The following is a 72,089-nucleotide window of genomic DNA, read 5'->3' as shown; positions in this document are numbered from 1 at the left end:
TTTGCATTAGAATGTCTCTGAATACAGCATTAAAATGAATATTTAACTTAAAATACACAGTTAACACTTTAACCCTCCTGTTACTCTCAAATTTACTAACATCTTTTATCCTTTGGGTCAGTTTGACCCCAGCAATTTAACCCTCCAGAAACTGATTGTTTCCTAGGTTTATGTGTCAGGTACTTCGTGTTTCTTTGTGACTACCTAAATAGCTCTTTAAATAAAATATATTTAATCATAAACTCAATTTAAAGCATTTAGAAGGACTTTATTTGTAAAGGCTTTTTGTGTTTTTTGTGTAGGCTACAAAGCCTACAAAATTACTCACTGGAGCTTTAAGTATAGATGCAGGAAGAAAGCCCCTTTCAGTTTCATATAATCACCTTTATGGGTTAAAATGACAGGTTTAAAAATGTGTTACCTGTTCAGTAGTCTCAGTTGGTATTTTTATTAGATGGGTTTTTTTTGTAAAATCAAATTTAGAAAGCTACTTTATGTAACATCTGATGGAAATGTCTCCACAGTACATCAGTAACATGCGCAACTTCCTTAAACCTGTTTCTTAAATTCCTCTGCTGATAATGTCAGATAACAGAAGTATGAGGAACAATAATCTGTCATGTTTTTATAACATTTGACATTAAACTATGATAATATGTAGTGAGTTGTTCTGTAACCTCTGAGGATAATGAGCTACATCTGCGGCTCCCCGTCCCGAGCTTCATTATGAGTCTCATCTCATTGTTTAACATCCTGCTGTGACTTTACTGTCCTGGTTCACTCTCGCTGCTTTAATGGGGCTGTTCTCTGCCCCAGCAGGTGGTGGTTGTAAGACTGGAGGCTGTAAATGCCACCGTTCTCCACCTGATCAGCAGCAGGCAGACGCCGTTAGAGACAGGCGGGTGAACACAGCGGAGCACTAAAGGGAATAATATGTTAACCTTCGGAGACGGTGGACTCTAACTGAGCCCAAAAATGGAGAAAAATTATAAGTGCCAAGAATTTGCAGCCTCTCGAGTGGACACTTGGTCAGAAACATTCAATAACAAGTCATACAGTATTTAATAACACTGATCACAATCCAGCTGCAATAAAGTGGGAACCTGCAGGCCTGAAAAAGGAAGCTGCAGTTCTTTTAGAGTCCACTTGAGGCTTGATCCAAAAGTGAGTCATTACCATAGACCGTGTAAAACATGGACGTAGCCTCAGAGACGTCTTTCATTGGAAGAAGTTATGATGGCAGTTGATGGTTGTTTACATCAAGGGTTAAAGGGAGGTAGAATTGGGGGCGAGGCCTCTTTGAGCTGCTAGGAGCATGCTTGTGTCCCCTCAGCTAACTCAGTCCCTGAACTTTGACCTCTGGGCCGTGTTTGTAGTGTTGGAGCCTTTCAGATGAAGGATGGTTCATCTGAAACTTTAAACTGAGGATTACCCGGGATGTATTAGATGTGTTCTGACTCTACCTAGAGACATACCTTTAAACCCTCCAATGAAAGGCAACCAGGACTGGAGGATCATGACCCAGTGCAGGATCCTTCTCACTGGGCTCCTTTTCTTGGTGCAACAGTTCAGTGACTCTTCTCTGAGCTCCCTCTGGATGTCTGAGCTCCTTTCTCTCTCTCAGAGTCTAGACCACAGACTTTCTAAAACAGGTCCAGACTCCCTGCAGAGGAGACTTACTCACATGGTCTCATTCTGTGGGTCACTACTCAAAAACCATACATGAGCTCCACAGTTGGCTGCAGACCACCCCGTCCTTGACCCCCTCTTCGGTTAATCCGGACATGAGAGGGGAAATAAAGCATGGATCTAAAACATGCTCGGCCTAGCCTTGCATAAAGAGAGGGGTCACAGTGTAAGTCCAGACTCATCTCTGTCAGGGTGGGGTCTAAGGCATCGGTGACAGTTTATTTATTTATTTCATGCTGATGTTGTGTCAAAAGACTCTTGTTTCAATAAAATATGTTCCAAACAACATCTGTTTCATCTGTTCTGCTCCGTTATCCTCGGTGGAAAGTTTGGACATTCCTCTGCGCTCTGACATTCTTCACTTTATTAAACTTTTCTTTGTGTTTTTCCATGAAATAGCTTTTCTTTGGTATTTCTTTTTCTCTCCTTTCGGTGTCTTTAACATCGAGCTGCTCTTTGTACACAATGTGTTAAATTATAAAGAGGAGGTGTGTTGAAACGTGTCAGCTCTAATGGGATCCTTAATCAACCATTTATGGATTACATGCTGGTATATGTATGACATGGCTCCTTACCACTTACATGTGTGTCTAAACAGGAACAAACTGTCTTATATCTCAGAGATCAAGAGCAGTATATGTCAAACACTTAGTCTGTATGTAACCTGATTTATTTTCGCAAAACAAAACTAACACTTAAATAAACTCAGTTTGAATTATTTAGTCTGAGCTCAGATTTAAAGGTGGCTCTCACCCTGAAGGAGCTGTCACAGACTTTCAGCTCTTAGCTTTGTTTTATCTTTTACCTTTAATAGCTGCGGTGTCCTGAGGTAGACTCGTCACAGATATTGTTTACACATTTGATCGTAAATTTAAAAGAAAACAGATTATTACCCAGTTGTGTTAAATATTTAATTCTGATTAGTCAAAACTTGATAACAACAGTGACTAACTCTCAACAGCAAAATCAATACGAGGAACAACCTGATGACACACGTCATATCAAATCAATCTGCAGAGAGGAGAATGGAACAGTATGGAATGAAATGGAACACATCAAAGCAGAATATAATGCAAAGTCACTGAAACCAGAATAGGTAGCGATAGGAAACACAATGGTCACATCTGAGACATTTGACTCATTTATGTTTAAAGTCAACGTCAAACAGAAGAAGGATAGCTGAATGAGGACAGACATGTCAACATCTTTATTCCTGCAGAAGTCCCGTTCACCCCGCCTAACGTTACCTTCAAAGTTCACTCTAATGTGAATTACAACAAATCAGAGGATCAGGTTTGAACAGGACCCTGAATTAAAATCTTCAGTTTGGATAATTTAGACATTGTGAAACATTATAAGGATTTTATTGCATATAAAGTAGTTTCACTCAGATTGAAAGTCTCACAGTCTGAAGTGCTGATGCTAGGTGAAGGAGGGTGGAGCTGTGTTTCTTTGGAAATTAGCATGTAAAAAAGGGGAAACATTGCTGATTGTGTCACATTGCTGCACCCTATTATACCTTATTTCACCTTTTTCAGTAAAAACTACTGATGGGCTCCTCTTTAATAAGGGAACCAGATTAAAAATGATAGTGTGACTGTTTGAGGTTTGGATCTCTCTTTCTCAATCATGGCTAACTTGTCTCTGACTCGGTGGACAGCTCGGTTTGTGGTTTCTGTGTGAACTTTTGACTCTGCAGTCCATCTTCTGGATGGTTCTCTCCGATCCTTAAATTAGTGACCTTATAATCACTGTTGTGGCATCATGTGTCCAGATAAAGTTCCAGTTAATTTGTGTTTTTATCCCCGACTGCACGGCTCCATATGCTGGATAGCACAGCTGTGCAGCAGTGCCTCCAGAGACCAGCAGGAGAGCCTCTCTGGCAGTCACAGAATCCAGTTTCTCCCTGTTTATGGGGACTCTGAGCTGTCACACGCCTAATTTAATCTACCTCCAAACAGCCAAACTGGATTACTGAGATTCAATTTGTAGGGACCGACTGGGGCGAAGATGTCTCACACGGTGTTATTATAAAGTTACTGTGATCAATAGGTCAGAGGTCAGAGCAGAGAAAACTCGAGACATGAGGCGCTCTTACAGTGACCTCTTTAAGAGAACTGCTCGCTCTTTGCTTTTAGTGTCATGGTTTCAGGTTTCCATCCTTTATTTATTCATTCTTCTTTTATTTTAGAATTAAAAGATCTTTATATTTAATGTTTGAGAAAGCTCCGTTAACCTCTGCAAAGACAGCTCTCTTAAAGGGCAAATGTACTCATGAGTACTGCTGTAAAAGTCTGAAAGCAGAGCTCGGTCACTTTGAAGTTCTCCTCCAATGTTACATCACAGTGAGAAAAGTGTTATTTAGTATGTAAATAAGGCTCCACCAGGTCTGTTTGTGGACCAACAAGTATCTTTTCTCTGGGTGAGCAGCCATTGTTCCTGGCAGCCAATCAGAGAGCGGCTCTCTGAAAGTGTCACTCTGACACTAATGACCCACAAACAGCCGGGTCTGTTACAGGTGGGTGTGGACCTTCAGAGACAACTTCAGGTGAAACTGAGCACCTTCAGGAACACGTTCAGATAAACAGAGGACAGAGGGTTTGAGATGTTTCAGAGAGGAAGGATCATTCAGAGAATAATCCATCATCATTATTATCAGTCACTCAGACAAGTACGATATCATGTTTGCTCCCCTGCTCTCTGTGCAGCAGCAGCAGCAGCGCGTCCTGCTGATGATCACACTGTGACAGACGCGGCTGTATACTCTCTCCGCAGTGAAGAAGGTGAAACCCCCCAGAAAGTTTCTCCTTCTCATTAAACTGTAGGAGCGCTAATCCTGTTAGCACTGCTCCTTACAGCGTGAGATCATTACTGAGACTCTCACTCAGGGCCGAGCTGGATCCAGAGACTCTGCTCTGCATGACAGGTTCTGCTTCAGCGATAACTCCACCTCTGCTCTGATTCCAACAAAAAAAAAGATTTCATAAGATATAGTTTTATATTCTTCTTCAGAAAGATTCAGGGGTGGAGCCAGACTGTTTGACTGGGGTGGCCAGGTGAGGTAAACTTCACCTTAGTCTAAACCTAGGAGGGTTACCTCTGCTTATCAGATCTACTTTCACCTCTAATATAAAATAATACAAATAAATAAATTTATATTCTCGTACATTATTTTATAGTGAAAAGTCTCCGTGCACACGGGCCTGACTCTCTCCACGTGGTAACCTTGAGATCTTAAAAATGCATGACAGGGAATGATGCAACTTAATCCTGAAGTCCTTTAGGAGTTAAACTGAGTTTATAAATATTATAAGAGTTCTGTTTTATTAATTTTGTTGAGATAAATATTTGCTCCAACATATTTGGACTCCCAGCAGAGACTGGATCCAGACGATTTGTCCTCCAGGTTTGTGGTGAATAATGCAGCATGAAACTAAAGTGTGAAACTCTCGAGTCTCTGTGCAGAGTTTTTCATGTCCTGTGACTTTTCTTTTTCTGCACATACGAGTGAATTGGATTTTTAAATTGCTGGCACAGGTGTGAAGAGATTTAAGCACCTGTCAGTCCTCAAACACATTTGGGACTTCACCTTCTTGGACCTTGTGTCTCTCTGCAGGCCGCCTCTCCTGAAAGGACAGATGAGATTAAAGGGAGAGTAGAGAATCAGAGAAACATTTCAGTCTTACTCTGAGTCAGCTTCATGTTTATCTGTCAACAGATGCTTCATGTTCCTCCTCCTCCTCCTCCTCCTCCTCCTCCTCCTCCTCCTCCTCCTCCTCCTCCTCCTCCTCCTCCCCTGTGAACGCTCCACATCTCCCTCCTCATTAGACTCCTCCGTCATCTCTTCATTAATACTAATTTATGACTTCATTCAAGCTCAACATCTCATGCTGCAAACTCTTCAGATCCTCAAAGCTGTTTGTAGAACTGATACGAAGCTCTTCCTGGAGAAGCTTCGTTCCTGACACGTCGTTTTGTTCTTTCACATGATGCAACAACATCAGTTATGCTGGTGTGAGAATGCTTCTCTGCTCTTTGAGGACTAAAGAGTTAAACCTTGTGCATATTCACATTGTTCAGACATTTATCGTGACACCAGAGCTCACACCATGACACTGGGTAACATTAAACTGGTACGTCTTCTCACCTTCTGTAAGCTAAGGCTAATAAATCAGTTGTTACAAAGTTAATCATTATGTTACATTCAAGCTACAAACCAACACAGAATGTAGGATCAAAAAGAAGAGGAGAAGAAGGGACACTACCGACTCCATCCAGAGGGGTCACCAGAATCAACACAACATGATAGGTTCTTACAGAAGCTTTAAGTTAATTTCTTTTGCTCAAAGTGGAAACATTTAAGCTCTTACTGAAACAGTATTGTGACGTCTGAGTATTTTGAGAGCTGCAGGTCAAAGGTCATCCTCCAGGCCTGCACAGACGAAATGTAATAACCTGACGTCGCCGGGTCTAAAGCCCTCAGTAAACAGACCTTACTTAGGCAGAGTGGTTCTGCATTTATCAGAGTCCTTTACTGCACAAATACGAATGAACGCATGAAGTAAAAAACAAACTGCAGCTCAGAACAGAAGCCAGCAGTTATCAGGAGTAAACTTAGTGGACCTTTAAAGGGACAGTCTGCAACAAAAACATACCTTAACGTACGCTGCAGATAAACAGAGTGAGTTTATGACGTCTGTGAAACATTGTGTACAGCGCCTCTGGTAGGCTGAGGATGGGAGCTGTACGTGTGCACAATGTTTATAACCTAATGCAGGTGAAGTCCATCAGCGTGACTCACCCATGCAGCAGCCTGTGAGGTTCTCAACAGGTAGATTAAATAACAGACTCTGAACCATCACATGAGGAGAAGTCAGCGTGCCGTCACTCGACTGCACGGACTGAAACATGACTCTGAAATATTCCACCTGCTCGTGTCATTTCAGGAGTCACACACACACGCACGCACGCACGCACGGACGCACGCACGCACGCACGCACGCACGCACGCACGCACACACACACACTGAGCATACAGTGAGTCACTGTATCTGTGCATTAACATAACTACACACAACATGTGGGGTCTCTAATGGGAGTCTCAAGTCACAGCTTGTCTGCTGTTTCTCATAATCATGTACTTACAGCAGAGACACCACACACACACACACACACACACACACACACACACACACACACACACACACACACACACACACACACACACACACACACACACACACACACACACATACGCACAGATTATCTCGGTTATCTTGATCGTATGGACGAGAGGACAGGAGACACACGGACAGAAGACTTCACAGGAACAGATCAGAAACACTGAGGATAACTGTGATGCACTCGAATCGAAAGACAATCAAACTCAGGAGGAAACAGGAGGTCTATAATAAAAACATAAACTTGGTTAAAAGTCACTTTAAAGCTGGGGTTGGTAATCAGATTTAGATACACTTTTTCTTCTACTGGTTAAAATGATCTTTATGTCCTGATGGCAATCATTACATGATGTGTTCCTAAAAAAGAGTGAAAAAAAACTGCTATCTACAGCCACCGTAAACCTGGGAAAACACCAACCAATCACCGTTTTTTGGCTCCCCAAATTTTAAACCAATCAAATCCCGTCCAGCCGTTCTGCCCTCCTCCTGCGCGTACATTTCCCCGGCGTGCACTCCTCCAAGTCCCCGTCTCCTGCCTCTACTTCCCCTGACTCTATTTACTGCCCCTCTCGCTCGTCCTCGGGCCTGTCCCCTCTGACCAGATGAGGTGCTTGCTTTGCTCAGGGCTGTAGTCCAGATCAGAGTCTAAAAAGCTCTCACCAACAAGCAGAATAATTAATGACGTTCAGTAAGTCCTACAGAAAATATATATTTATTGTAGCGTCCGTCCGGACGCTGTAGGGATGACGAGCCGATTCGTGAACACGTTGATCTTTAATAACCGGTCATTGTCGGCCGTGAGCACGCCAACCAATAAAGCAACAATCAAAGTTTGAATGAATGAAAAACTTCTCCTCTTGTCTCTCCTCTCTCCAGCTCACACACTCTACACCTCTCCTGATGCCTTCACTAACCGTCAACACTGTAGGAATTAAGAACATCTACACTGAACACGTTTAACAAACAGTAGAGTTGTTACAGTATTATATATGTGTTATAACTTTTCTCCTGATATCGTGTCACCGGTACAACTGGTCCGAGGGAGGAGGGGAGGGGTTAGACGGAGTCATGAGGAAAAGCTACATTCAAATTCATGCTGGTTTTCCGAGACTACCAACCCTAGCTTTAATGCAGATCAGCCTCCTGTGACGCCAGCATGGATGTGTGTGTAATGTTTTCACTTTTGTTTTATCTTTTGTTTAAACTATTGTTCAGTGTCTTTGAGTTTCTGAAAAGCACTTTATAAAGTATTTGTATTAGTACAATAATTATAATTATTATAATTATTATTATTATTGATGTATTATTTTATCACAATTAATATTCATGACTATTATTACTATTATCATTGATTACGTATTATTATGTATTATTTTTATTGTTTTTATTATAATTATTATTCATTGTTATTGATAATTATTATTACTTTTATCATTTTTACTATTATTATTATTATTATTATATGAATACTGACACCTCTTGAATTGTGACACTTAGGTTATTCTCTCGTTTTCTTCTTTAGATAAGTGAGGGATAATGTGCAGTGAGTGGGTAGTTACGCTAAATACGACCTCGACACGGGGAGTATGACCCTGATGTGAAGAGGAGGGGGTTTTGTCTCATCCTGAATAAGCATGGGGTCACCGGTGTGAACGTTTTTCAGTTTCAGACGAAAGGAGGATTTAAATTTATAAAACATGTTGTAGGTATTCAGCGAGGAGGAACAAAGTCCTCAAGTTTAAACATAACTAATCTTTAAATCACCTGAAATTCATCATCATGCAAAGATTTTTTGCAGCTAGCTTGAGCTTCAAAAATTCCAAGTGCCATAGTGCTGATTCAACAAGTGTTTGAAGCTGCAGAAAGTTAACAGCGTTAGCTTCCTCCTCCTCCTCCGCTGCTCACCTGTAAGAGTAGAAACCTTTACAGGTGAGTCCTCATTGTAAACAAATTTAACATTTACACCTTGCAGCTGTTGTCACTGACAGCACAGACACACCCAACAAACAGAGTCATTCTGTGAACTGTGACCTGGAAGGAAAGTCACTGAGGAACGTCCCACCTGAGAATCTACCTGAGGTGTCTTCATTGATTACCATTCTACATACTGCATCTTATTTAATGCAAAGCTACTGCTAATCCCTTGCATGGAGGACTCAGGCCGGCAAGCAAAGATTCAAGATCACTGCTCAAACACCTCCTAACATTGAAGCATTTAGAAACATCACAACACAGTTTGAGATCTAGACCAAAGTAAAAGACGATCACCAGGCCGGGATGACTCTCTAAAGATCAGAGACTAAGTCTGTAAACATGAAAGCCTACAGGCCCGAGGATGCGGCCCTGAGGCACACCGCATCTGATTCGTCCTGACGTTCAGGTCGGACTACATCTCAGTGTTTGATTTTAAGCAGATCAGAAGGATCCATATCACCTGAGAGCTTCGTCACAGGAAGTGAAAGACTAAAGGGAACAACGGACAACTTTGTTTCACGTCTTTAATAAGAGTCAGAGCCAGGATCATGATCTACTTTTAAACAGTCTTCCTCTGCCTCACTCTTCCTCTTCAGTCGGTCAGCTGATAACTCAGACGGTTCTTATTATGATGTGTTTTAAAATGCATGACTCAGCGCCCCTTGGTCGCTCCACAGGTAATGCGTACACCTCCACTACAGAGTCCCTATTGCAGCCTGTCGTTCTCTCTTTCTCCTCTCTGTCTTCACTCTTTCACTCTCAGCATTCACCTCACCTAAACATTCTTACATCAGAGCACAGTGTGAGTTATGACACACGCGTCATGTGTCGTGTGTTTGCGTGCCCCTCAGAGGATTGGCTGGTTGGCGTCTCTCCCCTCAGTGAAGGGGGATGGTCTCTTGAGGTCCTGCAGGCTCTCCACACTGCTGTGGGCTCTCTTTGGGGAAACCTGTTTAGCAGCTTCTCAGGGAATCTTCTCTTTAGAAACTGTCAGTGAAAGCTGTCTGTGTGCAGAATATGAGAAGAGTCTCTTTGTTGTGTTCGCAGGTGCACCAAACTCCTGATGGTTCACAGTGAGCTGCATGTAGTGTGTGTCTGCAGAGCTGAAACTGAAGTTCTGGGACCCTTGTGTTTTTGCAGCAGTTAGGGTTGGGGTTATGGTAACACACTTAAATTGTGTTTCCTGGTGCACAAGGTCGGGTCGTCACAAACAACAACACTCTTAAACCTGCATTCCCAGAAATGTGGTCCTGACCCTGCAGCCATCAGGTCTGCAGACTCATGTTACTCGCTGCAGGTGTTTCTGCAGAGAGCTGAAGTTTTAACACCAACTTTACTTTTCCTACAAAACCTGAAAAAAAATCATAGAGGAAAGTTTCATCTGTTTGGGTTAAACGATGCAGCTCACCCAGGATGTATCAGGAAGTTTGTAGGATTTTTTCACGGGTGTGAATATCACTTCACTGCAGACTTCCTGCTCTGAAAACTAAACACTGACTTTAGAAAGCCTGTACTGAGAGCTTTGTTTCTTACTTAAAAGAGATCAGAGCATGGACGCAAACTGAGCTTGAGTGTGGCCGGCCTCGACTTTAATAACCGCTGTCCCACACTAAGACCTGCAGGCAGCACCGACTCTGTCACCAAACCAGAACCAGGCAAACAGCCGAATGAAGAATTATACTGTTAGGAAGAAGAGTTCATGTGTAGCGTCCTGATCTCAATTCCTGATCTCCGTCCTGATCCTGATCTCCGTCTAGGTCTACTTCCTGGTCATCCGTCCTGGTCTCCGTCCTGGACTCTGTCCTGATCTCCATCCTGATCTCCGTCTTGGCCTCTGTCATGGTCTCTGTCCTGGTCTCTGTCGTGATATCTGTCCTGCGACTCCGTCCTGGTCTCCGTCCTGATCTCCGTCCTGGTCTCCGTCCTGGTCTCCGTTCTGGTCTAAATCCTGGTCTACTTCCTGGTCTCTGTCCTGATCTCTGTCCTGGTCTCCGTCCTGGTCTCCGTCCTGATCTCCGTCCTGGCCTCCGTCCTGGCCTCCGTCTAGGTCTCCGTCCTGGTCTCCGTCCTGGACTCCGTCCTGATCTCCGTCGTGGTCTCAGTCCTGATCTCTGTCGTGGTCTTTGTCCTGATCTCTTTCCTGATCTCGGTCCTGATCTCTGTCCTGGTCTCTGTCCTGGTCTCGGTCCTGGTCTCGGCCCTGGTCTCCTTCCTGGTCTATGTCCTGGTCTCTCTACTGATCTTTGTCCTGACCTCTATCCTGATCTCTGTCCTGGTCTCTGTCCTAGTCTCTGTCCTGATCTCTGTCCTGGTCTCTGTCCTGGTCTCTGTCCTGGTCTCTGTCCTGGTCTCTGTCCTCTGTGTGTTCTCTGTAAGCTGAGAAGTGTGCCACAGGTCTGACCTCTGGAGTTATTTCTGCAGTGAGTCCATATCAACAGGTCTACATGTGAGCGTCTGCAGAGTCGTCTGAGCATGTCGGAGGGTCGCTGTGACCTTTCGTGTCAGTCTGCAGAGTCGTGTTAGATTACCACGCAGCACGGGAATCTCTCAGGAGAGGTGAGAGCAAATAAAGCTGTGTGAGGTTTTCATCTTTAACGTGGAGCTGAAGAAAACCGGGACGCTGCCAGCAGAGAGGAGGACGGATGAGTCAGCGCATCACGTTCGGTCAGAGATGAGGAAGATTTACAGGAAATGAAAGAAATCAAAGAGGAGAGATAAACGCTGAAACAGTTATCAGCTGTTCTTCAAAGCAGTGAAACATTAAAGTCCTAACCTCCATCTTTACTTTTCTTTATGAAGAGACATTAAAGAACAGGTTTCTTGTCGTGTGTTTTTATAAACAGTTGTGTGTGTTGTCTGTGTGTGTGTCTCTTCGTTGTCTTTGTGTCTCTCTGGTATTTCGGTATTTCCTTGAAGGTATTGTTCTAATCTTTGTTGTGATATTGTTTCTCTGTAACACAGCTGCACATTTTTAAAGTGTTTCCGTGTCTCTGGGACATCTTGTGTCTCTTCTTCTGGTGTTTTGTGTTTCTTTGTTGTAGTTTGTGATCGTTTTTCATCTCTTAAATGTCTTTGTCATCCTTCAGTATCGTGTTTAAGATGATTCATGACTCTGTGTAGTCATTTCTTCTCGTCATCTTGCTCTGGTTCATTTTCTGTGTCTTTGTGGAGGTTTTGTGTCCTTCGATAATGAAACTGTGTCTCTTTTAGTCGTCGTTCTTCTCTCTGCAGTGATTTTAGACGTCTTTTTGTTAGTTTTGTTAGTTTGGATCCAGTCTTCATCCTTTTGCTCCTCTTTACAATCGTTTTGTGTCTCTTTGAGGTTTTCGGTGTCTGTACTCTAGAGCCCGGCGATACGGCAAAGAAATGACTCAAGTTTCGTCTCCCGTATGATCAGCTCAACTTTATGGTCACTAGGTAGCTAAACTCTTTGAAGGCAGACACCGATCGTTGCTGATAAAAACTCCTGTCAGACTGCAGGCTGGACCGTCTGCCAGAATAAAACCAGATCCCCTCCAGCTCTCTGAGATCGCTTCACGTTTACAGGTGAGACAGCTTCAGCTAAACACCTGCAGCTGGGTAGCTCGTATCTGGAATGGGCAGTTTGAAGCATGGGGATGAACTCAGGCTTCTCCTCGTATATATGGACTCCATGTCTTTGACCTGATGTCCATTGTGTCTCTGTGTCGTGATGATGATTCCTCTAACGTTGGCGCTTTTTAGGAGAGTGTTTGTGGACTGCAGCGATCTGACACTGGACTTCCACCAAATCCGTGTCCGGTCCATGTCCTATCCAATTCGGTCCGGCTCCGTGCATCTCGTCAGTCAACACCCATTGGGTACATTTTCGGAACGCAGCACAGAGCAGGACCACCAGACAGCTGGTGTCATGTGACAGAGGTTTCCCCACGGTAATTACTGAATCAAGGATTTTCCTCCTCCTCCTCTCCTCATCCATGTTGTCTTTCTGGTCCTCTGAAAACCTCTGACCTGTTGACTCCAGGCCTGGATCCGCTCATCATTACAGTTTGTTGTTGTAGTTAAGTGAAATACGATCTGGTGATAACACAGAGTGTTTTATTCTGAAAATTAACCGGATGTTTTCATTTTGTTTTGGCGCCTGACTTCCTTCCCGCTCCATCTGCTCTGTTGCGATTGATGCGTTATGCTCCGGCATCCGGCACAAATAGAAGTCTTGTGTATCTGATCCGGAGGGCTCCGACCTGCCGGACCAGAGACGCAGCCGGAACACAACGGAGTTGATCCAGTGGAAGTTAACACATTAACTAGAAGAATCCGATCCAATGCTGTGACGGATCGGAGAGGGGTCAGATATTGATCTGGTGGAATTTGGCTGTGATGCATCACATACCGATTGGAAAAGGTCTGGACACGGCCCTCGAGAGTCATGTATCTCTGTGGTGGTTTTGTTGACTCTCTTAGTTGGATTTTAATCTCTGCAGGATGCATGAGCAGGTCTGATTTTTGCAGCTAATCATTGTGCATTTCTTTGTTGTTGTCGTTTTGTTTCTTCTGAATCTCTGACGATGAGGCACGTTTGCAGAATCGAATCTCAGCGTTACTTTAAAGAGCTCAGGAGTCGGATGAACTCTTCTCACTAACACGCCTGGAATAGATTAAGACTAAGATTACACCTCCAGCTCTACGGGTAGATGAGCAACAGCGCTGTGATCGTTCCTCTGTGTTATGGAGGTGTGATGGAGTTTATGTATCATCACCTTCAGTTTGTTTTGATCATACCTGTAACCTTTGAGTGAGCAGGGTGCGGTGACTTTCAGCATGTCAGACTCCTCCTGAACCTTAAGGTGACTCAGGAGAGACGGACAAGAGCACAGGAGAACCTAAACTCGGCTCTGAGTCTGATTTTAAAAGAGGATGAAACTATTTGAAGTTTGATTGTATTTCATGTTAAAGTCAGAGAAACTTTTAAAGTCAGTTAAATTCTCTGAGATTAATTTATGATCTGTTTTTCCTTTTCAAAAACTGTCATAAACGTCTCCTTTTAGTATCAGTGTGAGATAAATCATAGTTTTATATCTGTAGTTTCCGATGAATGGATTGAGTTTACGTCCTGCTGCGTACTCAAACAGCATCAAACCCAAAACAAGAGGGTTGCCATCACAAACAGCATGCAGGTGGAAATATTTCCACACACCCTCAGAGGCTCGGAGTGGATTAAACTACAGAATAATTAACGTGCAGAGAAATCAGAGAGTGGGATTGTTAATCAGAGAGTCTGGTCTGCAGCCTCAGAGAGGTTTCCATGTCAGGAGGAGGAGAGAGGAGCTGCAGAGTCACGCTGACCTCTCTGAAAGTCTGAAGCTATTAGCACATATCTGACCTGAAGAGGCGGATCACTTTCCCAGAATCCTCTGCAGCAGCTCGACCTGGAATCAAAGATGAACACAGAGCTGATGAATCTGCTCCGATAACATCAGGCTGTTTTAATCTGTTAGCAGCTTCAGTTTCTTACCTTTTAAAGCTTCTTGATGAATAAATACTCAAAATAAATGCTCCTCTCAAACAAATCATCATCCTGCAGCATCATAAAGATAGGACTCTGTTTCAGAGGTTGCTCCTATGTTTCTAGATGCTCTAAGCTCCCTTACCTGTCAGGAACCTCTGACTTCACACTAATGAAACTCACCTGTGCTAAGACATCGACCTGCCCAGAGGAAAATTTTACTGCTCACGGCTTACTCTTCTAAGTCTCTGGAGACAAAATTGAGATTCTCACTTCAGCCTCATTCAAGTTTCAAATTGTTTTCATTCGTTTCTCATTAGTTTCTCCTAAAATTCACTAGGAGAAATAGTTGAGACCATAACATGAGTCTTATTTGAGACTTAAATAAGAGATCTCATTAATGGCTAATTTTCTTCTCTTTTTTTAATTATATTTTCTTTACTTTTTGCCTTTATTTGACAGGACAGCTGAAGAGAGACAGGAAATGTAGGGAGTAGTGAGCGGGGGAAGACATGCAGGAAATGGACAACCGGCCGGGAATCGAACCGGCGACCCCTGCAACGAGGACTGTGGCCTCTGTATGTGGGGTGCTTGGACTGCTAGGCCACCAGCGCCCAAAGGAATCCACCCCTTTAATTGTAATAATCTAGCTAAATCTGGTCAGCCCTTTTGTGGCCCATATTTTAAATAAATCGTCTGTCATACCTGGTATGAAATCTCTATCTTTTTCTCTCAAATACACTAAATCTTTGTGAAGTTGTTTGGTTCCAAACAGACTTGGAAAGGAATGACCATATTGTGAAGTCAAATAAGAGATCATTTGACATCTAAATAGCTGATCTTGCAAGTGGTTCAAATTTTGTTATGAGAATTGTAAGTTTGTGGACAATTACACTGAAATCTTAATTTTGCAGGGCACTATAAATGTTCATGAAAAGATGAACTCAGGCTCTTTCTTTGCTCCATCTGAGCTCAACTTGAGACACAAAAACTGAGTCTGACAAAAACAAATGGATGAGGTTAGATTGAGACATTTGAGAGAGCTCCCTGATTTCTCCACCTGAGCTCAAAAGGAGTCACAACACTTCAGAAATACCTGAGAATCATTTCAGATTTTGACAAGATCTCCTTTTGAACTGAAAGGGAGACTAAGCTGAGAAGTTTGGAAACTTTTTTCTGGAGGCAAGAATGAGAAAGAGGAGACATAAGCTATAGTCTCATTTTGCTTTCAAACATATCTCATTGTTGTCTAGGAGACATAAATGAAACACTTTTGAGATCTCCTCTCTAAATTTCTTTTCCTGTGGGTATACACAAAACCTGAGACATGAGACACCTTGAACTACAATAAAAGTCAACATGTCATGTCTGTTTTTGTGTTAAGTTACCAACATGTTTGCAAAGGAATATTTAAATTCTGCAGTCAGAACTCACAGGCACACATGGAGCTGAGGTTATTTTATTAAAGATTATATTTATCTGTTCAACAGTTAATGATACCAGGAAGGAAAGATTTGTATCAATCAACTTGACAGTTTTTAACCATGCTGGTCGGATGAAGAAGTCAATCAGCATTTTCCTCTTGAGTAGCAGGAACAGACGGTGTTTGGTCAGGGTAAAAACAGCTGAACCAAAACTCTGCGAGAGATACATCAAAAAAGAGGATCAGAAAACTGACGTTAAACTTTCAGCTTGTGAAACAAAAAGTCTGAAACCGAGAAAAAGCTTCTCTAGTGATTCTTAGAAACAAAGCAGAACAGGGACTTTCACTCTGAGCAGGAGAGTGATGTGTTGGAGTGAGATGCAAGAGAGGATCTTTGTCTTTATTAACAAACAGAACGTTGCTGAATACAGAGCAGAGAGTGTGTGAGTGTGTGTTAGAGTGTGTGTGGAGTGGAAAGTTCCCCGTGGACACACTCCTTCTTGTTGTCAGCTGACGCACACATGCCTGAAGGGCCAGCATTTATCCTGCAGGTGGAGCGTGCAGCGGATCACAGTAAACATTATGGATGTCAATATTGATGCTCGGATACTAAAATGTCAGAGCACACCTCAAGGTTTATCACACTCCAGGAAAACACACACACACACACACACACACACACACACACACACACACACACACACACACACACACACACCGTCAGATTCTCAGAGAGAATCTGACATAAGTGATAATTCAAACTCAGCAGCTCCTGATGACTGTCATCCACGGGCCTCGTACTTCATACAGTTTATATAATGTTAACAACATATGCCAGTCTGTATGAAGAGCAAAAGCAGGAGGAACACAATCCCAGCTCCCATGGTTGTTAATCTGAGGAGGATTTCTTTCTCTCTATAAACAGATATCTGCATGAAGAGCAGCTAACAATCTGTTCTAGATCAAACATTTACACTAAGACACAAATCTACTTGATGCTGTGTCACTAATAGTCAGGGAGTTTAAGTCCATATTTGGCCAATCTGGGAATAAATTCCATTCCAAAATTTTTACACATATTAAAAGATTTACTCTCAACTCCTCTAGCAAAATCTGTGACAGCTGGACAGCTGTTTTGGAGACAATATAGACATGTACATTTCATTCTATGGGTTTGATTAAAGTCATCTCTCCAGCATCCCCCTCTGCAGATGATCAGACAACAGCAACCTTCAAAGAGAACCAAGAACTCATAACAACAGTGTGCTCATCCATCTCTTTTCTCCAAAACCAGGACTGGATGCTTCCTCAGAGCATGTCTTTGGTCATGTCTTTCTTGGTTGTGGGTTCAAATCCCACTAACACCTCCTTATGTCCCTGACATGGACTCTTCATGGGAGATGGAATTGAAACACCTTCCTAACACAATTTTATATTAGCTGTGCTTTTAAGTATAATATACAAATGGTGAAATGAAAAAAGCTGAAAAAAATATGATTATCAAAGCAGCCCTATGGATGGAGTGTCTGCCTTTCACTCTGATGGTTGTGGGTACAAATCAAACTGACACCACCTTATGCTGGAGTATGCGGTTTTCGTCCTGCACTTTTATCATTGCCCTTTTCCCCTTTTTGAAGTACGATATACAAATGGTGAATTGAAAACAGCTGCAAACATAAGTTCATCCAAGCAGCATGGTGAAATGGAAAGGCCTACTGTTCTGATGGTTGTGGGTTCAAATCCAACTGAGGGCTTTAATTGTGAGATGAAAATGAAACAGTTTTCTCACAATGTGATTGAGCTGTGCTTTTAAACAACTACAACAAGGCGGTTGAATGAAAAGACCTAAAAAGGCAATCACAGCCAGGCAGCTCTTTGGTGTTTTCTGATAGGGCTGCAGCCTTATAGTCTGATGGTATGTGGTTCAAATTCAACTGAGGGCGTTAAATGTGTGATGAAATGAAACAATTACCTTGCAATGTGGTTGGATGGTTATTTACCTCCTTATACCTCTGTTCTTCGACCTGCACATCCCATTGCCTTTTCCCTACATTTGTGGGGATTATCCTGGACTTCATTGCTTTTGTCCTGCTCCTACCTGCGTCATCCTTCTTCTGTCCCTTGTACGGTCCCTGCCTCAACCTTGTCGTCCCTGCCTCAACCTTGTATGTTCCCTGCTTCAACCTTGTACGGTCCTGGCTTCAACCTTGTACAGTCCCTGCTTCAACCTTGTAGGGTCCCTGCTTCAACCTTGTCGTCCCTGCTTCAACCTTGTACGGTCCCTGCTTCAACCTTGTACGGTCCTGGCTTCAACCTTGTACGGTCCCTGCTTCAACCTTGTAGGGTCCCTGCTTCAACCTTGTCGTCCCTGCTTCAACCTTGTACGTTCCCTACACTAGACTTGAGCTGTCCTGGTCTTTACTGTCCTGCTCACAGGCACTAAGGCAGTTGGCTTAGCTCCTGAGGGAGTGGGTGGATAGGATGCCAGGTAGAGACTGTTATGAGCCATTTCCAACACCAGATCCTGTGGCTCTAAAAGAAGCTCATCCAAATCATACGTTGTATTTGTGATGGGGACTGCAGCGACATTTTCAATTTTTCACCAATATGGTTCTACTTACCCAAACTTTAAACAGCTGTCACGGAATTTGCTACAGGAGTTGAGATTAAATCTTTTAATATGTGTTATTAGAGACCTCTATGAACACATTGGTGAAGAAAATTTTCGGTAAAGAATGTACTCCCAGATTTTTTTATAATTTTCCCTAACTAATAAAGAATCAGCGTTTAGATTTCCTAACTTCCTGGAACACATCAAAAATGATGGATCCCACCATCAGGGTGGGCAACAGGTGTTCTAGAATTCGGACATCAAAGACTGAATCCCAAAATTCTGTCTTTGATGTCAGAATTCTGAGAACGAATGGAACATTCCGTGAAGAAGGTCAGAGCTTAAAAAACATCATTATCTCTAATCCTCTTCATAGACCTCCATTCAACAAACAAACATTGTAAAAGTAGTTTTCTTCTCCTCTTGAGGACAGACCTGACAAAGCTTGACTTTTGACTGATCTGCATCATGGTGTTGTTATTTCAGCAAACTTAAGATCTGTTAATTACAAGAACATCACAATATAAACATATACATATACAATAATAACTGTCTTTAATGGAGGATGTTCATACTGAGCTTTAAGAGATGGATCAGAGTACATGACGAATGCTCAGGAACTGTTCACAGGACTCTGACGCCCCCTGCTGTTCAATAACTGTTGACAGACTGATTCACATGAAACCACTTGCTCTCACCTGTCTGTCACTTTATGAAGGAGAGAGGAGAGAACCAGAGACTGAACACAGAGTCCCCTGACCTACCATCGCTCTCACAGGGGGGCAGTATGTCTGTTTGTAACACCTTCACTGTTAGAGATTATGCACACTCACAGGTTCTGTGTGTGTGTGTGTGTGTGTGTGTGTGTGTGTGTGTGTGTGTGCGTGCGTGCGTGTGTACTCAGATCTGTATGATTAAACAGAGTGTAAATACACTGAAGCTGCAGTGTCTGACAGGTGCTGTGAATAAACCAGCTGTTATCATGATGAATATATTATTTATTTATAGTGCTGAAAGGAATGAAGTCTAAAACAACAGAATAATAAATCTCACATTTAAACAAACAGTCATCCTTTATCTCGAATGCAACACTTTTCATATTCCTATCACAAATAAAAATGAAATGAACCTCCTTTAAATCAAACAGGTGATGACTTCCACACACCATGAAAACATCAGCTCCAACATTCAGTCACTTTAAATCTGTTAACCTCCTCAAACATCATGAATGATCAACCTCAGCTAGTTTTCACGAATGATCCACCTCAGCTAGTTTACAGTAAGAAGTAGAAGTAGAAGTAGAAGTAGAAGTAGAAGAAGTAGAAGAAGAAGAAGAAGAAGAAGAAACTTTTTGACCCGGCTTTGAAACCTTTAAGTGTTATTAACTCACCTGACAGTCTGACCTCACCTGGGATTGTCTGTAAATTAGCAGCACACCTTTAATCTCTGGTGAACAAAAAAAAGTAAAAAAAAAATAAAACAAAAATAAATAAATAAAAGATGAACTCAGAAGTTTCACAGCATTAAAACATCGTGATCATGAAATAAAAAGTGTGTTTGGGCACTTCTTTGTTTTTAACATTAAATGATATACAGTCAGGATAATAAACGTTATGCTTGTTAAAATATATTAAGCTATTGAATAAACAGAGTGTGCTGTGATTGGTCGACGTGGTTATATTCGTCGACAGAAGTGAAACCTGTAATCTGGATGAGATTATATTCGTCACAAAAGAAATATCACATCTATGAACCTTCATTTCTATAAAGACTTAAAGCTCCTGTTGATTTTGGCGCCCCCTGTGGTCAAAGTATTACTCTGACATCTCCATAGATTTAATCCTGTGGAAGGTTGCGATTCCATTTAACAGTCACCCTGAATCCTCCTGATGTAAGTCTCTTTCTCTGACACCTACCCCCTCAAAGCAGGTCCAGCATTAAAGGACTATATGAAAGATCATCTATCTGTATGCTGATGATCTTGTTTTCTGTTTTGGGTTATTAAGAGGCATCATTATTCATTTCAGTCTTCTTTATAAACAGGTGAAAATGACTCACAGGAGCTTTAAATAAGAGTATCTTTAAATCGAAATGTCTCTGTGAGTCTGGACGTAAATAAGGCACTTTGATATGACTTTCAAGGACTTCCATCTTCCTTTAACGGAGTACCTGCGCAGCTTAAAGTCTCAAAAACTGACCAAATTACATGAAAGCCATCTCTACAGTCTTATAACTCATATAAGATTATTAGAGTATCTCTAATCTTTGAGAGGAACTAACTGTGGGCCGAAAATCAAGTCTCAGGGGCAACATTTAAGTCTCCTCTGGTGGTTGCCAACAAAGAAATGCATCTGTTGTTTTTTTTATCTGAGTGACAGAGACAGGATCCCCACTGAGATGTAGATTTTGTTGTAGAGGCAGTCTATTTTAACAGCTCTTTTTAAAAACCACCAAACTCCATTACTAAAAACAGTGATCATATTTCACAGGTCACCGGAGTTGCTCGTCTACTGCTGCCTAAATCTCGTAGGAGGTTCAGTGTTCATGTGTGGCTCTATGAAGATTACCTCAAATCAAACTAAACGAAATAACACAAACCAGCTGTCTGATCAGAGGTGGTAGATCAGCAACTCCTGCATCTATCAGTGTAGTCTGGTGTCTTTCATAAGAGTGATGTGACCGCTGTTTCAGGTTGAAAAAATAGTCTTAAACATTTCTTGACTTCTTAATGACAGACAGGTTTAAAAACTGTCTGAGTGTCTGAAGTTCTTCCTCCTGCAGCAGGTGAACAGGCTGTAACATCTGTAATCCTCGATGGATCAAATTGAGTCCACTAACAGTTCTTGTTTTGGTCCCTGACAGGCTCAGGTTGTTATTCTAAGAGTCTGTCTCTTTGTTTTGTTCTTTAGAATCCTGAACAGCTTCATCATCGATCCCCTCCAGACATCTTTTACAAAAACAATCAGTTCAACTTTCAGATCTCACAAGTTGCTCATCTGCCTTTTCTTCAGTCACTGAGCTGGTTTATCTCATTGTGAGACTTTAGAGATTAAAATCCAACACAATACTTTTCCAACTCTAAAACAAACAAACCGATTGAGGCAGTGGCAGACCAACAACTCCTGAGTCCTGGGAGGTAGAATTTCTGGTTTTGTCACTGAGGTCTGGTTAGTTTATTGTTATTGTTTGACTTTGAAGATTTAAATGGTCAGTTCAGATCCAACACAAACAAATCTAGAAACTAAATAATCAAGGCAGAGGTAGACAAACAACTCCTGTGAAGTAGAAGTACTGTTCTTTTTCAATGTGGTCTGGTATGAAGACTGCACTGAGGTTAAATAATCATCCTCTTCCTCATAAAGCTCTCTCTCTCTGTCTCTCTCTCTGTCTCTCTCTCTGTCTCTCTCTCTCTCTCTCTCTCTCTATCTCTCTCTCTGCGTAAGTGGACTCACTTTGATCCATCAAGGATTATGTTGCAGACATTACAGCCTGTTTAATCCTGTGATATAAATGACACTTTGGTCCCTGAACATTTAGAAATCAGACCAGGATCCCGTCTAAGATGGACTGAGGGGAAGTGGAAAACTGTCCTGTGGTCTGATGAATCAAAATCGGACTTTCTTTTCTGAAATCCTGGACGCTGTGTCCTCCGCTCTAAAGAGGAGAGGGACCACCCGGCTTGTTATCAGCTCACAGTTCAAAGCCAGTGTCCCTGATGGTATGGGGATCATAAGAGTCCATGGCATGGGTAGCTTCCACATCTGTGAAGGCTCCATTAATGCTGAACAATATATACAGGTTTAGGAGCAACACATGCTGCCATCCAGACAATGACGTCTTCAGGAAGACCTTACATATTTCAGCAAAACAACGCCAAACCACATTCTGCACGGATTACAACAGCATGGCTCTGTAGTAGAAGAGTCCAGGTCTCCATGGCATGGGGACCTTACACATCTGGATTAAACATTTTAAGAATAACCTTTAAAAGAGTCGGAGTCGATCACAGATTTCCATGATACTGCTCATTCTCCTCTGAATAACAACACAACCGATTAACAGCCGTCAACAAACCGTGCACGAGAGGAAACTTTAACCTTAACTGGAACAAAAATCAAAAGATGACTTTCATATTGCCGGTCCACTTTTTAAAGCCTTTAAACTTTGCATATTATTCATTTAACAACCTTCATATTTGACTTTTCTCATTCAACTTCTCCATTTTTTGTTTTTAACACTAGTGCTGTGATGAATCCCTGAATTTAAACTTATATAAACCTGTTGATCTAAGCAGACAGACTTTTAAATGCTGCTTTAAATACATTACACTTCCTTCTTTATAACTTTTCATTAACTTATAAACTGAGTCCATGCCTGAGTAAACTTTAAATGCTCTTATAATGATTAAAATATTAAAATAATATTAATATATTGTTGTAAGTTTGTAAAAAATTTGATCTCAGACTGATATTTGGAGGATCTGATGAGTGTTTCTGTTTTATAAGTGGATGAAACATCAGCAGAGTTCTTTTATTAACAAAAGTTTCTGGCAGGGTCACGTTCTCATGCTCTCTCGCTCATCATCAGACGAAGGTTTCCACTCAGACGTCAGGACTTCACTCATGATTGTAGGCTCGCTGGTTTAATTTAAAAAGCTAGCTCACACACACACACACACACACACACACACACACACTCACACACTCACACACAGAGAGTTCAGAGTTTATAGTTTATAGTTTTCTGCTCCCGTTGATGATGCTCTGGTAGACGGCGTCCGTCAGAGGAATGTAGATCTGCTGCTGAGCGTCCAGAGCGAACAGAGGGTCGGAGATGGTGGACGGGTTGAAGCCGCTCTGAACCAGCTGGAACTTCTGCTGCTTGAACGTGCTCGTCATCTCCATCACCTCCTGAAGGGGGAAGACATTGAGATCTCAGACACGTCAGGGTATCTTAAATTTAAGGTACTGGGAGGAACTTTTTGATCAAAGTCGTACCTTCTCTCTCTTTGTGGCTCCTGCACATTTAAGAGACGTGTTTTCTTTCTTTAACAGTCAAACATTTCACTCATTGTGAATCTTTGCTGTGGAGAAAGTCATGAGTCTGTTTCTCCAGGGTGCCGTCTATCACCTGGTCTAACTCGGACCCCTCACAGCGGTTTCAGGCTTTAAAGATTAAGATGTAGAAACAACGGTCTTGTTTGGTTTCTTAGCTCATAAAGAGGCTCACTGTTCATTTCAGTCTGTTTCATAAATACATAACAACTCCTCTCAGCAGCTGTAATCTGAGACAGGACAAAGCAGCACAGGATGTCAACATCACACATCAGTAAAGTGATGGACTGAAGGGACCAGCAGGGGGCAGTGCATGAGAGGAAACTGTGCAACACGAGTGCAAATGCTGCAGGCTGTTAGTAAATCTAACTGCAGCAGGGATCTTTCTATTAGTAGTTAATGCTGTGGGGCTCCTGGGATTAACACAAGGAAGTCAGGCACTATTTCAGCTTCTGGAGTCATCTTTAAAAGTCGTCCACAGCTTTGTCTCTCATGAGCAGAGTATTTTTTAATCACACAGCAAAACTAATGATGGAGAATGTTCTGCATTTATACAGAGATCTAATATAAAACATCTTTTATAACAGAATTAGATGATAATGAAGAGTGTTGGAGGTAACATTAGAGATGAGACTGAGATGTCTGCTGTCTGAGCAGACTGTACGAGGATCCTCATGCCTGTTAGTGTTTGAAAACGTGTTGTGATTTCCTCTACAGTCCTGATGATGCAGAAGAATGAAGATGAGAGTCGGCATGGCAGAGTTCATACCTGGATCCTGATGAAGAGCGGGCGTGCGTACGCTGGCAGCTCAGTCATCACGTGATCAAACAGTTTCTTTCCATCGAAGCTGAAGCTCGGTCTGATGATCATGGCCGCCATTCCTGCTCGGCCTTCCTGTCCTGATAAAAACATGCTTCAGTAAAGTCTCTGTCCGCCATAAATATCAGATCCTCACTTATTCTGGTGTCACATGCTGATTCTTAAATATGTTAAGAGCTATTTAAACTCATACCTGGTATCTCCACTCCGTACACATTCACCTCCTGAATAAAATCCACCTGACCCAGAATCTCCGTCACTTCTGTCGTCGCAACATTTTCACCTTTCCACCTGAAACCAGGGAAACATCAAGTTCAGTCCAGGTGAGGAACAGCACAGGTACGTCCAAGAGTTCATGATGCTCCAAATGTTTCAATGGGGGACGAGTCAGGACTGCAGGCAGGCCAGTTCAGCACCTGGACTCTTCTACTACAGAGCCATGCTCTTGTAATATGTGCAGAATGTGGTTTAGCTAAAATATGTTAGGTCTTCCTGAAGCCGCCATTGTCTGGATGTCAGCATATGTTGCTACTAAACCTGTATATATTGTTCAGCATTAATGGAGCCTTCACAGATGTGGAAGCTACCCATGCCATGGACTTTTATGATCCCCATACAATCAGGGATGCTGGCTTTGAACTGTGAGCTGATAACAAGCATGTCATTCCCCCACTGTCTCCCAGTTTCCTACACTACCCACTGTCCTCTCCCTCTATCAATAAAGGTTTAAAAGCCCAAAAATATAACTTAAAAAAATATATCAATAAAAATGAAGCGTGTATTACAGCTTGGCATCAAGCCCATGTGGTCACATGACCCCAGAGATGTATGGAGGTGATGGGTGTGTACCTGAAAGTGTCTCCCACTCTGTCCCTGAAGCAGATGAAGCCCTCCTGGTTTTCAGACATCAGGTCTCCCGTGTTAAAGTAAGCGTCTCCCTTCACGAACACGTTCCTCATCAGCTTCTTCTCCGTCAGCTGTTTGCTGCCAGCGTAGCCAAAAAACGGGCTGAGGGCGCTCACCTTCGAGAGCAGCAGACCCGTCTCACCTGAGAGGTAAACGTGACACGACGTCAGGAGTTCGTCTCATAGAACAGAGTCTAAAGGAAGCTTTAATCACTCATACCTTTCTCCACTCGCTGACAGAATCCATGCTGATCCTTCACCGGTTCATCTCTCAACATGTCGTACTTCACCAGGTCATATTTAAATAGGAGCTGCAGATCAATCAGAAAGGACATTACTACAGCAGGTACAGGAGTTCTTCTACTGCAGTTCCCTGAGTGTCCACTAGAGTTCATCTAAACCAGAGCAGGTTAAACATCTGATACTTTACAAAGATATTTGAATTAAACTCCAGGTAATTTATAAAATATTTAATAATTCATTATGTCAAATCAATCTGCAGTAAGGAGAACAGAATTGAACAGATCAAAGCAGAACAGAACGGAATAAAACAGATCAAAGGAGAATAGAATGGAATGGAGTGGAATAGAAAGGAATAGAATGGAACAGATCAAGGCAGAATAGAATGGAACAGATTAAAGCAGAATAGGAAGGAATTGAACAGATCAAAGCAGAATAGGAAGGAATGGAACAGATCAAAGCAGAATGGGAAGGAATTGAACAGATCAAAGCAGAATGGGAAGGAATTGAACAGATCAAAGCAGAATAGAATGGAATTGAACAGATCAAAGCAGAATAGAAAGGACTGGAATTGAACAGATCAAAGCAGAATAGAAAGGAATTGAACAGATTAAAGCAGAATAGGAAGGAATTGAACAGATCAAAGCAGAAAAGGGAGAAATGGAACAGATTAAAGCAGAATAGAAAGGAATGGAACAGATCAAAGCAGAATAGAAAGGAATGGAATTGAACAGATCAAAGCAGAAAAGGAAGGAATGGAACAGATTAAAGCAGAATAGGAAGGAATTGAACAGATCAAAGCAGAATAGAATGGAATTGAACAGATCGAAGCAGAATAGAAAGGAATGGAACAGATCAAATGAGAATAAAATGGAATGGAACAGATCAAAGCATAATAGAATGGAATGCTTTCAATGGATCAAAGCCAAATAACTACAGTGATTAATTTTAGACAGAAAAAAGAGACACCAGGGACGACCGTATACATGTCAAACTTATATGAGTGAAGGAGTCGGTAACATGTCTTCTCTGCCTGTTGACACTGTGGTAAAAAACTCTCTTTTCATGTAAACTGTACGGCTGAATTTATACACAACTTATCTGTTTACATTAGATCATGGATTTAAGAGAGGTGGGATTAGGGGCATGGTCTCTTTGAGTGACAGGTGGGAGCTCCTAGCTGTTTGTGGTGTTGGAGCCTTTTGGAGTTTTTTTTATGTAACTATCAGACAAATAATCTGTCTGTCTGTCTCTGCGCTTTATTAAACTAACAGACTGCCAGAGACGCATACACTCAGTCACATGATAGCATTACTCATATGTTAGCAGCTAGCTGTCTTTGCTCATCAAATCTGTCTTCTTGGATTATTTGACTCAAAAAGCCTCCTTAAATTAAATAAACCATGAATGCTCTGACACGTAAATCTAAAAATAACTTCTAACACTGCGTTACAAAAGTCCCAATCCTGCGAGCTTAACTGGAATGAGTGTCAGGTAATGCTGATGTGTTGCAACTTAACTTTTGTAACTCTTTGTGTCTCAGCAGAGAGACGCTCTAAGAATAGCCCGGGTCAGAGATTAGAGCTAAATACATGAAGCCTGCGTTTTGTAACTTCTCTGATTAACAGAAGCTTTACGGAAGCTAAACCTCTGAAGACACTCTCTGGTCATCCCTCTAACCGACTAACACTAATCTCCTCAGATGAATACTCAGGTTTGGCAGGCTGCTCACAAATGCTGTCCAAGACTCAGCCGAGTCATCAGACACGTTTCATGACGCAGTGATTTCAGAAGAGAAGGTCGCTCAGGTAGTTTTAAAAACATTCAACCCCCTCCAGTGTGTGCCGACCGAGAAATTAGCTATCAAGACTACACTCGCCTTTTATACCAGGATGTAAACATGTTTATTTCTGCTGTAATGACCGGCTTTTTTGAATCGGTGGGTATGTGGTTTCCAGTACTTCCGGAGCCAGCCTCAAGCAGATCCTCGATGAACTGCAGTTTTTAGCACTTCCGCATTGGACTCATATTTGTAGATTGGAGGTTGCTGCTTGGTCTGAACCTGAAACAGAAACTTTAGGTCTTCATGGAATGTTCCATTTTTTCAGAATTCTGACATCAGAGACGGAATTCTAGAATTCTGTCTTTGATGTCAGAATTCTAGAACACCTGCTGTTGCTCTCCATACAGACTGTTTTTCCTGCTGATGCCAAAGCCTGCCGATACCTGATTGGTCAATACTACTCAGACTACAGACATAGACCAGAACATTTCTAAGACTACAATACAATCTAATGTATGTTCTTATATATAATCTGGGAATAGAGATTTTGTGACCCATAACACAATGATGTATTAAATTAGATTCAAGGATATTTGTGCCATGTTGTATAAGCTGTTATTGTCTTATATCACATGTTTATTTTGTAGATTAAATAATGCAATTATATTACAAAACATACTCCTGCATTTAAGTTGATTTAAATCACATTATAAAGTAAAATTGGATTAAAATGGTCCACTGTTTTGTTGTTATAAAGTTTTTTATAACTTCATATGGTAAAATAACTTCCACTTGTTTGTAATATGAGTGAGTCAAATGCTGTGCTGAGTTATCATCAGTTTGTTATATTTTGTTGTATTTGTCAGTAAAGAAGTGATTCAGATATTATAGGTGTATTTGATGGTCGTGCACGTAACAGGTGTACGTGTCCCTGTGTGGATGTCAGGTTTAGTAACTCCCCTGGGTCTGATGCTGACCCCTCAGAGACCCCCTAATGGAGGTTACTTTAAACATCCTGGAAATATACGATCTGCAGATCTCCTCTAAGCTGCTCGCCCCTCCCCCAGCGCTTGACACAGATCACCAGAGGTCTGCAGGACGTGACCCACGAGAGACTCTGTGTTAGAGATGCACGTCTTAAAGGAAACTTACACCTGGTATCTCACAACATGCTTAGAACATACATATAATGAAAGGATGCATTTGCAAACATTTACTCATGCATTGTTTCTTTATGAATGCATTTTAATTTGAAATGTTTCCTCTCTCAAACCAGAGGAGAGGACACAAGGAGTTTAATCTGGATATGAGCAATAAAATAATATAATGTGATGCTTCTATATCACCCATGAAAGAAAATAAGATTATAAACAATACATTTATTATTCCTGTGAAGCCATTTCTAACTTTTTCTGCTTTCCCCGAGTCAGAATCAACACCAAATCAAAGTTCCCTTCAGTCCCTTTAACTCTCACTGTCCCTGACTTTAATGCTTCTTCCATGCATGCTCATATTTGATCTTTCCATCATGTTAAAGTCTGAATCTGGCCTCCTCAGTCCTCACTCTGTACATTAAACTCAGAGGAGATAACACAGCTGAAACCTTCACAGCCGCTCTGACCTAAAATAACTTTATATAAACACGGCGTTACTGAGACGTCCTCACATGTAGGCAGACTGAATGTTATATACACAGCCTCTGTCTCTCACACAGAGCGCTCTGTAACTCTCTCTCTCTCTCACGTGTTTATGAGGAAAGATGTCAGCGCTCTGTTCTCTGGGAGTATTTCCTGGAAAGTGTCAAAATGATTTCTGCATGCTGCTCCGACCTCTCCAGAAACTCTGACATATATTGAATGAATACTAGATGTTTATATCCAGAACTCACCCAACAAAGAGTATGAAACACTGCAGCTGAGCAACCTCAAACTCTGTTATCAAACGCATGCAAAGGAATAATCCTTGTGTAATCTAAAGGATGTAAAAGAGTTTGTAAGTGCGTCACTAGCTGCTCATTTCACCTGTTACGGCCGGTCAACTTAAAGCACAACACTTGAAATAGTGACTGTTTTTGCGAAGAATAAAACAGACCCTACTTCTTTAAATGTTTGATGTTTGGTTTGAACAACGAGGCTCCCCTTCCTACGAGTATCACTTCCACAAAACAAAGTTGTAAAAGAATCACAATGTACAGGATTTTGAATTACAATCATTTTTTTGGTCTTCCTGGCACAAAGTTAAGCCAAGTGTTATAAACTGAAGTTCCTCGAGTGTCCGCTTGAGGCTGGCTACAGAAACACCAAAAACCACATACACACCCATTCAAAGCCGATCTTTGCAGCAGAAATAAACATGTTTACAGCCTGGTTCGGTCTACGTAGCTAATTTCTCTATCGGCACACACTGTACAGTGGGGGTTGAATTTTTTTCTAACTGCTAGTTCAGAAGATATTTAGATTAAAGTTTTGCCCAAATAAGGACATGACTGGCTTGATTGACAGGTGGGAACACATAGCTGTTGGCTAGGAGGCTCAAACTCTGCCTCTTTACCTCACACTAAGTTTGGTTGTGTTCAACATTTCCAATATGGCACCCACCGATGATCGGCTTCAAAACAGCGCTCAGGAACAGACGGGTGACGTCACGGATACTACGTCCATTATTTATACAGTCTATGAACTCAACCTAACCTTTTTGGAGCTAGCGTGAGGTAAAGAGGCGGTCCTTTAGCCCCCTCGCTAACAGCTACGGTGATCTTCAAAAATAACGAGTTATAATAAAATCACTCCGTACAGTGTGTGCTGACAGAGAAATTAGCTATTCAGTCTAAACTAATTTTTTTAACCAGGCTGTGAACATGTTTATTTAAAGATCGGCTCTTTGAATGGGGGGGTATGTGGTTTCTGGTGTTCCTGCAGCCAGCCTCTAGTGGACTCTTGAGGAACTGCAGTTTTTAACACTTCAGCAATGGCTTCATATTTTAAGACGAGAGGTCTGATGAAAGCCACCTCTGTTCCTGCTCCATGCTCGGCTGGGCTCGGCTCGGTTCGGCTGGGCTCGGCTGGGCTCGACTCGTGTGGGCGGTCAGAGATCAGTGACGCGTGTGTGGAGTGAGGGCCGACCGGTATGGTCTGATCCAGCAGAAGAGCTCCTGGAGCTCAGACTGCTGAAACACAGGGATCACAGTTTGTTGTGTTTGGGTCTGTGAAGCTCCAGACCGCTCAGGGTGTTCATGCTGACCCTGTCCTTCACTGAAATGAGCCTCAGACCTTGACCACAGAGGGAAGGACGATTCCTGTCGCTTTTATTTCTTGTCTCTCAGAGGAAACATAGCCAGCGTGTGTGTGTGTGTTACTGACATGTAAATAAAACCATCTCTCACCCTGTAGATGAAGTTGGAGCGGCCCACGGTGCCGATCTTCCCGATGTGGTTCATGAAGCACAGGTTTCCCTCCGTGGAGCCGTACACCTCGCACATCTTGATGTTCCCGAACCGGCTCTGAAAGTCTCTCCAGACGTCCGGCCGCAGCCCATTCCCCACGCCCATCATCACTTTGTGAACTTTGTCCTGATCCGTCTGAGAGAGGGAGAGAGACGTGAGGGACGCAGATCGGACAGGTGATAACGTGTTGATTCTCAGCAATGTTTTATGGACATCTTTAAGATGATACATCACAGGAAACAGCATTTTGATTCTTTGCTGCTTCTCTTTGGTCAGATAAATAACTAACTCTTTCACTGATATCTTTTAGAAATAGATTTAGATTTCATTAGATCGCTTCATTCTTGATCTCTCAGTAAAAACAAATGTTTCCTCTTTGTCTTTAATTCTGTCCTCAGTAAACAGTTCTTGTTGTGTTTGCACGTCGATCACTGGCAGTAATTGACCCTCATGCTCCGTGCACACGCTGAAAAAGTGCGTATGCATCGTACGTGTCCACATCTTCAGTTCACCAATCCCAGCAGAGGACAGTCCAGGACGCTGCCCCCCCGCTATCCCGCCTACGCAGCCAAATAACAGAGACAGAGGGACAAAGAGGACTTTGAGCCCGAGGAGGACGAGCTCTGCCCTCACTGTGTGTTTGTGTGGGTGTATGTGTGTGCGTGCGTGCGTGCGTGCGTGCGTGCGTGCGTGCGTGCGTGCGTGCGTGCGTGTGTGTGTGTGTGTGTGGGTGTGTGTGTGTGTGTGTTTGTGAGTGTGTGCGTGTGTGTGTGTGTGTGTGTGTGTCTGTCTGTCTGTCTGTCCGCAGGGGACGATACAAACACTTAAACAAAGACCCTGCTTGTCTCTCTGTCACAGTTTTGCTCGGTGTTGCTGAATTATTCACGAGCAGCAGCGACTGTAAGAGGAAAGTCTTCTCTCTCTGCTTTAACTGTCGTTCAGTCTCAGCGTAGCTTCACTTCATGAACCTGTTCTCCTCCTTCAGACGGAGTGCCGAACTTTATCTACAGTTAATATTTAACTATCAGTAAAGTAAGGTATTGTCCTGCTGAGAGGAGAAACAGGAGCTAGAGAAGTACAGGGACATGAGCAAACGACTATGACAGCATGTCGGACAGCAAACCGCAGAGCAGGTTCACTTAGCTCGGACACTTCAACACCACGTGAAAACGAAGTTATTTCTGTTATTTTATAGAGACAGAGAGGAGAGAATTTGACACTTGTTAAAACAACGTGATGAAACAGAGGAAGAAGACTGATTGTTTCACCGAGATTACGCCGTTAAGAACATTTAAATACGTCGATATTTTGCTGCTGTGTGTCTCCCTGCTTCGATCTCTGTCCCAGCCACGACACCACTACTGATCTCACTACAAGGTTTGCAAATACTGATGATAAGTTAACTCTACATTTCTATCTGTTGCAGACAGAGAGCAGAGGAGAGAGATAACGTCATGACTTGGTCCCTACATCTGCAGAAAAACTGACGCCTGTAAAATGTCAGAAGTATGAGAATTAGGAAAAACAGAAGTAAGAGCAAATTCATATCAGAAACACACACCTCCTCTGGATTATCAATGATATTAGAGGACATAGTTTAGTCTAGAGATCTACAGTATCTTTAAGGTGTAAGAAATGTTGGTCTTTGTGCAGTGATCCTTTCCATACCAGCACAACGTGCAGAAAAAAATCTGAATAAACAATGTGAGCCAGATTTAGATGCCTGAGTGAAACAAGAATCAGCAATGTTTGAGTTTTCATTCTGGATTTGTTACAACTCTACTTTGTGCTGAATTTGTTTTATTGTAGAAACAGAGGCATGATATTATATTTGCAAGAGGTCAGAAAAATAGAAGAGGTTTGTGATAAGACTAAAAAAGTAAACATTAGAATGAGAATGAAGCTTAAATTAAAGAGCAAAGTTAAAGTATTTGGAAGAAAGTTGAGCTTTCGTTAAGAATCAGGCGTACATTTTCATTTCCAAAACGGAGAAAATCCTCCTCCAATTTATTCTTCCTTAATAAACTTAAACTTCCTCCTCAACATTTCATGTTCAGTCTCAAACTGGAGAGTAAAAGAGATCTTTCTCATCTTACTGTTAGTGATGCCTGGCCCTGAGACTCTTCTGAAACTGTGGATTACCTTGGGCTGGTTGCAGAGATATCTGCAGAGTTCGCCAATGTACTGGAAGACGGTCACGTTGTGTTTCCTGCAGTCATTCCAGAAATGAGAAGCTGAAAACTTCTTCTTCAGGATGCAGGTTGCGCCTATGACAGAGTGGATATAAACTTCAATCAGGACCAACCTCTCAAAGAGAATTATCATTTACATGCAGTGAGTTATATTTGGTGGTATGGCTCTGTTGTGGGAGCTCCCTGCCCTTCCATTGTGCAGACGTGGAATGGAAAAGCCTAAAGTGGGGAGAGCACACCTCCCCTCTCTTTTATGTGCAGGGAGAGAATCAGCAAAGAGGGTACAGAACAGAGAGAGCATCAGTGAGGATACATGTGACCCTGGTAAAATCATCCTGTTTACATGGATGTTGAATAAAGTGATCCAATTCAGACGTGTTCATGCATTAAGGAAACTTTTCAGGTAGAGCGATACTTCATGACCTGAACCTAGAAGCTCATGAAGAGTAGCACAAACCAGGCCGAGCAGCTTGAGGACATAGACTTCAGCCCCAAATAATAAGACCTTCTGAGGTAGACCTCAGTCACTCACCCATGATGGATGCTCTCCACAAACAGAGGAGGAACAAAGTCTCTGCTCACCACTCAAACACAGATATCTCTGAACACGCTGCCTGCCAATGAAATATGCGACGCATCCTCTCTGACCCACTGAACTAATCCATTACAAACAAGAGGAAACCTGTCTGCCGAGGTTATCCTGCGGTTCAAACATTAGAGCGCCAATGAAAGAGGTCTTTGTCTGTGACATTAAAAATAACACCGCTTACTACCACCTGAGCGAGCTAACAACAGAGCTCAGCCTGATTCAGAGACACTTTATCAACAGGAGATTGACACAATGGAACAAACAGACCTGAATAAGGAGTCTGAAAAGTGAACCTTTATTTAAACTCATTAGTATTTAAACATTATTCTAAACAAGAAACAGTTTTAAAATGTCAGATTCTGGCACCAGAAAAAAATGTGTTTTTAATACAGTGATTTCCACTACAGAGTCATGTCTGTTTTTAATGCAGTGATTTCCACTACAGAGTCATGTCTGTTTTTAATGCAGTGACTTCCACTACAGAGACATGTCTGTTATTAATGCAGTGACTTCCACTACAGTCATGTCTGTTTGTAATGCAGTGATTTCAACTACAGAGTCATGTCTGTTTTTAATGCAGTGATTTCCACTACAGTCATGTCTGTTTTTAATGCAGTGACTTCCACTACAGAGACATGTCTGTTATTAATGCAGTGACTTCCACTACAGAGACATGTCTGTTATTAATGCAGTGACTTCCACTACAGAGTCATGTCTGTTATTAATGCAGTGACTTCCACTACAGAGACATGTCTGTTATTAATGCAGTGACTTCCACTACAGAGACATGTCTGTTATTAATGCAGTGACTTCCACTACAGAGTCATGTCTGTTTTTAATGCAGTGACTTCCACTAGTCATGTCTGTTTTTAATGCAGTGACTTCCACTACAGAGACATGTCTGTTATTAATGCAGTGACTTCCACTACAGAGTCATGTCTGTTATTAATGCAGTGACTTCCAATACAGAGACATGTCTGTTATTAATGCAGTGACTTCCACTACAGAGTCATGTCTGTTTTTAATGCAGTGACTTCCACTAGTCATGTCTGTTTTTAATGCAGTGACTTCCACTACAGAGACATGTCTGTTATTAATGCAGTGACTTCCACTACAGAGTCATGTCTGTTTTTAATGCAGTGACTTCCACTACAGAGTCATGTCTGTTTGTAATGCAGTGATTTCCACTACAGAGTCATGTCTGTTTTTAATGAAGAATTTCCACTACAGAGTCATGTCTGTTTTTAATGCAGTGATTTCCACTACAGAGACATGTCTGTTATTAATGCAGTGACTTCCACTACAGAGACATGTCTGTTATTAATGCAGTGACTTCCACTACAGAGTCATGTCTGTTTTTAATGCAGTGACTTCCACTACAGAGTCACGTCTGTTTTTAATGCAGTGATTTCCACTACAGTCATGTCTGTTTTTATTGAAGAATTTCCACTACAGAGTCATGTCTGCTTTTAATGCAGTGACTTCCACTACAGAGTCATGTCTGTTATTCATGCAGTGACTTCCACTACAGAGTCATGTCTGTTATTCATGCAGTGATTTCCACTACAGAGTCATGTCTGTTATTCATGCAGTGACTTCCACTACAGAGTCATGTCTGTTATTCATGCAGTGATTTCCACTACAGAGTCATGTCTGTTTTTAATGAAGAATTTCCACTACAGAGTCATGTCTGTTTTTAATGCAGTGATTTCCACTACAGTCATGTCTGTTTTTAATGCAGTGACTTCCACTACAGAGACATGTCTGTTATTAATGCAGTGACTTCCACTACAGAGACATGTCTGTTATTAATGCAGTGACTTCCACTACAGAGTCATGTCTGTTATTAATGCAGTGACTTCCACTACAGAGACATGTCTGTTATTAATGCAGTGACTTCCACTACAGAGACATGTCTGTTATTAATGCAGTGACTTCCACTACAGAGACATGTCTGTTATTAATGCAGTGACTTCCACTACAGAGTCATGTCTGTTTTTAATGCAGTGACTTCCACTACAGAGTCATGTCTGTTTGTAATGCAGTGATTTCCACTACAGAGTCATGTCTGTTTTTAATGAAGAATTTCCACTACAGAGTCATGTCTGTTTTTAATGCAGTGATTTCCACTACAGAGACATGTCTGTTATTAATGCAGTGACTTCCACTACAGAGACATGTCTGTTATTAATGCAGTGACTTCCACTACAGAGTCATGTCTGTTTTTAATGCAGTGACTTCCACTACAGAGTCACGTCTGTTTTTAATGCAGTGATTTCCACTACAGTCATGTCTGTTTTTAATGAAGAATTTCCACTACAGAGTCATGTCTGCTTTTAATGCAGTGACTTCCACTACAGAGTCATGTCTGTTTTTCATGCAGTGACTTCCACTACAGAGTCATGTCTGTTATTCATGCAGTGATTTCCACTACAGAGTCATGTCTGTTTTTAATGCAGTGACTTCCACTACAGAGACATGTCTGTTATTAATGCAGTGACTTCCACTACAGTCATGTCTGTTTGTAATGCAGTGATTTCAACTACAGAGTCATGTCTGTTTTTAATGCAGTGATTTCCACTACAGTCATGTCTGTTTTTAATGCAGTGACTTCCACTACAGAGACATGTCTGTTATTAATGCAGTGACTTCCACTACAGAGACATGTCTGTTATTAATGCAGTGACTTCCACTACAGAGTCATGTCTGTTATTAATGCAGTGACTTCCACTACAGAGACATGTCTGTTATTAATGCAGTGACTTCCACTACAGAGACATGTCTGTTATTAATGCAGTGACTTCCACTACAGTCATGTCTGTTTTTAATGCAGTGACTTCCACTAGTCATGTCTGTTTTTAATGCAGTGACTTCCACTACAGAGACATGTCTGTTATTAATGCAGTGACTTCCACTACAGAGTCATGTCTGTTATTAATGCAGTGACTTCCACTACAGAGACATGTCTGTTATTAATGCAGTGACTTCCACTACAGAGTCATGTCTGTTTTTAATGCAGTGACTTCCACTAGTCATGTCTGTTTTTAATGCAGTGACTTCCACTACAGAGACATGTCTGTTATTAATGCAGTGACTTCCACTACAGAGTCATGTCTGTTTTTAATGCAGTGACTTCCACTACAGAGTCATGTCTGTTTGTAATGCAGTGATTTCCACTACAGAGTCATGTCTGTTTTTAATGAAGAATTTCCACTACAGAGTCATGTCTGTTTTTAATGCAGTGATTTCCACTACAGTCATGTCTGTTTTTAATGCAGTGACTTCCACTACAGAGACATGTCTGTTATTAATGCAGTGACTTCCACTACAGAGTCATGTCTGTTTTTAATGCAGTGACTTCCACTACAGAGTCACGTCTGTTTTTAATGCAGTGATTTCCACTACAGTCATGTCTGTTTTTATTGAAGAATTTCCACTACAGAGTCATGTCTGCTTTTAATGCAGTGACTTCCACTACAGAGTCATGTCTGTTATTCATGCAGTGACTTCCACTACAGAGTCATGTCTGTTATTCATGCAGTGATTTCCACTACAGAGTCATGTCTGTTATTCATGCAGTGACTTCCACTACAGAGTCATGTCTGTTATTCATGCAGTGATTTCCACTACAGAGTCACGTCTGCTTTTAATGCAGTGACTTCCACTACAGAGTCACGTCTGTTTTTAATGCAGTGATTTCCACTACAGTCATGTCTGTTTTTAATGCAGTGACTTCCACTACAGACTCATGTCTGTTTTTAATGCAGTGATTTCCACTACAGTCATGTCTGTTTTTAATGAAGAATTTCCACTACAGAGTCATGTCTGCTTTCAATGCAGTGACTTCCACTACAGAGTCATGTCTGTTATTCATGCAGTGACTTCCACTACAGAGTCATGTCTGTTATTCATGCAGTGATTTCCACTACAGAGTCATGTCTGTTATTCATGCAGTGACTTCCACTACAGAGTCATGTCTGTTATTCATGCAGTGATTTCCACTACAGAGTCACGTCTGTTTTTAATGCAGTGACTTCCACTACAGAGTCATGTCTGTTATTAATGCAGTGACTTCCACTACAGAGTCATGTCTGTTATTAATGCAGTGACTTCCACTACAGAGTCATGTCTGTTATTCATGCAGTGATTTCCACTACAGAGTCATGTCTGTTATTCATGCAGTGACTTCCACTACAGAGTCATGTCTGTTATTAATGCAGTGACTTCCACTACAGAGTCATGTCTGACAGTCAGGGTTAAACGCGCTCTTATTGTGAAATCTCAGGCAGCTCCACGTGGAGTCTAAAGGCTTCATCTGTACAAAGTTAAAAGTCTGACCTCTCGCTCTGTTAGCTCAACCTGTCTGATTGTTTCAGGGACATTGAACCCTGCACTCTGCTTCAGTTGAACTAAAGATCGATCGATTAGTGAGCTGATATTTAGGATCATTAAACTCAGAGCCTCCTGTTTCATAACGTCATCAATTCAAACAGCTGAATGTTCTTCACAGAGGAGAAACACAACAACAACTTTACATAATCATGTCCTCCATGATGGCGTCATGTCCCGCTGTGAGGCTCTCATTAAGCTGCCAGCTGAAGTGAAACAGTGGCTCCTCAAAAAGGTCCCAGTTTGGCAGACTCACAGTGTTCAGTGGACTCAGACCAGGTCATCAGGAGAGTAACCTATCAGTATCAGACAATGAACTCAATGATGTAACCGCACGGAGCTGGGCCTCATCATCGCCATCGTGTCAGGACGCAATGGTTAACTCAGCTCGGGGTACGAGTCATGATTCATGATTTAAATTTACAAAACATGCTGCAGGTATTCAGAGAGAAGAAAACATGTCCTAAAGCTTTAACAACAAATCTTTACAGTCACCGAAAGAGTAGTCATCACAACGAAACAAAGCTGCAGCAGTGACTGATAAACTGAATGTTCAGCTCCTGATGATCACCTTACTCCAGGTAGAGACCGAGGATTTCAGCAGCTCATATCTGGACCAGTATCCTGAGTTACTGCAGCTCAGGAGAGCTCCGGTTCACAGGAACTAAATACATGCAATCGCACTTTTAAACACATTTAAAACACAACAATCAGTTATTGATATGAGCTTGTCTTTCCTTTGACTCCCTGTCCTTTTGTGTGGGCCCCTCGCTCATGATGCACACCTGCCCACGTGCTGCCCACACACTGATCTAACCAGCAGGACTTGTCCCCGGGATCTTCGGCCCCTCCTGGCAAATCGTTAGTGTTTCTTCATTTTTTCTGTGAAGTGATTCAAACTTTAACTCTGCAGAACGAGTCCGTCCGGATCAGGTGAGAGGAAATCCTGTTACACCAGTCACAAACTATGCACTGAGGTCTTCATCCTGTCACATCCTTTACGTCTGCCTCTCAGGTCAGGTGAGCACAGTTCATCAGAGCCCCTGTGCTCACTTTTAGACGCAGGAGCAAGCCAGAGATATTTGTCTGCTGCTTTTAACGATGCAACTTTGACAAAATGCAAACATTAAATCAAGCACAGATCCCATCTTGTAGACCCGTGTTGAACTTACCGAGCTCTATGGTTCCTCCGATCCCAATGAGGGAGGCGGCGCTGTGGTAAAGCGGCAGAGGGACGTACATCACATCGTTCTCCGTCACCCCAAACGCCCAGAAACCTGCGGCTGCCTTCAGACTCTGAAGCTGAGTAATCACAGCGGCTTTAGGGAGACCTGAGGGACACAAGACACAAGACTCTGAGTTACACAAGGCTGAAACACAATAATCTGCAGGTTTAGAAACAAGGAAGAAGTTGCAAAGACACATAAGATGATTCTTTTTTATTGTAAATCCAGAAACTGTCATGGAGAGCAGATCCTAAAAGAGAGGACGTGAAGTGGACGACCTGATGCCCTCTTCTTCAACTCCATCATTAAAGCTCTGTCCACGTGTTTAAAGAGCTCTCTCTGTGCTTCAGATCGTCTCCTCAGTTCTCAGTGATCCTGTTCTTGTGACGGAGACGCCACCGACATCAGACTCAGCAGCAGTCAAAGCGTTTCTGTTCGGACGGACGAGAGGCTTCCGGAACAAACAGGCCTTTAGTGTTTTTGGGTGGAGGCTGATCTCACGCTCAATTCAAGACGAATTTATACCGAACTGAATCTCATCTGTTCGACGTATATATAGATGAAATCTTATGACAGTGTGACGCAGGCTCGTGTCCAATCAGATTTCACAAAGAAGTGCGACAAAGATCAGGAGGATGGGGGGAGACATTAAAACCTGACCCTGAATGAACCTTTTTAATTCTGCACAGAGAATGAAACGCTCACTCCATGTAAACGATTATTTATTAAAGATCTGTCCATGTCAGGGGCATTCATCCATGAGGGCAGGTTCTCAAACACTCACCTGTTACAGGAGCAGAGTGGAGGTGGGAAGGTTCAGAGAAATCAAGCTTTAACGCTCTATTTCTTCTCTGACTAAGTTAATACGATAAGTTATAAAAATAATGCATGGTACACCTCTACTTATTTTTAATTAACAAACGATTAACGAACACACTCTGTAAGAATGACCCTATGCTCACCCCGTAATTTGGGAAACCAGGAAGTGATTCAGCAGCAACGTTGAGGACGGTAAGAAGCTACAAGGAACGAATCTTTGACAGAGAGGAGTCATGATTCATTTCACATATTTCAATAATCATTGATTTATTAGACAGTGAGAGCAGGATGATCAGACGACCCGTCCAGGTGACGTCTGAGGGAAACACTTCAGACCTTCACCTGACACACAATTTTAAAACACTGAATTCGTCATGTTTCACCAAAAGATGTTCAAGGATTACCTATGTACAAAAGGGTCACATTACACACATTATTCAGACAGTCAAACACAACAAAGAGTCTCACAAACACACACACACACACACACACACACACACACACACACACACACACACACACACACAGACACACACACACACACACACACACACACACACACACACACACACACACACACAGATGAATGAAACCCACTCACTCAGGTGAAATGAGACTCAGTATTTTACTCTTACAACCTGACTGACCCCTGAGTACAGTTACTGATCTTTATTACATTAAAGTTTGATGTCATTATAAAAAGGGGCACAGCCTTTACAGTCATTACAGGAAATTATAGTATAAAATAAAACCATCTTTTTCTTTTAGTTTTTAAATACGTTAAATATTTTAATGTGATAAATAAATCTGTATGAACTCTAAACAGTTGGAGGAACGAGCTTCAAACACAACGTTTAACTTAGTCAATATTTCTGAACTGAGCGTAAGCGAACTGATGAATATACACACACTGCAGAGAGACAACAACTTGAGGAACATGAGGAAACACTTCGGGGGGGGGGGGGAGTCTGAGTCATGGATGTGCTTATACTACGTTTCTGACAACGTGGCATAAAGGTTTCAACAACTATCGAGCCAATATTCAGCATTTCATTTTACCACTCAGAGATAATATTCATGAAAACATGCTGCACTTTGACCCCACTGCAGGAGTCCTTCCATCTATGTCTGCTGTCCCACACCTGTCTCTCCTCATGTACGGCAAAACCTACTGCAGCAGTAAAACGTCTGAGCTCTTTAATGACCGGACAGAGACTGAAACTCATCTTTAATCATGTTGCACAGATTCTTCTCATCAGTAATGAAGTCCTCGTTAAGATATTTATTCTGTGAATGCATATCAGTCTGATGAACTGCTAATAATCTATTTCGACCTTGAAGAACTGACATCAGTCGACCTCCGACTATCAGAGGATTTGCCGCAGTGAGGGATCTGAACACTTCCTCCTCCTCATGCAGCTCAGATTGTGATCCGACACGAGGATTTCACGTACGATTAATTGATTTTTAGAATCAGAGCTCTGCGGCTTCAACTCGTCCGGTTAACCTCAAGATCTGATTCACTAATGAACGAGCTATCAGAGGTCTTAATGCCGGAGAACATCTCAATGATGAGGAACATAAAACCATCTTTTCACACCAGCAGAGTCTTAAATGTCAGGAGGACAGCCTGCTCCTTATTATCCACAAACGTCCCGCTCAGGAGGCAGCATGTGATGTTTTAAGACACTGCAGTCTCTGTATGATGTTTATAAGATATCAAAGATGGCGGTCTGACACTTAACATAGCGTCCCCCCTCATCCTCTCTGTTTGCACGCCTGTACAGAGCGTCTGCACTGTCCAAATCTCTGCAGCAGGTTGTTCCACCCTCCGACAGTGAGTCTTTCACCTGAACGCCACACAGAGGAAACAGGAGGACCTGAACGCTGCTGAAACAAAGCTGCAGGAAAATGTGTCTCTGTTGATTTTAAAAGACTCAGAGAAAAAAATGTATAACTTTAACTTCTGTCCAAGTGACAGACGCTAAAAAACATGACTCCTGTGCCGGCTAAAAGAGGAGGATTAATATGCATGAGTGAATCCAAAGCACATGAGCACTGTGGAGGTCAGATTACAGTCTCATACATGCTGATGAAGCACAGTGGGTGACAGGAGGGACGGGGAGGACTCTGCTGCTGTGCTGACTTCATGTTCTTATTTTTATTGTAACGTGTCGCCATGGCTTGTGGGAGTGAGGGGAGCTGGTTCAGGTTTCTAACTGAGCTGAGCGCGCTGAGACTCACCTGTGGTCCCGGAGGTGAAGATATAGAGGGTGGGGGATTTGAGGGAGGAGGTGGCTCGTAGCTCCGCAGGTACAGGTTCATCAGACGCCGTGACAACCTTATCTAACAACGTGTTCACCTGCGTGTGCTCACTGCTGCTCTTCACGGCCCACACCTGGATGTTATCGGCCAGCAGCGTCGTCAGGGCGCCGTCCAGAGTGTCCACCAGGTCTGAGAGAGAAAGAGAAAGAGAGAGAGAGAGAGAGAGAGAGAGAGAGAGAGAGAGAGAGAGAGAGAGAGAATGAGAGTCATGAGAGACCAGGTTTAACTTGCTGTTAACATGCGTAGAGCAGCAGGAGTCAGGAGGAATCTGATAATAACAATGATAGATGATATATTTCAGCATCATTGAACATGTTCTTCATGAGGACTGTTTGTTCACTTCATTAGAACTCGCAAGATGTTGAGTTGATATTTAAAGAGCAGCGACCTGATGTCTGAACCTCCAGAGCATGAGCGATAAAGTAAACAAACCAGAGTCAGAGAAGACATGACGCTCATCCCCTCCTCTGTTAGTCGAGTACTGGGGCTCCTGTTGATGGTTTACTCATGCGCCCCATGCAAAGAGGCGACAGTCCTTGAAGGGGGCGACCCTTCCCTGCATGCCACTCCTCACTCTCTCTCAATAGAGGCATCATCCATCCATCCATCCATCCATCATCTTTACTGCTCATGTTTGCCATCAACCATGAATTTCAGGTACCTGGGATTTTCCTTTGGAGGTCACCTCCAGAGGACGAAGCTACATGGAGGTCCATGGCATGGCAAAGTGCGAAAACCCCTTGAATAAACCATAAAGGAGGGGAGGATTGAAGGCGGGGCTTACTAAGGATTGGGGGCGGGGCTACCTAATATTTTGGGGCGGGGCTACCTCATATTTGCAAATCATGAACACGATTTTGCATGTAGCCTGTTTCTACGAGCCAGAAACAGCATCCTAATTATAATCACGGTTACAGTTAATGACAGCTGTAACAGGCAACATAGTTGGCACTGTTAGCCAAAATTTTAGCATCAGCTAATTGTCTGTCACTTCTGATACTAACTCAGGATGCAAAAACAGACATTCAACAGATCATATTTCCTAAAAAATGAACAGCTGAGAGCTTTTTATTAAAATCGAACACTCAGCAAACCCTAACTCCTCCCCTCTTCAGCGGTACCGTGCTAACCAAACTAGTACTGTTAGCCTACGTCTTAGCATCTGCTACTTCTGACACAAAAAAACAAAGATGGCGGTGACCAAAATACATGCTAAACTCAAAACTTTAAATCAACAGTCCTCAGAGAGGGGAGGTCCTCTTGGAGACAACATCTTCTAACAACAGAGCTACATGTAGCAATCCTACTGCTAACTGTGATACTGATCAGGATATTAACATTGGATGGTTAATGATGATTGGCTGACTTCTCAGAGTCTTTTATTTCAACCCAACACTTAGCAAACCATGACTCCATCTGTATCTGCCCCCCCCCCCCCCCCCCCCTCTGACTCCTCCCCCTCTTCCTGCTCTCTGTGACTCTGACCATCATTCACTAAATGAACATCATGCTGTGTTGAAGAAGAAGCTAGAGACTGAGACCATAAACTCATTAGTGTTTACTGAGGGAACAAATCAGCTGAGGAAGAGGAGGATGGTTTTCTCATAGACTTCAAAATCTGACGTTTGCTAGCCGCCCTGTTGCTGTCAGAGCTCCTCCATGAATCTGTTTCCTGTTGCTGGCGGTTGCAGTGAGGACAGCGTCCTCTGACCAACATCACGCCTGTTTGTGGAGCAGTGATCAGCTGTCACATGGCTGCAGCGTGGTGAATCCTATTAACTGCAGACGCAGGAATCTCCCACCACACAAGAGGAGGAGAAACATCCTCTAACAGCTGTATCTCATATACACCTCAGAGAGGACGGCTGGTTTTAAACTTTCACCTCACTCACGCTGAGAGTTCAGAGACTTTAGGATGTGAGTTTCAGATTGACTCTCTCATTGATCAATCAGTTACTCAACGAGAGATAAAACCTGAGTCAGACATCATCAGCTGTGACCCCACAGGACTCTGGAACTACATAAATGTAATGAGAGGGCGATTACATGGAACAAATCCAATGATAAATATCAAAACACTCTGATGCGTGGTGTGTTGTAAAGTGAAGATGCAAGAAGGAATCGATTTGTCGTCAATTTATCACCAAATTTTCAGAAAATCTGTGAATCAGTCTGAAGATTTTACTTGACAAAAAAACACGTTTGAGGTCTTCTCAAACTTCTTTTAATAGTTTTTATGAGTGCACAGTTTATGACCAAACACGATCAATTAATCCAGAAAATGAAGATCAGTCTCAGCCTTCAGCAGTCTCACATATGTGACATAAGAGCTGAAATAAGAGTTCATTTATAACTTCATACATCCATAAAGTCTGACACTTCAGAGTGACAATGAGGCAACTGAACGTTATTATCAACTTCATCCTCTTTAAGTTTCTGCAACACTATATGTTCCTGCTCTTCACATGAACCCTGAAGTGAATCTGATGCACTAGTTTTTTAGGATTCTGCACCATCAGTGAGATGATTTTAATCCTGATGAGACGGCCTGATGCATGCAGTGGAGAGATAACCAGCAGGATGTTTGAGGATCGTCCCACGGGAGATTTAAAAAACCTTTTTGGACCATTTGTAAAAAGTTAAAGGAAGAAAATATTCAAGATGTTCTATTTATTTTTTTTTATTGTCCCTTTACTCTGCGTAATTCAAAATTAGCATTAGGGTAATCTGACATTTTTTAAGGTCTGTACGAAATAAAGTTTCTACACATTTTGTTAAATTCACTCCAAACTTTTTAAAAACATTATTGAAATCGTATTAAATTTCAAAGCTGAACATCTGAGGATATTATTGATTGTTTGGGATGTTACCTGTGCAGAGAAAAATAAACCTGGATCATTGGATTCACTTTTGGTTCATTTTTTAAAATCAATGTTAAATATTCACCCATTGTTAATTACTTAATTATGAATGAGTACCACAAAAAAATGTTTTTTAGTTGTAAATAGAAACACATGTACATTTATTCTTATTTATATGTTTGTATAAACTAATTTACAAATATCTAAAATATATTATTTTACCAGGTTGTAATGCTGCTGAACAAGGTTTCATTCTGTGTCTTTTTAAAATTAGACAAAGTTTTTATCCTTTTAAAAAACAAAAAAAAATTCATGTTATAATGAAAAACATCAGGGAGAGATGTGTTCACATGCAGAGATTAATCAATCAGAGGAAAAATTAATGATTATAATTTTATATCTGAACAGTTTTAGACATTTAAAAGAAGAAATGTCAAACATGATGATTTGCTGCTTTTTGTCTTTTCTGGAGTTTTTAACTTTTGATTTAAGGAATAAAACTTAAGATATCACTTTAGGCTCCTCAAGCTTTTTATTGTCTGAATGATTAATCGATTAATCGCTGAAATAATCGGATGATTTGTTGATACTGTAAATAATCCTCAGCTGCAGCTCCCAGTAAAGTCCTAAAGATGACCTGACACAGATCAGGGACCAGTAACCATCAGAGGAAACAGGGATGCAGCAGCTCAGGTGTTCTGCAGGACACACAGTGATGGAACAGGTGACGTAAGGTGCAGGTCAGGTGCAGGTGAGATCTTACCTGAGCCCACGATCAGGGTCTTGGCCCCGCAGCAGGTGAAGCAGTGCAGCAGAGACTTGGACTTGATGTTGGTGTTGAGGAAAGCCACCGAGCAGCCCACCTTGGCCAGCCCGAACCATGCGCACAGAAAGTCTGGCTCGTTGCTCATGAGCAGAGCGACACACTCTCCTCTCTGCAGCTTCAGCTCCTCCAGGAACACCTGCGCGAACCTGTTACTGCGCCGGTCGATGTCCCGGTACGTGTGCTCGGTCCCCTCGTAGACCACGAACGGCTTGTCCGGGATCCGATGCGCCTGCTGGATGAACCGGTCCAGCACCGTGAACACGCGGGAGGTCAGTTTGTAGGACTCGATCTTCACTCCGTACCGGATCACCTTCAGCAGGAAGAGCAGGTCCCTCCAGAAGTACGGGAAGCAGAGTCTCTGTAGGACGTGGGCCGAGAAAAACCCCGTGAACAGGGCGGAGAGCCATCCCAGGGACAGCGTCATGTCTGCGGCGAGGAGGAGCGGCACGGATCAGTGCGGACACTGCGCCCTGTGTTACATGTTCAGGTAATAAACACAGAGCACGCGTGATGTAAGCAGGAGCAAGTTAATAATCATGGTGACACACACCGGAAGAAGAGGACAGCTGCCTTCAAAATAAAAGAGAGCACTGTTCTTTGTTCAACATTGTTTTTATGTTTATTTATATTTAAAATACTTATTTTAATAAGTATTAATACAAGTATTGATTTAGAGTTTGAACCAGTCCAACGTTATGATAACTTACTAAAAAGGCATACAAATGGTGAAAATGAAATAGAAATACAGGGATATGTTCAAATATATGTTACTCACCCACTACCGCTCCAGAGCCCACATCACACCCTGCTCATCACCTACAAAGCCCTCAATAACCTGGCCCCATCATACCTGACCTCCTCAAACGTCACTCCCCGTCTCACCGCCTCTGTCCTTGTTCTGTTTTCTTCATCGGTTTCATTTTTACTTTTATTTTATGTAAAGCGACTTTGAGTATTAAGAAAAGTGCTATATAAATCCTATGAAGTATTTTAATTATTATTTTAAAATGTAGGTTATCATTAATTAATAGTTGATTCCAACTCAAAAGGACAAAAAAGGCCTACAAACTTAAGAAGAAACATTAATAAGGGGTCATTATCAAACAACATGAAGCACAATATACCCTGTGGGGTTATAACACAACCTTTATAGGAGGAGGAAAATGATTTAAAGCACCATAAACCAAACAGGGATCAACAAAGAAGGACTATTTTCTCCAATAAATGTACTTTTAAGCAACTGAGGACATGTTGAGTTATTGAATATTACAAGTGGAGACATTGACTTTTTATAAACGGTAGTTAAAGACAGAAGAGCTGAAGGTACGTCACATTAGATTAAGATATTATAAAACTCTAGTTTATATGATACATAACATGTTTAAAGGCTTTGCTTATTTTTTGCCAACAACATTCGAACACATCATTTTGTTTGTTGGTCGCTTTTGTTCACTTTGACCTGAGGAGAGGCTTCAGCATGTCAAAAAACTGTGTAGCCTGTATATTTTATTCTGAAGGGCGCTGTCCCTTCACTTCCGGTATGTCTGTTTTGTGGAGTAACTTGTCAGTGTTTCGATGCCGGAGTAAAGTCATGTGACTGTTGCTATGGAGATCAGTGGGCGTGTCGGTCGAGGCGCTTTCAGTTTGAACATCAGATAAGATGAGAGAGAGAGAGAGAGAGAGAGAGAGGAGAGAGAGAGAGAGAGAGAGAGAGAGAGAGAGAGAGAGAGAGAGAGAGAGAGAGAGAGATGCAGTTGTTATCTGAAGAAGAACAGAAGAAGAAATGTGTCTGTTTAAACGGTTTTCCTGATCATGAAGATTAAAAGAGAGGTCTCTTTTTTTGATGGATTTAAACATCACTTGATTTTTTTTTTTTAAAAAGCCCCACAGTTAAATTACTGTATAATCCATTTTAAGGTAATTTTGCTTAATTTAAATATTATTTCTCCAATTAACTTTTTTTTTTTGGTCTGACAGCTCACTTTTTATACAAATTAAATGAACAAATATAATCTATTTTTATCTTTATATCAGACATAACAGATCAGACTTTTTTTTTTTTTAAAGTACATTAATGTGAGGTACAAGTAATCTTGAATAGCTGGACTTAAATATCCAAAACTTTATTGACACTATTTGCATTAAGCAACAACTTTATAATTAATGTTTGTCTTTAACGTGCTGTAAAGATACTTTATTGTGAAAGGTAAAGAAATATTTAATATGAACACATTAAATCAAAGTCTGTGAGATGATGTAGATCCTGGAGGAGATTTATGACACACTGAGTCGCTGAGTGGCTTCATGACACTAACATGGAGGAGAACAAACCCGAGTCACATGACCATCACATGAACATTTAGCATCACGCCTGCAGACTAAATCAAATTGAAAGGCATGCAGCTGTCTGCATCAAGTGTGCACAAAGACTAACTCAACGTCAGACACAAACTCAACATCAGACACAAACTCAGTGTCAGAGGATTCAAAGTCAGTCCTGAGATCTCAGAGACTCTCCTCCATTATTACAGCCAACAGGAGCTCACTGATTCATCATAACCACTTCACCTCTTTGTTTTTGACTTCTGGGTTAAACCTGAGTCTCTTTGAATAAAAGGTTTAATACTAAAAGTTGAATCTATGTGTCTTCAGATTATCAGGTATTAATGGAACTTATTTTTTCAGATTAAAGTCATCAGACGTTTAAGAGCGTGCACAGGTGGAGAGAAGCCTTCAGTTCTTTTCTGTTGGTCTGTTAGTCTGTTAGTCTGTGATGCATGATGGAGTTTAGCCAAGGACGTCCTCATACTTCATGAGTTAGTCTTCAGGACTCGGACGGACGGCCTGTTCCCTGAGGATAAAACAACATTTTGGTTTGCAAACAGAGAAAAGAGAAAACATTAAAAAGCAAACAGGAACAGAACATGCAAAAAAGGTAAAGTCAACATGAGTTTGATCAATACTGAAAAGGTGCAGAGACACAGACTCAGATCAACATTTAAACAGCTTGTTTGTTTGATTCATGTAAGAGCTTTGAACTCTTATTTTAGAGCGTTTCCTTCTGGTTTGAATAACTTTCTCTTGTTTCTTCTCAGACCGGACTCGATGACAGACCATACCTGTGTTCTCCAAGCATCCAGAAAAACCTGCTGCTCCTGCTCTCAGCTCCGAGGAGACGATGAAGAGGAGGATTACTTCATCTCTGTGACACCTGAAAACACAGTTTTTACTTTATTAGAAAGACAGAGAAGCTGAAATCATCCTTTATTAACAGTTAATTTCTCTTTAAGGAATAAAGGTATCCACTGCTCTTCATAAATCCCTCCTACATGTAAACATCACTCAGAAAACACAGGATACTCTATTCAGCCATTCATATCAACCTTCATCACACACCTGGAAGTTGCACCTTTTTGCTCGTGTAACTTGTGATTTGATTATATCCATGCTTGAGTTCATGAATCATCTGTGACTTGTGTGGAAGACAAAACCTGGAAACAGACCTTCATTAAAGAGCGTGTAAATCACCACACTGACTCTCTGCCACAGTCCTCTTTAAATATTGAGAACCCGTGTCCTCATGAACCTTCATATGTCTGTGGTGATAAAACTGACCACTGTGAAGATAAATGAGCCGCCTCTGATTTCTCACAGATATCAGGCTTTGGCGCCACCTTCTGCTCAGCTGAAGAACTGCATAAACAACAGTCTTCTCTGATGAAGTGAGTAAGAACAGACAAAGGGACGTGTGTGGACTGATGATGGAGCTGTTTACCTCAGAATCTCTTACATGATACCAAGTGTCATAAAAATGCAGCTTTACCTCTGATAGCTCCATATTTTAACGAGTTAATCTGTATTATTTCTGCCTTCAATTAAGAATATTTATGCTGTGTTATTTCTGCTCCTGTTTAGGGCATCAGACTTCTTTATTTTGTTCTGGTTCTGTGATTTCTAACCAAATTTCAGAGGGATCCTATGAGCCTTTATTTTTGTTTTAAATCACATTAATTTGACTGGAGGCTCAATAAGCTTTCAAAAGGAGTTTAAAGACAGCTTTAGAGGAGGCCAATTCCTGCATGAAAGAATAACTGCTGCAGGATTTTAACGGTACAATGTCAAAGATTATTGTGACTCTTATTAACAAAGGATATTTGAATATGTTACATGTTATAATGCTAACCTCACATGAGCAAAGCATGAACATTTGAGGTGAATCTAAAAATTAGGCTACCATTCAGAAATTAATTTTCAAAGGAGAGCAAAATCCGAAACACCTTATTTATTTTATTTACTCTATTTTCACTGGTTTTTTTCATAACTTTTATGGACAGAATTTTTCTAGGCGCAGCCAAGTGGCGGAGAGTGTCCAGTTCGGTGGCCTTCGGATTCCATCTCTGCTCTTTGCAGATGATGTGGTCCTACTGGCGTCATCGAACAGTGACCTCCAGCTTGCACTGGGATGGTTTTCAGCCAAGTGTGAAGCACTTTAGGATGAGGATCAGTACCTCTAAGTCTGAGGCCATGGTGCTCAGTCAGAAAAGGGTGGCTTGCCCACTCCGGGAGAGTCTTTGCCCCAGGCAGAGGAGTTTAAGTATCTTGGGGTCTTGTTCACGAGTGAGGGGAAGAGGGAGCGAGAGATTGACAGACGGATCGGGGCAGCGTCTGCACTGTTGCGGATGCTGTACCGGTCTGTTGTGGTGAAGAGAGAGCTGAGCCGGAAGACAAAGCTCTCAATTTACCGGTTGATCTACATTCCAACCCTCCCCTGTGGTCACGAGCTGTGGGTTGTGACCGAAAGAACAAGCTCGCGAATACAAGCGGCCAAAATGAGCTTTCTCCGCAGGGTGTCTGCGCTCAGCCTTAGAGATAGGGTCAGGAGCTCAGACTCAAAGTAGAGCCGCTGCTCCTCCCAGTCGAGAGGAGCCAGATGAGGTGGTTCGGGCATCTGGTCAGGATGCCTCCCAGACGTCTCCCTGAGGAGGTGTTTCCGGCATGTCCGTCTGGGTGGAGGCCACAGGGAAGACCCAGGACACACTGGCGAGATTATATCTCTCAGCTGGCCTGGGAGCGCCTCGTTTTCCTTCAAGAAGAGCTGGTGGAAGTGGCCGGGGAGAGGAGTGTCTGGGCTTCCCTGCTGAGACTGCTGCCCCCGCGGCCCGGACGTTGAGGAAGATGAGATGATATGGTATGGTATGGTATGGTATGGTATGGTATGGTATGGTATGGTGTTTTATTTAATTCAGTCGCTCTTATTCACAATAATTCACAACAATTTCTCAATTGTTTATACCATAGACTGTATAAAATATGGATGTAGTATCCGTGACGTCACCCATCTGTTTCTGAACGCTGTTTTGAAGCCAATCGGCAGCAGCAGCCATATTGCTTCTGTGGAGCCAGTGTGACGTAAAGAGGCGGGCTTTGAGCCTCCTAGCCAACAGCTACAGTGTTCCTGCAGTCAGCTGTGCCTCTCATTGGAAGACTAGTAATCTCAATATCTTCAAAATTGCCGCGTTAGAAAAAAATTCACCCACCTCACAGTGAGAGGACATCGAGAAATTAGCTATTCAGACTACACTCATCTTTTGCACCAGGCTGTAAACATGTTTATTTTTGCTGTAAAGATCGTCTTTTTCCTATTCATGTGTATGTGACTTCAGGTACTTCCGGAGCCAGCCTCAAGCGGATCCTCGATGAACTGTAGCTTTTAACACTTCCGCATTGGACTCATATTTTTAGACCGGAGGTTGCAGCTTGGTTTATACACAAATACCCGGTACTTCAGACACATGTAACCTATGCACCAACCCCCTGAACCAATTCTGCTAAACTGCAAGCACAATTTCTGCTTTACACTCAAATTGCAGTTCTAAAACACTACACACAATTCTCTGCATTTGGCCCAAATTTCATTAAGAAAATCTCTTGTTTTCACAAGGAACACACTGTCATTGAAAATCTAAAGTTAATTGCCCTACTATGCACACTGACTCAGCACATGGGCAAACCATGTCCCCGCCTGTCAATCAAGTCAGCTGTGCCTCTCATTGGAAGAGTCGTAATCTCAATATCTTAGAAATAGCTGCGTTAGAAAAAAATTCACCCCCCATACAGTGAGAGCACATCGAGAAATGAGCTATCCAGACTACACTCGTCTTTTGTACCAGGCTGTAAAGATCGTCTTTTTTAAATTCATGTGTATGTGACTTCCGGTACTTCCGGAGCCAGCCTCAAGAGGATCCTCGATGAACTGCAGCTTTTAGCACTCCCGCATTGGACTCATATTTTTAGAGCGGAGGTTGCCACTTGGGGCAAACACCCATCACACAGTTTTACAATTAGAAGTCAGAGCTTTATTTCCCCCGCTGCTTGGCCAGGGAAAACATTGTTTGTTATGTGGATGAGGTGCTGTGGCCAGACCGAAACAGAAGAGAGGATGCAGCATAGTTGTTTTGTAATTTTTTTACTGTAACTGTATACAGTACATTATTCTGTTGTTTTGTATGTAGACCACTGTATGTGCAACTTTATGTTGGTTGGGATGTACACTGTGTACACTGTTTTTTTGGGGAAAAATTAAATATATTTGTTACCGTGTATTTGTGTGTTTTGAGTATAAAAACAATATTCTAAAATATTTTACAACACACTTCTGTATGTACTGTCTGTAGTAAGTGTAACACTGAGCCAAAAAAGGCCTAAGTCATTATGATGAATGGAGAAGAAGTGTTTTCCATTCATCAGAGTGTTTTACATTGAACACATCAGTGTTCAACTGGTTCTTATAAATGTCTATTATGGTGGTCTGTGTGTGTCATTTGAAAACAAAATACCATTTTGAGAAGAAATAACATTGTTTTGAATGTAAAGTTTCATTTTGGAGAACTGAGGGGTTTTTGCCCATTGTGTGTGTGTGTGTGTGTGTGTTTTTTTTTATTTGTGTGTACAGTTCTGAGAGTATGAGGCATGCTTTCAGAAAATGTGTGTAAACAATTGAGAAAAAGTGTAAATTCATACTAATGAATTTTATAATGCAGACAAACAGCCTGTAAACAGATCCAACACGTCACTGACTCACTGTCGCATTCTATTGCCTATGATCTTGTGTATGAACTGTGATGTCACAGCGCCTCTCCTCAAAAAAGTCTATAAATGATCAGACTCTCCTGCAATCTTTTCATTCGAGCCACCAGAGCGAGAGACAAACAGACATTGAATTTGATTCACTTGACAAACAGACAATAGTTCACCAGAACATCCACGATTATCATCGAGATGAAGAAGAACATAAAGAAAGGCAAGAACAGGAAGACAGCCGTCCCTGTCCTGCAGGTGTGGACTGAGGAAGCGGACGCCCTCAGAACGCACATGAAGCCTGCGGACCTTGAGGATGAGGAGGATGCCATCATCCCAGTCTGGGAGTTGGGAGTGAAGGTGGTCCAACAGGTGGACACTGAAGACTTTCCTGCACTGCAGAAGGAGCCATTAAAAAGGCAATCTCTGCAGGAGCCGAAAGAAGAAAGTGTAGGTTCGAGCCAGGTTCAGGTTCAAGTTCAGATCCCTGAGCCTGAACTCCAAATTGAACGACCTAAGGAAGCCCTTGAAATTGAAAAGGAGGAGCCAAGACAGACAGACGAACATCCAGCCCAGCAAACAGCTGTCATCAGACTGCAGGCTGAGCTGTCTCGCATGTGCATGGCCCTGCAGAATCAGTCACTACTGTGGGGGAATGACAGAGCCTTTCTCCTTAGAGAAAACGCCACACTGCGTGATGCACTGTACCATGCAAACGTGGCACTGGAGATTCAGAAGCGTCAGTGCACAGAGGACCGGTCTAGCCTGCCTGCGGAGGTGATCACTAACACCTGTGCCAATCAGGCAACCAACAAGGACCACCAGAGGGAGGAGAAAGACTCATGTCTCCTTGCCGAGACTCTGAAGGAGAACGCCACAATGAAAGCTGCACTGAGCCAGGCCAAGGAAGAGCTAGAGAACAAAAGCAGAGAGTGGGAACAGGAAAGATCCTTTCTGCTGTTGGTGAATGAGGAAACCATCAAGTTACAGGATGCTCTCTGCCAGGCCCAAGACGACCAGAAGAAACAGCAGCAGCACTGGAAGGAAGACAAGTCACGCCTCTTAAAAGAGCAGAAGGAGACAACATCCAAGCTGGAGGCTGACCTGCGTCAAGCCCAGATAAAAACCCAGTGTTCCCTTGATTCAGAGGAGAGGACCAAGCTCCTGTTCAGAGATATGGCACAAAAGGCAAAGCTTAATCAAGAACAGTGGAAGGAGGACAGGTCCCGTCTCCTGGCAGAACGTGAGGAGGAGACCATCATGATGCAGCAGGCAAAAATGGACCTGCAGAAACAAAAGCGTGAGTGGGAGAAGGAGAGAGCACAGCTCCTTGCAGAGCAGAAAGAAGCTCTCAAGATGAAGACCGCCCTGAACAAGGCCCAAGAGGAGCTGAAACAACTAAAGCTGCAGTGGGAGCAGGAGAAGGCCTCTTTCCGAGAGACTTTAACCGTCATCAACGAGTCTCTGGAGGAAGAAGAGAAAGACAGAAACAAGACTGAAAACACTTTAATGGACCGACTGAGGAACCTGGAGACTCAGGTCGAGGAGGCGAGGAAACCACCAAAGATGTCTTTCAAGAAAAAGTTCTGCAACTTCTTCAAAAGAGATGCAGGGACTCCCTCTCTAAACCCACCATAATAACACAATAAAACAATAACACATTACATGCAATAATAATAATAACAATTAAAACTGAATAAATAAAAAAAACAAAAAATAAAAAAAAGTTGCTGAACTGACTTTCTTATCAAATATCAAATACAAAATAAATCATAACTAGGCTGCATGCTGCTTGAATGACCAAAGTCCCCACATCTCAACATCATTTAAAAACATTTTAGTGTGCGTTGAGTTATTTTGGGAATAAAAGCTTTTGATTAAATATTTTCTATTGTATGCAGCTTAGTGGTCCTGTTTTTAAAATGAATATCACCCAGTTGTGTTACACAAGAAAAATCAACAACTAACATTCATCAGTCTATATCAATCTGGAAATAATTAACCTAAACATGAGTGTTTTTATATGTAGGGATAAAAATGTTGAACATGTCGCTCCTTTTACATTCGGACCATCCAGAAATGCATCAGGTAATTGTGCTCATGAATCAAATCATTGAAGGATCATTTGAGTTTTTAAGTATAGACTATTTAATGGGATGGACAAAACAGAAGATATCATAATGGCGCTATCATTATGTTAATATTAGCGCCACCCAGTGGTCAAAAAGAGATGATTTTTGCCTCACAAATACAAATTCACTTCTTAAAATGTGAAGTAATGTCACGTTAAAAATTCATAGAGAGGCCTCCATGTAACTAACTATGTACAGTGAAACTGAGACTCACCTATAGACTGTATAAAATATGGACGTAGTATCCATGACGTCACCCATCTGTTTCTGAAGCGCTGTTTTGAGACCAATCGTCTGCGGCAGCCATATTGCTGCTGTCGAGCCAGTGTGACGTAAAGAGGCAGAGTTGAGCCTCCTAGCCAACAGCTGCAGCGTTCCTGCAGGCAGCTGTGCCTCTCATCGGAAGACTCATAATCTCAATATCTTCGAAATTGCCGTGTTAGAAGTTAGAGTCCTGCAGAAATGCTACATTCAAATTCATGCTAGTTTTCCGAGACTACCAACCCCAGCTTTAAGTTTGGTCACCCATTATTTCATGTGCAACACACAGGTTAAATAAATGAACCAGAAGAAGTAGGTACTCTCGGGGCACATGACTCGTAGCTGAGAGGGCTGTTCTACCCTTTTACCCGGGAGGACATGGTTTACGTTGCGTTTTCTGAATTGTCGTAATGTTTTCTGAATTACAGTTGTGATTTGCACTTCAGGGCCACTCTAATAATACTATCTTGTAATCTCGAGATAACGACTAAATTCAACCACTAACTCTGCTTTAATCCAGAATATTAAATACGTATTTCCTTTATTGATATATAAAATGATATTTCGTGTGTTGTGGTTTTATTAAATGTCATCATTCTGAGGTGTCTCGGGTTTGTTTTGTTCTGACTCCTCTTACTGACGTAGAGCGGGCAGGACGTGATGTTATTGATCAGAGTGACAGTTGAGACAAGTGTAGTGCGTGCCCTGAGCTTTGTCTCACAGGCAAGGTTTCCCGCCAGACATCGTTAACTTACAACACATCTTACCATCAAACAGTGAGATTAACGCTTTACTTTAGCGAAACGTGGCTTCTTTAAGAGCACCGAGATTTAAGAGTTGTCTTTTGTTCTACTTTTGGCGGGATTCAGTGAAGAACATGAAGAGGAGGTGTGCCTTAAAGGATGCGTTCAGGGTCTCAGTTACTCCCTCTGCGGTTGAACTGAACAAACCGTCTGAGCTGAAAGCGGAAGTTCACGGTTAGAGCCTGAGAGAGAGGGGTCGACGGCAGACCAGGGGAGTCTAAAACCACTATCTGATGGTCCAGGAGGAGATAAACCGGGATCAGGAGTCAAGGTAAGCGTGTCCTGCGTGGTTGGATTCATTTAAAGGTGTGGTTCGTTAGAGAGGCCTGTGATAACTTCATGTGTGTGTGTGTGTGTGTGTGTGTGTGTGTGTGTGTTTTTACACCAAAACAATCACTCTGCGCATGCCTCAAAGATGCCTCATGATTTATCAACATGATGCTGCTGCGTGTTTAATACCTGACATCACCTCATTCAATCACACCTTTCTCCTGAGGTCTCTTTAATGTGATTCTGCTGCTCATAATAAGAACCTGAACCTCCTTCAGGGCTGTCAACAGGAAACTGAAACTTCGATACAGACCTGTTAGAATCACACGATATCGATACAGATCGGGTTTAAATGAGGTGTCTGTTATTGCTTTATTTAAATAGAATATGTAGAAAAGTCATAGAACAGACAATAACACGTTACTCAGGGTTAACCGAGTCATATTTTCTGTTTCACTTTGTTTTCATCAGCTGTTTCATCTGCAAGCTCTCTGAGTGTTTTTAAAAGTTAACTTAAGACTTAGCTTTTTAATCTAGCTTTTAATTTGGAGTAATTTATTTTTAGCCCTGGACTGCATTAATATTTGTATTATTATAATTAATATTATTATTATTATTATTATTATTATTATTATTTTATTTAAATTTTTATTTTAATAATTATTATTATAATCATTGCTTTAACATTTATTTATATTATTAAATTATTCATTTATCTATTTATTTCTTGTATTCATCTGATCTTGTCAACGTTACCTTATTTTTAAATTTTCTTTCCACTATTACTTATTGTATTAATTTTACTGTATAGATTTAATTTTATTTCTAAGTATTTTATTTATAATCATGCCTTTTATAATTTTACCATTGCATTTGTTTTCTGTCTCTCTGTTATTCTTTGAAGAACTTTGGGCTGCATGTTTTTATGTATGAAATCCAGGGAGTCTGCACTGCAAATTATAATTATAACAATAATAATTAAATTTTTATGTAAAGCTGAAAAGTGTTTCACAAACAGCATTAAATAAGTGAACTTCCTAAACTCACAGTCTGAGAGGAACAGAGTGAACTCTGGTGACCGGTCTAAAGGTGATATGTGAGTCTAACCTGCACGCCTGACTCTCCTCTGCTCTTTCTGTAGATGAGTGAAATCCATTAAACCATCGACCCGCTGCGACACCATGACATCCACTCGCTGCACGTTGTTCCCAGAAGTCTCACAGAACCAGAACCGGTCTGAGACGGTCTCTGAGTCCACATGTGGGTTTTTTGATGAGCCTCCTCTGCCAGGGAAAGTCCTGGAGGAGAGCGGCGAGCGGACCTACACACAGCTGAGGACCAAGATGGATCCGCAGCTGACGAGACTGGACACCAAACTGTGGTACGTCCTGGTGTGACCGAGTTCTGTTTCACGTTAAGGTGTTAGGTTATTCTAAGAAGACTAGAACGTGAGAGGGACGGGAGCAGATGACAGGAGCTGAAATATCTGCAGAGTCATCGAACACGGGACGTCTGATGAGGGGGCTTCATCCAAAAACTTGAAGACTTACATCCTTAATCTGTCTAAAGTGTGCAGGTGAACTCAGGTGAAGTCAGCTGAACGTTGAAGCTCCTCAGGACAGAGTTTCCAGCTTCACTCAAATCATTTTACTTTGAGAGAAAAATGGCGTCTGTGCAAAGAGCTGAAATATTATAAATCATTGATAAGTCATATTTCATGTAATCAAAGTATCCTCTCTGCTCCTCCTCCTCCTCCTCAGCTCCATGTCCGACGCCTCCATGTGTCGTATCTGTCACGAGGGCGGGTCTCAGGAGGAGCTGCTGTCCCCCTGCGAGTGCTCGGGCTCTCTGTCCTCCGTCCATCGCAGCTGTCTGGAGCGCTGGCTGTCTGCCTCCGGGACCAGCTTCTGTGAGCTCTGCCAGCACCAGTTCACGGTGCAGAGGAGATCCAGGTCTCTGCTGGAGGTACGAGAAGCTGCGGTCTGTGATTTATAGCATCCTGTTGGGTCCACACCCTGACTCTACTTCCTGTTTCAGTGGTTACAGAGCCGCTGTCTGCGTCAGGAGAAGAGGACGCTGTTGGGAGACCTGGTGTGTTTCCTCCTCATCACTCCTCTGGCCTCCGTCTCCGGCTGGCTCTGCCTCCGAGGAGCAATCGATCACTTCCACTCCTCCAGCCGGATGGAGGCCGTGGGGCTCATCGCCCTCACCGTGGCCCTCTTTACCATCTACCTCTTCTGGACCCTGGTCAGTGAGACATGCGTTGGGATGTTTGTTACGCAGAGATGAAACTTGGTCTGAATAAAACGTCCTGATCACCTGTTACTACAGGGACAGTTAGCCAGCGTTGAGAATGTGCAATACAGACTTTTACATTATGACACTAATGTTTGAATTTAACTCACTTTGATTTAAAGTTCAAGAAACAGAAACAAGTCCAAAATCCATTCCAGGACTCAGTCTGATCTCATCTTAATCCACCATGAGCAGAGCACTTTGGCAAGTTACAGTGGCAAGGACAAACTTCCTTTAACAGGCAGAAACCTCCAGCAGGACCAGACTCATGTCAGACACACATCTGCTGAGACCGTGATGGAGAGAGGGATAGAGGGAGATGAAGAGAGAGAGAGATGATAGTGGAGAGACGGATAGTAGTAGTTTTAGCAGCTGGAGTCTGGCACGTCCACAGCAGCAGAGATCCAGAGGAACCTACGAGACAAGGGAGCTCAGGGACTCCAGAAAGGTCTATGGTTAGTAACTTTAATGGGACAGGAAGAGTTAAAGTAAGAGACAGGCAGACAGAGGAGAGAGAGGGAAAGACAGGATCCCAGTGTGGCAGTCTAAGCCTATAGCAGAATAACTAAGAGCTGGTCCAAGCTTGAGCCAACTCTAACTATAAGCTTTACCGGTTTCCTGACTTGGAGTAAGGATCACCTCTGAGTAAAGCAGAATCACCCTGATCCACTGATGAGGTGTGTTTTTAAGTTGAGTGTGTCTCCTCTGTGTCCTCTGCAGGTGTCTCTCAGGTATCACTGTCGGCTCTATAATGAGTGGAGGACGTCCAATCAGAGAGTGATCGTTCTGCTGCCCCGCCCACACAGCCAGGTGTCAGCGCTTCACTCCTTACAGTCCTCACAGAGAGGGAAACGGCCGTCCAAAGAGTCCATCGTCTGAGGACCAGGACCAGGGGACGAATCCAGGTCCAGGACCAGGACCAGGGGACGAGTCAAGGTCCAGGTTGAGGTCTTAGAGGTGGGGCGGACTCTACTCACATCCTGATCTACGTGCACTTTAAAACTCAGACTCACTGACAGTTTCTGAAGGAGCTGCTGTTTGAACGACAGGACAAATAACACACACACACACAATCACACACACACACACACACACACACACACACACACACACTGTCAGCTGATGGAGCGGCCATGTTGACTCAGGATGGAGGAGGAGCTGTAGAGAAAACGTTCAGGTTTAACACTGTGATGAAACACGGAGCGACAGGAGAACTACGCTGTGATGTTTGACATCTTTAAACCATCATGAAGAAAACTCTACGTTCTTTATTTTATTCAGGAAACAGCTTTAAAAAGTTTGTGTTTGTTTCAGTCAGTGTTCCTTTAAACGAGAGCTCCTATATTTATAAACCTGGGTCCTGTTTCTGCATTTTTTTGAGGAGTTACCCGCAGCCGTTAAATCATGTCTCTACAGAAACCAGACTCCTTTCACAAAAACAGAACTTTCCCCTCAGAGTTCAGGAGCTGCTGCCTCGTGTTACGTGTGTTTTGTGTACAAGTGTGTGTGTTCAGAAGTGTTGTGTAGGATTTGAACAAGCCGTACGGATCTCTGAAAGTCACAGTACAACAAAAACACACTCTATGATCGATGCTGAAGCAGAGGAGCAACCTGTCCGATCAGTGAGGTTAAATTAGTGTTTGTGTGAATGAGGTTTGGTGGTTTTGCATTAACACATAAGGAAGGCTTTTATTTTGAAAATCCTCACACAGATCTCATTCAGACATGTCTCTGCTCTCAAACACTAAGAACGTGAGCATGTTGGAGAGGGGAATAAGAACTTTTGACAGGATGCATTCTGATTGAACGTCTTTGACTTTTCCTGTATCTTTAAGTCTTTATTTTTACACATTTACTCTATTTTCATATTTAAGGTTCTTTAAGGAACTCCACTTCACATGATATTTGTCCTGTTGTCAGAAAAATCAAACAGAAGAAGCCGTGGATGTTTCAGACGAGATGGTTCTGAGTTAAATCTCATCCTTACTGTGACTCCTGGTTCAGGTGTGAGCTCGCTGACAGATTAACGTCATATGTCCACGGACAGTTTTAGCACTTTTGACCCATTTATAATAAAATATTTGACATTTATACCAAAGAGTATTTGTACGTTTTGTTTATTTCACGTGTGTAATGTTGTTGTAATAAATTTAAATGCTTTCAATAAAATGGATTGAATTTGTTAAACGGTTGTTTGAGGTTTCTTTAAGTGGACACAACACAAACATGTTCCTCTGCAAAGGGGCGGGGCCATGACCACCCTGAAATCTGATTGGCTATTTGCATCACCGGAGGCCGCACTTCAAAATCCAGTATTTGGGTTGTTAAACAGGTTTCTTGTAGTTTCTTTGCATTTTATCAATAATATTGTATTGTATTAAGTTTGTGATTTTGGACAAACATCTTGTTTTTTAGTCCTTTAAGTTTGAAGTTCAGCAGATTTAAAAGTTGCCACTCTTTAGAGTTCGTTCAAAGTGTGTCGGAAATCTGAAAATGAAAGACTGAAACATCAACAGTTTGTCTTTGTGAGCTTTATTTAGACCTTCAGTGATCTTTACAAAGCGAGTGAAGATTCAGGAGTAAAACCTGACCCCTTCCTTAAACCAAAGAGCTTTTTAAAAACTCCCCTTTGAGGTGACATAACAAAATACAAATCACAGAAGGTCTGAGTGACGAACTTACTAAATACTAGTCATCACAGGAATCACACAACATCAAAATACAATCATCCACCTGATTCTGTCTCACCTGAGCGGACGTGATGACTCTCTGTTCCTCTCTGTCAGTTTAAATTAAAAATGTAACAGGAAGTCTCTTTCTCTCTGAACTTTACAGATCATTAAAATCTGAAACATGAATGTAAACATTAGAAGGTTTACAACATGGACGTACTCTCTTTCGTTTCTGAAGAGGAGTTATGAAGCCCAACGAGGGCTTGGCCACCTGTCAGTCAACTCAGCCACGCCCCTAATTATGCATCATTATTAGCTTCAAAATAATCAAAAAGTACACAAAACTTAACCCGTATAGTTATCATCAACATTTAAATGAGCTATAGAGGCCCAAAATGTTTTTGTACCAGGCTGTAAACATGTTTATTTCTGCTTTTGAGCATGGGGCTCTATGGGGACTGACTCACTGCAGGAGACACACTCTAGTGGACTCTGGAGGAACTGCAGGAGACACACTCTAGTGGACACTGGAGGATTATTGTAAAAACATTGATAACATTAGTAGCTAATCTTGAAATAAAACTTTGAAAATAGTTTTCTGTCTTTCTTTTTGCCAGATGACTCCTACGTTTAGGGTTAGGGAACAGTTAATTATCAAAAGCATCAGTAGCAGTAGAACCAGCCACATTCTTATATATGTAGGCTAATTTTCTGCAGACCAGCTTAATGAAGCCACATTAAAACACTTTGAGGGTCAGTGGGGGTCGCGAGTCTTTGGCACCGGTATTTTGGGGTTCACAGGCTGAAAAGTTTGGGAACCCCTGCTCCAGTGGACACTGGAGGGACTGCAGGAGACACACTTTAGTGGACACTGGAGGAACTGCAGTAGACACACTCTAGTGAACACATGGGGAACTGCAGGAGACTCACTCTAGTGGACACAGGAGGAACTGCAAGAGACACACTCTAGTGGACACAGGAACTGCAGGTTTCCGTGGCTTCACTTAAAACTATTTAAACATAAACTAGAACATGAAAATAACACCTGTTAACTTAAAATACAAAGGGCATGTCTACATTTTTTTGGGGGGGGGGGGGGTGCTTTCAAATCAGTCTTCCAGTTATTTTTGTTGTGGCTGTTTTATACCAGCAGGAGGCAGCACATGGCATCCCACATTTGCATCTAATCTTGCCTGGCATCACGGAGGAAGTTGTCTAGTCATGAGGGAACACTAAAACCAGTCCATAAACAAATAAAAACCGCTATATTATTATCCTTAAATATTACTGTATTCCAATCATTCGGGTGTTGAGGGGTCTGAACTTTTCTGGAGACCTCCTCTTCTGACAGGGATAATCCATTTTTTTCTGGACTCTGCTTTCCCCGAGTCCTGAGGTTGTCCCTCTCACGATGACCTCCCCACAGACAGGGGGCAGTCTGACGTGGGTTGGGAGGGATATGTTACTGATCATTTTGGGTTGCTGGTTTCCTCTCAGCTCTGAGTTGCTTTCTGTCACTCAGCTCCTTGGATTATCTTCTCCTGAGGGACTGTCCGGTATCTGTGTTTCTTTGTTTTTACTGCCGTGTCTATCGAATGATCCAGATGAATTTGAAATGGGATCTTTGAGGTCTGGAGTCATCTTATCCTCAGCGCCTGCTCCTCTTATTGTGCTTTGAATGGGCGTTTGTTCAGCTCCATGGAGGGGGAGGGCCTGTCACCTCGGTCTCTGCTGTTCAGGGCCGCCCCTATCTTCAGGACCTTTGTGCTCCAGTCTCTGGAGGAGGCATTTCTAGCAATCCAGCTCCGCACCAGTCCGATGGTTTGATCCACCACCTGTTTGGCTCGTGTTGTGTTTGGCTGCAGGTCCATCCTCATCACTGCATGTTGGTTGCACCATTGGTTCACTTGGGCATTGGAGAAATGAGTACCATGGTCGGTCCATAGCTCTTTGGGCACTCCCTGGTACATGCAGGCCTGGTCCAGCATTTCAACGATGCTGCTGCCGTTGGGTTTTGTTACGGGGCTCAGGCATACATATTCTGACGCACAGTCCACGAGCACCAAGAAGTATCGCTCTCCCTTCTCTCCTGGTGGCTCTAGAGGTCCAGCCACGCCCATGCACAGTGACCTCCAGGGTTCAGCGCTCTCTGTGGTGGGGCTGCTGGACAATTGTGCCTGGCTGAGCTCGAGGTTAGGGTCCAGCAGGATGACTGTCCACCTTTGCCACCTCGCATGTGATGCTGTGCTGTTTCTCACCATCTCTTTCCTCAGGGATTGATGTATTCGGCTTGGGGTGATGACTTTAATCCCCCGGCCCTGTGCGAGCTCCTTCAGGCCGTCCCAGTGTCTGGCTAAGATTGCCAGATCTCTCTCCTGTGGAGGAAACTTCTGCTCCACCGAGGACAACGTGAAGCTCCACCAGGCCACCGTCCCTGCTCCTTCGTTACTGACTCGTACCTCAGCATCGTCGTCCTCGCAGCTGATTTCTGCCACTAATCTGGAAGTAGAGCTTCTAGGTTCCAACCTCACGGCTGCTTTAACCGCCTCCTTCAGTTTCTCCAGATTGTTCTGGTCTGTGGCGGTCCATGCCCACATTTTACCGAACTTCCTTTTTGTGGCCTCTCTCCTTTTACCTAGGAGAGCATACAGAGGTTTAGCAAACTTTTGATAGCCGGGGACATGGTCTCTCACAAAGTTGCAGAGTCCCAAAATAATTTGTAAATCCTTTATTGAGGCCGGTGGACGGATCTGCTCCAGCTTCTCCCGGTAGGTGTCTGAGAGCTCCAGGCCGGTGGAGACCTGGAACCCCAGATAGTTCACCTGAAACTGTCCAAACTGGCATTTCTTGAGGTTGAGCTTTAGTCCTGCTGCAGCGAGTTTCTCTGTGATCTTTTGCAGCTTCTTCAGGTGCTCTCCCTCGCTGTCGTCACTGACAAACACGCTGCCGCCATAAACGGTTGCTCCGAGGCCTTTCAAGACGTCCATCATTGCCGACTGGAAGACTTTAGACGAGTTCTTGTACCCTACAGGAAGACGCTGCCACACGTACTTCTGTCTCTTGTATGTGAAGGCCGTCTTCGCTTGCGATGACTCTGCTAGTCTGACAGAGAAGAATCCGTTCTCCAGGTGGATGCAGGAGTGAAAGGTCCTGACCTGCAGCGTCCTCAGTGTGCCTCGTAGGTTGATCGGACTATCTCCCTCGCATTTTGTTTGAAAGTTGAGGTCCTTGAAGTTCATCACGGGTCTCCATCCTCCTCCGTCTGACTCAGGTTTTTCTATCAACATGATGGAGCTGTTGGTGATGGGATAAGGTTCTCTTCTGATTATCCCAGACACCCTCAGCTCCTTCAATATCCAGTACAGTTTTGCAGCCTCCCATTGTTTTAACCGTTTCTGTTGGACTGGCCGGTGAACTTCCCCTCTAATGGTGTGGACGTATTTGGCTCCGAGGTCTCCGCAGTCATACTCAAACTGAGCCACCTCTGCGTTTGAGATGATTTGTCTCAACCTCTGTTTCCCGGCTGCGGAGAAGTCGCTGTCTTCAATCTTTTGTGCCATCACCTCCTCCAGATTCCTCTCAGGGTCAGGGCTCCCGCTGTGGGACGGCTCTGGTGAACTATCCATCCTGGCTACTTGTCTTCGTCCTCCTGAGCTGTCTTCGAGATATGATTTGTTTTAGTCTGTGGTTTCAGCAGGGCTCGGTTGGTCTCTCCTTCCCTGTTTCCTTGCGGTCTTGATGGTGCAGGCAACGTGGACTACCCTCGTCTGTTGGGTTTCACCTGTGCTCAGGTGGAAGTCCTTTCTGTATTCTCTTGGGTCGGCTCTCCTTCTGCTGAGGTTGGCAGATCTCTTTCGGGCCGTCTTCCGGCTGGATTTACGCCCACAAGAAAGGTACTGGACCAGTTCTCTCTCTCTTTAAAGACTCAGATCAGCAGCCAAATGAGTATGAATTCATTTCAGATCTATCTATCTATCTATCTATCTATCTATCTATCTATCTATCTATCTATCTATCTATCTATCTATCTATCTATCTATCTATCTATCTATCTATCTATCTATCTATCTAAGCACTTAGTTTAGTGCTAGCTTTGTCAAAGAACTTGTTGACCTTAGTTGAGCGCTAAGGCTAACTACTCTTTGATATTTTATCGAAGCATAAAATCAGAAACTTCCTTCTGCAAATCTTCTTAATCTGCCAAATGTTCTATATTATTGAACGCAGGGCGAGGCGATAACTCGATTAGAATAATATGACTGTAAGCAGTCAGTCACATAAATCATCAAATGAGTCACTAAATCAAACTCAGTCTCGAGCGCCGAGTCTGGATGAAGTTTGGAGAGAGAGAGGATCTGATCAGTACTACCTTTTCTTCAGGGTCAAAGGGTCAAAGAGGTGAAAAGGAGAAATCCAGTCCTGTCCAGGCTCCGTGTGTAATCCTCGTGTCTTCAGGAGAGCGGGGAGAGTTAGCTCTACAGCCTGATTGATGATTCAAGCTAGCTGGAAAATGGCAGTTCCTCCTGTCCTCAGCAGGAAACACCCTGCAGCTGCTCAGACGTTCAAACTCTGCCTCCTTTTCTCTGTTCAGATGAAGTTATTAAATTCAGGATGTTCAGATCTGTGTCTCTTATTAAAGGTTCTCCGTATGTGTGATCCAAAGATGAACTCTGAGTCTAAAGCAGAAGCTGAAGAACTTCAAGATGGTCCCGTCTGTCTCCTCCCCCTCCGGCCTTATCTCTCATTCTTTCTAAGCTCGGCCTTCACACACTTTGTATTAGATTTAGGGAGTTGGCAGTTCAGCATACACACACACTGACACACACATATACACATCCTCTTACCTAACATCCTGTAACCCTGCGCACTGCAGCTCTAACATGTTCAGCAGTTAAATCAATCGATGTGTGAAGTTTGAGTAATAATGAAACTTAAACTAAAGTTTCATTCTCTGTGCTCCTCGAGTTGCTGCAGACAGCTGGCTGCTCTTCAGATCCTTTAAACTAACATACAGACTAACTGTACCGTTAGAGTATACAGAGGAGGATTAATGCCACTGTATGTAGAAAACAGTTTGAAGGGCAAGCGGAAAAAATACATTTTTAAGATGTTTTTTTAATTATTCTGAGAAACAAAGTTGGAATACTAACTTCTCACAATTAAAAAAAAAGTATTAAACATTAAAACATGTTTTTCAATGGCCCCGATGGTCCTCTGTAAAATTATAACTTCATTCTCAAAATCTGTATTTTATCAGGGTCTTTTTAGACCCTGATAACCCTGAGGGTCTTTTTAGTCACTTGAAATTAAAGATTTCATTGTAATTTTTATTTCTGCAGCCCTTGTTTTGTCTTTTTATTTTAGATGAACTTGAAAATGTCTGTAATGAACTTCATGTTGTGATGGATTATTTCCCAATTTTGACCTTTTGTATTTTTGGATTCAGAGACTTTTTGACGGAAAGTACAATTATTTGTTTTGTTTTTGATTTTCCTTCACATTGTTTCTTGCTTGTTGTTAACTTGTGTGGAATCTTGATTAATTTACTCTATTATATTCATGTGTTTTCTTTATTATAATCATGCATTTTCCTTATTATGTTCATGTATCTTTCTTTTAACAGTTATATTCATATGTTTTCCCTTTTTATATGATTTATCAAGCAACAAGCTAATAGTAAGGCATAAGGCCAGAAATCTGTGCAGATCCTAGAATGAAGGTGAGACCGAGGTAAGATCCCTCCGCTTCTATATCTCAGAGCTAGTGCAGCCCGGATGTGGTAATTCATCTTGGGTGAGTTGCTTTGCGAAGACCGAGAATGTCTATTTGAGCCTTATGTTGCGGTTGAATGTAAGCGAGGGGGATTTCTGGTAACGTAATACCAAGCGCTTGTGCAAAATGAATGAGTGCTTTATGATTAAAGCACTGATCACTGGTGTTGATGTACGCTTTTGATAACCACAAATGCCGTGATGAATAGGAAGATGTGCAGACGTGCGCTTTTTGAAAGTCATTAGACTGATGTAATGTCTCTGTTGTTTCCTGAGTACTATATTGCCTTGACAGACCCTTTGTTCACCCTTGATTGCAAATCACACACACACGTTTCCCCCCTCCCTTTCTCCTCCCTTATGTATCAATCAATCAATCAATCAATCAATCAATCAATCAATCAATCAATCAATCAATCAATCAGACTTTATTTATAAAGCGCTTTTCAAACAATGACATTGTAACACAAAGTGCTGTACATAAAAACAACTTAAAATAGAATAAATTAAGAAAAAGATCCCACCCCCAGCCCCGACCCCCAACCCACCCAGCAATCCTAAGGTTAAGAACACAATATGCAACAATAGTAAATAAATTAATTAAAAATTAAAAATAAGTTGCTGAATGAACTGAGGAAACGCTCTCATATCTTAATGAGGAAACACTGGAGGTAAAATAAGATGTTAAAACTCTACACAGGAAATTAAAATCACCAAAGTAAAATACATTTCTAAAATAATAAAAGACTAAAATATTAAACCATTGAAAGAACATAAGATGTGAGACTTAAAATAAATAAATAAGTAAGTATACAGTAGAATAAAAGTGACTAAATTTGAAATAGATAATAAATAAATAAATAAATAGAACTATTAAGAATACAAATAAAACTCAGTTGAAAGCAAGACTAAAAAGGTAGGTCTTGAGTTTGCCTTTAAAAATATTTATGTCCTCAGATCCTCAGATCCTCAGGCAGGGTGTTCCACAGGCGTGGGCCATGATAATAAAAAGCTGCCTCACCGTGGGTCTTGGTTTTTACGTTTGGTGCAATTAAAAGTCCACTCCCTGAAGACCTGAGGGCTCTCACTGGCTCATATGATAAAAACAAATCTGATAAATAAGAAGGGCCAAGACCATTAAGAGATTTAAAAACCAATAATATAATCTTAAAATCTAAAAGATACTGGAAGCCAATGCAGAGACTTTAAAATTGGTGTGATGTGGGCCCTCTTTCTGGTCTTTGTCAGCATTCTATCTGCTTAGTTGCAGTATGAAGAACTGTATAAAGTATTGGGCGTCTCTGTCATCTGGCAGAGAACTTCAGATGCTCTTGAGTATGCTGTAACTTTTCTCTCATGCTGCATGAATAAACTTTGCGTGTGAACTTTGATACTGAGTGCGAAGCCTCATTTCTGGTCACTGCTCCGCTGGACGATCGCCTCACTTCTGGTCACTCCACCACACTTGGTCATCAAATGTGATTTATTTTGAAGACTTTTTATTATTAATTTTGTCTGAACGAGTTTCGTGTGCTTTTTCTGTCGTTCGTCAACTCACAAAAAATGGCCCTTTTCCACCGGCCCGCCAGGGGAGCATCCGGCTCGGCTGGTGGTGAAGCTTTCAGCAGTGTGTCTGCCCCCTGGTGGCTGGCTGCAGTATAGGTCAAAAAATCTGTCAAACTTTAAAAAATAAATACACGTCGTACGAATGTTTCTCACATCCGTATGCTGTGGTGATATGTAGTTATTATTTGACTGTTTTGTGTCCAAGGCCTCTTTTTTCTGAAATGTTTCTTTTTCGTTTGTTATTAGAGTTTAAAAAACGGGGTTTTACTTCCAGGTTTCCTTTGATTCACAGCCGCCGTAGAGGGAAACTTCAAAGGGCACACAGCGTCTTGTGACGCTACGCTGTAGGGTGGAGCTTATTACAGTGGCTTCACAGGCTCTGGCTGCACAATGGATGCACCCAGGAGCGGGATTTTTTGGCTTCAGAGCCGTACAACTGGAAGAGGCGGAGCAACACTGTCCATTTTTATTTAGTCTATGGTCTTAGCCCTACTCTACTGGACTTGACTCGACTCGGTTTGTGTTCCGTTTCCACGCGCGCGGTACCTCGTTGTCAGATACCAGTTTTCCGCACCTGCTCTGGTTTCAAGCGAGCTGAGCCGATACTAAAAGGTGACGTAGACGGACTGCCGGCCACTGATTGGTCAGAGAATGTCATCACCGAAGAGTCATGAGTGTGACGCCCAATCGCGCCCAACACAGGAATCAAACCCATTTTTAAAAAACATCAGTACTCTTTTGCTCTTCTTTTGCTTTCCTCTCTCACTCGGCCTGCGACAAAAAAGGCCTCCATGTCCTCCATTGTTTGTGATTGTTGTTTGTGTCGCGTTCAAAACGACGTGAACACGGTTTCGCGCAACTGTGTTATGACGACCCCGCCCACCGTGAGTCGGTACTCGGGCTGGTGGAGAAGGTACCCAAACCGAGTCGAGTAGAGTAGGGCTGGAACTGTGTCGTGGAAAAGGGCTAATAAATAATGATACGTTCATTTATAAAGCACATTTCCAGAACAGAGGTCATAAAGGGATTTACAAAAAACAATTAGAAAAAAAATTAAGTAAATTAAATAGTGACATTAAATAATTCCATAATAAAAGATTTTGATAACAAAAATAGAAAAAACTTTTTCCATGATATTCTCATTTTACTGTTTTTATTTTAGTTTCGTCTCTTCGTGAAGCTGGAATGAAGAAAAAGACTCAGGTACAAGAAAACAACGTTTAATCATTCATCTACAAAGTCTACAGTCAGAGCATGCGAAGTAACACACCAACACAAAACTTACTTCAAACAGTTCAAATAGCAAAAAGTTAAGAATACAATCAACACTTTAGTTAGTGGTGCAACACGTATTCAGAGTCAGAGTCTGCTGCCGTGAAGAGCTCAGAGTTCATCTGTCGTTATTCGGGCACAGTTTTTATTTAAAGGAGCAGGAAGTCGCTCCAGAGCGTCTGCACTCAGACCTTCACAAACATCCGACTCTGAATACAATTGAACAATCATTTCAGGTTCTTCTTAAAGACACGAGCAGATCTCAGAGATTCTCGTCATTCTGACCGTTTGTCCCATTCAGATCCAAACTGGAGAGTTTCTGACGTCGGATCTGTCCCTGCTGAATTTAGTGTTTGTTTTTTACAATCTTAGTTTTTATGGAAACTGATGACGCTGATCACTGATGTGTGTGGATCGTCTTTAAAGGCCTAAAATAAACCATCAATAATAAAATAAGATAAAATATACAACATAATAACAAAATTAAAATATATTAAAAAAAAAAAAAAATCACACGGCCCGTCTGAGTTTAGCCGACAGTTTCAAAACAAAGTCTACAAACTGTGGAGTCCTTTTGGTTCGTCTACCAGAGCTGGTTTTTACTTCTCAGTGAAATTAAGAAACAAATAAAATTCATAAATTTTATTGAAATACTACAAAAGATAGAAAAATAGTTCTAGTATTACAGTTGGCAGCAGACTGGCTGGGCTCAGAGGAGGAAGAGGAGGAGGAAGAGGAGGAGGCTGGTTGGTAGTGATGGATCACATGATGGGGCAGCCTCTCTTGGCGGTGCGAGGATCTCCCTGCAAACAAACAGACCTTTAAAGTGATGCTCACAGGGACATCTCTCTGCTCGTCTGTAACGTCACGAAGTCACTCATCAGACTCAGACGGGAGCTGAAGGTGGCGAGAGGGTCGGAGGAGGGCGGGGGCATCGGAGATTTATCCACAAGGTTGTTTATTTGTGAGATAGTTTTGGATGATCTTTGTGTTCAGACCATAGACTGTATAAATAATGGATGTAGTATCCATGACGTCAACCATCTGTTCCTGAGCGCTGTTTTGAAGACAATCGGAGGCGGCAGCCATATAGGAAATGCGGAACTCAACCATAGACTGTATAAATAATGGACGAAGTATCCGTGATGTCACCCATCTGTTTCTGAAGCACTGTTTTGAGGCCAATCGTCGCTGGCAGCCATATTCCTGCTGTTGAGCGATTGTGACGTAAAGGCTTTAAGCCTCCTAGCCAACAGCTACAGTGTTCCCGCCTGTCGATCAAGTCAGCTGTGCCTCTCATTGGAAGACTCGTACTCTCAAAATCATAGAAATTAATGTGTTAGAAAAAAAATCAATCGGCTCTTTGAATTTGTGTCTATGTGGTTTCCGGTGTTTCTGCAGCCAGCCTCAAACGGATCCTCGATGAATTGCAGTTTTTAACACTTCTGCACTTGCCGCTTGGTTCAGACTGAGCTCTGTAGCAGTTCAGTGCTTCTTCCTAACATTTCCTTGCTGTTGAATAATCATTACAACTATTTATACCATGTGTGAAAAATAATACAAACCTTTAAATCTTTATTCTGATTTTATTTATCTATTTTTTTTTTTTTCTCACCTTTGCTCTATTATTCTTGCAGCCAGTGCAGCCTGGAGTCAACCCTGGCCTCTGATTGGTGGACGGGCAAAGCAGGCAGCCTTGAAATGAAGCTGTGAAGCTTTAACAGCTCACAGATCTTTGAGTGTGAGTTTTTTCACAAAGCATGCGTCACCTTTTTTTTTTGCAATGAATACAGAGTCACACGAACATGCAGGAGAAAATATACTTTCGCTGCAACTCTATGCCTTCATGCATTGCGGTCTCTGTGCCGCTCTGCAACACTCAGCTGCACATTAATCAGCAGTGTGATTTCTACACTCGTCAGATCAACAGTTTCTGCTGAATAAAAAAGAGGAGAAGAACGAACAGTTGCTGAGTCTGTGCAGGCGGCGAGACGGGAAATGTTGTAATCGCAGGAAGTGACAAGCTTGTGGTTCCATTTCTGTTAAGAAGGGTGATCGTCAGGCTACGTGTGAAAGCTTCGCTTCAGTGCTGAGCTGCGTCAGTTTGTCTCACCTGCTGCTGGAGGAGCTCTTCCTC

The 72,089-nt window shown here is 42.3% G+C and overlaps 3 protein-coding genes and 2 long non-coding RNA genes across 5 annotated transcripts in view; 2 read left to right on the top strand and 3 right to left on the bottom strand.

The window, feature by feature from the left end:
* Positions 1-22,827: 22,827 nt before the first annotated feature.
* Positions 22,828-46,379, bottom strand: slc27a6 (solute carrier family 27 member 6). Its single transcript, XM_034709170.1, has 10 exons — positions 45,771-46,379; positions 42,066-42,275; positions 38,949-39,107; positions 32,749-32,873; positions 30,547-30,741; positions 25,362-25,452; positions 25,086-25,284; positions 24,430-24,527; positions 24,186-24,316; positions 22,828-23,272 (listed from the first exon to the last, which is right to left on the bottom strand). The coding sequence occupies exons 1-10, from the start codon at positions 46,255-46,257 to the stop codon at positions 23,096-23,098; spliced, it is 1,872 nt and encodes a 623-aa protein (XP_034565061.1). The 5' UTR covers positions 46,258-46,379; the 3' UTR covers positions 22,828-23,095.
* On the top strand, positions 45,739-49,365 carry LOC117830863. Its single transcript, XR_004634853.1, has 2 exons — positions 45,739-46,320; positions 48,929-49,365. It is a non-coding gene; the product is annotated as an uncharacterized LOC117830863 (long non-coding RNA).
* Positions 48,022-55,300, bottom strand: LOC117830864. Its single transcript, XR_004634854.1, has 3 exons — positions 55,257-55,300; positions 48,953-49,044; positions 48,022-48,684 (listed from the first exon to the last, which is right to left on the bottom strand). It is a non-coding gene; the product is annotated as an uncharacterized LOC117830864 (long non-coding RNA).
* Positions 55,301-56,007: 707 nt separating this feature from the next.
* On the top strand, positions 56,008-60,769 carry LOC117830862 (E3 ubiquitin-protein ligase MARCH3-like). Its single transcript, XM_034709172.1, has 5 exons — positions 56,008-56,377; positions 57,518-57,757; positions 58,137-58,341; positions 58,414-58,623; positions 59,392-60,769. Exons 2-5 carry the CDS (start codon positions 57,558-57,560, stop codon positions 59,548-59,550), a joined length of 774 nt encoding a protein of 257 aa, XP_034565063.1. The 5' UTR covers positions 56,008-56,377; positions 57,518-57,557; the 3' UTR covers positions 59,551-60,769.
* A 9,115-nt stretch (positions 60,770-69,884) lies between these two features.
* Positions 69,885-72,089, bottom strand: part of lmnb1 (lamin B1) — a 16,750-nt gene continuing 14,545 nt past the window's right edge. Inside the window, exons 10-11 of the mRNA XM_034709156.1 lie at positions 72,066-72,089; positions 69,885-70,755 (exon numbers count right to left, since the gene is read on the bottom strand). The exon at positions 72,066-72,089 is cut by the window's right edge and continues 81 nt beyond it. Coding sequence (XP_034565047.1) covers positions 70,714-70,755; positions 72,066-72,089 — 66 coding nt within the window. The 3' untranslated portion in view covers positions 69,885-70,713. The remainder of the gene's footprint in view (positions 70,756-72,065) is intronic.

Source organism: Notolabrus celidotus, chromosome 19 (genome assembly GCF_009762535.1).
Source record: "Notolabrus celidotus isolate fNotCel1 chromosome 19, fNotCel1.pri, whole genome shotgun sequence".
NCBI lineage: Eukaryota > Metazoa > Chordata > Actinopteri > Labriformes > Labridae > Notolabrus > Notolabrus celidotus.
This window is presented reverse-complemented; position numbering and strand designations above follow the sequence as displayed.

Excerpts from the sequence above, each read along its gene's own strand:
- LOC117830862 (XM_034709172.1), top strand. The coding sequence starts at position 57,558 with ATGACATCCACTCGCTGCACGTTGTTCCCAGAAGTCTCACAGAACCAG. Across the intron at positions 58,342-58,413 it reads GATCCAGGTCTCTGCTGGAG|TGGTTACAGAGCCGCTGTCT; the intron begins GTACGAGAAGCT and ends TTCCTGTTTCAG. Across the intron at positions 58,624-59,391 it reads TCTACCTCTTCTGGACCCTG|GTGTCTCTCAGGTATCACTG; the intron begins GTCAGTGAGACA and ends TGTCCTCTGCAG.
- slc27a6 (XM_034709170.1), bottom strand. The coding sequence starts at position 46,257 with ATGACGCTGTCCCTGGGATGGCTCTCCGCCCTGTTCACGGGGTTTTTC. Across the intron at positions 32,874-38,948 it reads CGGAGGAACCATAGAGCTCG|GCGCAACCTGCATCCTGAAG; the intron begins GTAAGTTCAACA and ends ACTCTGTCATAG. Across the intron at positions 24,528-25,085 it reads AGAGTGGGAGACACTTTCAG|GTGGAAAGGTGAAAATGTTG; the intron begins GTACACACCCAT and ends CCCTGGTTTCAG.